The sequence below is a fragment of the Carettochelys insculpta genome, chromosome 1 (genome assembly GCF_033958435.1).
Source record: "Carettochelys insculpta isolate YL-2023 chromosome 1, ASM3395843v1, whole genome shotgun sequence".
Lineage (NCBI taxonomy): Eukaryota > Metazoa > Chordata > Testudines > Carettochelyidae > Carettochelys > Carettochelys insculpta.
The window spans coordinates 56,702,393-56,774,481 of NC_134137.1; the positions used below are offsets into that span (position 1 = coordinate 56,702,393).

The window sequence follows — 72,089 nt, forward strand, 5'->3', positions numbered from 1 at the left end:
GGAGGGCTGGAGAGACACGCCCCGCCCCGCCTCGCCTCGCCTGTGCGAAGCCACGGCCAGTCAGGCGGCTGGAGGCTGGTGGCGGGCGCAGCCCTCCTTGCGCTGATTGGCTGCGGGTGGCCCCGCCCCTCCCCAACCCTCCCGGGCGGGTCGCGCTGTCAGGGCGGGCGCGGGGCTCTGTGGCGCGCGGCGGTCGGGGGCAGCGCTGGGCTCCGAGCCGAGCCGCTTCCCAGAGCAGGTCAGTGTTCTGTCCCCGCCCCCCGGCCGGGCTGCGTCCCGCATGTTGCCCGGGGAGAAGAGGGGCTCCGGGGCGCGACCTGAGCTGGGCGCTCTCGGGCGGCTCCCGCCTCACTGCACGCCGGCCCGGGGCGAGCGCGGCTGGAGGCGCAGCTCGTGTCCCGGCAGCCTCCCGCCCGGGGAAGGAGTTTGCCCGGCTCCGTGTCAGCGCGGCGCCCTCCCCGTCCCACTTCGCATCCCGCTGTTGCAGACTGTGCCAGCCGCTCGCTGCCGCCTGGCTCGGGGCTGGGGCCCTTGTCCTCCCCCCGGGCGGGACCCGCCAGCCGCTTAGGCTGCTCCAGGGCTGATCAAGGGGCAGGAGAGACTCCGCTCTGGGCCATTGCTCGGTTCCTTTCTCCTTTCCTAGAGAGACACCTGCGTCCGAGGATCCGTCCGTGGCAGAAGAGGACAGATACCGGAGGGTCCGATGTTTACCGCGCCGGGCGTGGGGGCGCCGCTATGTTGACGGATCGGCGAGAAGGGCAGGGCAGTCTGTCCCTTTCGAGGTGGGATTTCTTTGCTGCTCAACTTTCTCCGCACTTCCTGAAAAATCAGCTGCGTAAATATTGCTGTTTAGTCAGGTGCATGGTAGGACGTTTTTGTAATGTAGCTAACTCCTGGTAAGTGTGCATGGAGCTTACTGGTGCAGAGTGGTGTGTAAGGGACAGAGAAGTACAAAGAACTGAAAGGATCCCTTTTTAAAAACCTAATGGCTGTGGCATTATTCACAGCTCTTCTCTGGTGAGGAGAGTAAGATGTAAAAACAGGTAGTGCACATCGGTCTAATGACAATGCCATATAAAAATTCTGACTTTACTGATTTATGCATCATTAGTTTCCTCACAGTGCCCTACTGCAAACTGATAGTTGTATGTGTTGGTGGTTGGGTGGGTGGGGAATTAACATACTTTTTGCTCTTTCAGATTTTAGTTTTCTTCTGTACATATTCCCTACTTGCACTTTTAATGCAATGTGATACTCACATCATTGTATAAAAGTCACTAAATAAAAATGATTCATGCTTTTTAAGCACAAGAAGGAAATGGTTGTTGAGCTTGAATCTGCTTCTCCTGAAGTAAAGGGGAACTTTGCCTTTAAGTCCCATGAGATCAGGATCTGGTCCTTAGTTCAGAAACAAAAACATCTTAGCACTTGACTAGAGCTGTAGCTTGCTGCACAGGAGTTTTCTGCACCTTTCTGAGCCAATGTGATGCCCTTTCTTCATGATCTGTGTGCTCTGATTTCAGTGTTCTCTGTAGTTTGTGTTCAGCATATCACTCTTGGTCAACTGTGTCTATACAGATAGATTTTGAGGGGGCTTATGCACATATCTACCCATTTATCTTGCACCGCCGATCGCTACACATTGCACCTGATATTATGAGTGCCCAGCGGTGACAGGTGAGATCTATGTTGAACAACGTTACTAATGTTAACAGAGCTTTCAAAGCAGTATTTGAAAGCCTAACTTAATGATAGGACCCCCCCCCCCACTGCACCAGGATGAATTACTTAGCACTACTGTCAATAGAAACAGAATCCTGGATATTTTGTCTTTTCATGTGTGGTAAAAGAAAATGAAGTAATCAGTGGCATCTAATTTGTGCATTGTTTGGGCTATTTTCTTTCTTGGCTTTATTGTTTTCTAACAGATGTGGTTGAGTATGGTACTGTTTTTGTCATTAGCTTTCTCTTGATTCATTCAAGTACTGAAATAATTTTTTTTCATTGCAGAAAAATTGTGTTTTTTTTCCAGGTATTGGGGTGGACTCTTTCAGTGGCCCAAGGTCATGGGCTGTGTCCATGAATTGGCTGTTCTCAGAAAGCAAAGGGTACAGAGTCAAAATAGGCATGCCGTGGTTTCTGTTCTTTAACTATCCTGCCAAATGAATGTTCCATAGTGTAGAGCTTGATTTACCATTGTACTGCATATTCTGGAGCAATGGACAGAGTTAAGATTGCCAGTGGCATTACATCCCACATTGTGTTTGTGTGAATGGAACAGGAGTTGTTTCCATTGAAAATATGTGGGAAAATTCCCATTCAGTGTAGCAGGATCAAGCTTAAGTATAGAATATAGAAAAAATGTAATTTAATGCATCTGCACTCTTACAAATCACTCTACTTCCCAAGCAGAAGTCAGGAGGTATTACAGAATCTTAGATATAGCATGTTTAATGTCAGGTGATGAAGCCTTGGACAGAAGCAGGGAAAGACAACTGCCACTACCTCTGCGTGTGTGGGGTGGGGGTTAAAAAGCTAAACATTTGCCAGATAAATTAAGCTATAAAAGCAAAATATGATGTATATGTTTCAGATTAAACATAATTCAGATAAAATTATAGTGGCATGGTAAAATGTACTAATAGTAGAGCCACATTTTGAATGCTGCAGAGTTATGGCATATTGTATGTACTACTGGCCATTTCATTGTGAAGAGGGATATGACTGAAATATAAGGATGTATGGGGCTAATCTCCCCAGTTCATAGACTGAAGAACCAAAGATCATGGAGTCATGGATTGCTGCAGGGCTGCAGCTGTTCCACACCAATCTCTTATGACTTTTTAAATTCAAATTGGCTATAGTCTTAGTCCTCAAGGCTAGAATGGACGAAAATGAATCATGACTTGGAACCGCCCATACTTCCGTCTTGATATTTTTACTTGAAGGGCTTTTTTCACATTAGTGACTTTTGCACTGATGTCACTGCCTGTTGCCTGCCTTGCTTCCCACACCTTCTGCTGTGCAGGGTCATATCATGTGATCTGAAAGGTCAAGAGACAAGCATATCCCTCAGTCCCCTTACAGTCTTGGAGATGGTATTCAAAGATATCATTAGAGCTGTTAATAACTGTCTTCTTTGGAGAGAGGAGAGGAAGTTAATTGAGATGGGCTAGAACAGCTGTTGTTGATGAAATCAGTTCCCATTTCCTAGAAGATAAAACAAGACCCCCCCACACACAGACGAGAGAACAGCACAGATGGAAACTGCAGCTTGTGTTTCTGGTGTGAACTCTCACTTAAAACCCCACTGCTGGAAGAAAACTGGCACTGCACAGAATCTCATCAGCCTCTCTGTGACCTAGCAAATTTGTACCAGAATCAGGATGTTTAGACTATTTCATTGACAGCCATTCTGGTCAGCGGCTTACTGGAGGGCTGCAAAATAAGCAGTCTTGGCTGGTAAAGCTAGACTCTTTTTACACACAGGAAAAAAGCACAGAGGAGTAATAAAAATAAATCAGGCAGCACAAGAAAAGGACACACGATGGCAGGAGGACAGGAAAGAGACAAAGTCTCACATGCCAGGTGCTATGTGGGATTCACCTGGAGACAGTGGCAGTGATGTTATCTGAGTCCCTCCCTCAGTACTGCTCTGATCAGGATGTCTCTCGGTATTAGGGCAAGGGAAGTCAAAGATACTGGGTGGCAGCCATGATGCTAAAATTCATCCCTATTTTGTTTCAGGAAGAAGGGCTCTTTTGAAGATGGGGTTTATTTTCCAAAGAGCCCCATCTACGCTGTTTTTTTTTTCTTTTGAAAAAAATCTCTTCTGAAAAGAGGTTATGCAAATGAAGCATGAGATGTAAATAAGTGCCTCATTTGCATTTATGATTTCCCTCATTTGCATTCCCCTTTTGAAAGAGGCATGCAAGTGTAGACACAATCATGAAGTGATATACAGGCCCAACCCTGAATTCTTTGGAAACCAATATAGTGGGGTTCAGTGTTGAATTTTCTGACTGATGTTATTGGGAATGGTAGCAAACTGTAGGGTCTGAATCCTGCAAACTCTTACTCTCATGAGTGAATGTGTTAATAGAGTGCTTTGGTTGTGTGATGTAAATAAGGGGCACTAATACGAACAACATACAGAGGGTCAGTTGGGTCTTTTGATGTAGTGGAGCTGCACTGCCCTTAGAAATGCCAGGAAGCAGTTCTGTCTCAGGAACACCCAATGCTTGCCAGAGCTCCTAGCAGGGCAGCCACTGTGTGCCTACTTCCACACCCCTTGAGGAGATGGAGCATGGCACGGTGCATTCCTGGGGGATTAGGCATGGAGTAGTCCCCTTTGCTTCCTGAAATGCAGGCATGGGAAGGAGCTCTGATCTGTACATGGACCACACACTCACCACTCCTCTACTGCTTTCCTGCCTAAAGGCCAGGAAGAACTTGCTCCAAAGAGAGCTCCTCACACTCTGGAAGACACTTTGATGGGAACAGAAGGGTACGTGACTCCCTGAGAAGATAACAAGGATCAATGCATGCTAACCACCAATCACACAGACACAGAATTCTGGTGTCACTTGTGTTGAAAGTGTAGATTTTTACTCACAGCGATGAGTATCTTAGACCACACACCCTGCTGATTTCCATTGGACTTTTTACAGCCTGAGGGTGAGAGTGGCAGAAGCTAACCCAGGCAAAGGGAGGCCACCAGGTAGAGTTAGTTGAAATTTTGTCAACAACTTATTTTCATTCAAACTTAATTGAGAATGAAGTCTTTCATGAAAAAAGTGGGGTTTCAATTAAATCTTGCAGGTTTTCATTGAAAAACACAGTCCTCCCCCTCCAATTTGCAGTTTTAACAGAATACTTGTCGGCTTGGGTTGCCAAAAAACAAAAATCAGGTTTTTGAGGGTTTGGGGGGATTATGATTGATTGGCAGGGGTATTGGGAGAGGGGGCAGAGAGTTCATCAATAACAAAAGCAAACTATACCTGAATACCTAACAATCAGAAACAATGAAAAAAACCATTGACATTCTTTGCAGGAGATTAAAAATCCCCTTCTCCAGCAGATCTATTAGAAGACCCCTTCCTTTGGGGAGTCAGGGTGAAGGAGGTAATGTATTTTTGCCAGACCCCAAAATACGTTGGTGAGAGAGACAAGATTTTGAGCCTGCAGAGCTCTTCTTCAGATCTAGGAAAGATCTCTGTAAGCTCAAAAGCTTGTGTCTTATACCAGCAGAAGTTGGTTCAATAGAAGATTATATCCTGGGACTAATACAGCTTCAGCAACACTGCATACAATTCCTCTGAATTTGTTTCATCCTCCTCCTTATGTGGAAATGCACTGAACTTTCCCTCCTTGTGTGGTCAGGTTCAGTTGCAGTCCTTGCTGAGGAGTGCAAGGATTGTTCCCCATTTACTTCCCCAGTGGTACATGAAGATGGCAGGATCATGCTTGCATCCTCCTCCCCCAACCTAATTGGCCCGTAGAGCAAGTGTGTATATGCTCTTCAAGGTGGAATTCCTCTCTGAGTTATAGCAGGGGCAGTACCAAGATGCACCCGCCCTTAATGGTGGCACTGCATAAATGGCACAGCTGAGCCTTTGAGAATAGCTTGTAAAGACATTAAACAAATATTAGAAGGAAATAAGAAGGTGTGATACAAGCACTTATCCTAAGGACCTATTGTAGATGAGCTTCCTGGTCCTCTGGACTATGTAGTCCTTCTCATATAATTCACAGTTCAGCCCTATCCGTCTCAATGAGTGCATCTGCCATTTGAATATGAATGAACACGTCCAATAGACAAAGATGAATTAGTTTTTGCATTGCAGCTCTAGCATGTATAATCATTTTCAGTTTGTACAAGCACTGTTTTCTTTGCTGTGTCTGGGAAACACTGCGCTGTATGCAACAGTGGAATAAATCAGTGAGTGGTAATCATTGTGTAAGGAATTTGTTCCTGAAAGTCCTCTATAGACAAAAGAGACATGGTACGCAAGCTCAGTCTTTTGTGTTTGTCTTGTTTGCAGACAATACGTGTTTTGAAGCGACTCATGCTTCTTCCCTCCAGAGAATCTTTCTGAAAGAAAGGAGGTGTAGGAATAAAGATTCTATCTTGGAGGTGCTGGGATTTGAGGATGATCTGGACTTTTCAGGGTTTATCTTTTTGAGCTACTCCTTAGAAGGGTTATTGTGTGATGATTATTACTGGGGACATCAATACATATGCTATGTCTAGACTAAAAACAATGAGAAGTCCTGTGACAGCTTTATAGACTAACGGATTTATCAGAGCATAAGTGTTCATTGGCAAAGACCCACTTCATCAGATGCATCTAAGTGGGTCTTAGCCACCAAAAGCTTATGCTCTGGTAAATCTGTTAGTCTATAAGATGCCTCAGGACTTACCATTGTTTTTGCAGATACAGACTAACACAGCTACACATCTGATACTATGTTTACACTGGCAGTTGAACAACAAAACTTCCATCTTTCAAAGGTATTAAAAAAAAACACACCCACAAGACAAAAGTTTTGCTGGAACAAATGCCGGTATGAACAGCATGTTGTCAGCAGGAGCAATGTCTTGCCAACAAAGCTAACACCACTCATTGAAGGTGGAAGTATTTTGTCTTGAAAAGAGCAGACAAACAGCAACTATACTGCCTGACTTTTAATGACATGGTTGTAGTGACAAAGCCCTGTTGCTAAAAGCTGCATAGTATGGACAGAGCCTTAGTTTCAGAATGGGAAGAGGTTTCCGGGACAGTCTTTTGGTGCTTTTGGGTGAAAAAGTGCAATAAATGTAATCAGAATGTTTGGATTTCAACAGTTCACTTAGCAGTCAGTAGATAATTTTCTTCAATGAATTTGGACAGGTTTAAGTTGCAAGTAATACAGAAACAGAAAGCATAATAGCAACATACCAATGCATTAGTATTTATCCTTAGGAAACTATTTCTGTAGAGTAATTCACACCAAATGTGCTGAAAGGGTAGAGATTGGCAATCTACAGTGATTATGTGGGTCTATTGTTCCTTTTCAGAGAGGATCTTTTTAAAAGTGGCACTATTTGTTTTAATCTGTGTGGTCTGGGACTGTTTCCTTATGTACAGTCAATTAAGTCTGCATTGCTGATGACAGCACATGGGCCAGATGCTAATCTTATATGTGTGATATGCAGTGCTACACAAAATCTGCTATTGCTCTTGTGCAGACCTTGTATTTACCGATAGGGCTTTCAAGGCAAGAAAAACAGACATTAAGATCTTTGGAACAGAGTTTGTCTTTTTTGCTGTGTGTTTGTGCAGTGCCTACTGTAGCAGAGGGGCCTCTAGGTATTTATATTGTGGTAGTGCCCATGAGTTATTCGTAGTAGTATTTATTTTAGTAATATCTGAGCCAATAATGCAAGCACACGAGTTTAGAATCTGGCTGCACGATTCCAGAGCAGAAAGCAGTGCTACCAGAAAGCAAACTGTCGGTGCTCCTCGTTCCCTCCCTTGGGAGGGAATAGGAGATGAATTATATGATGACATGGTTGTAAAACACAAACCAAAAATCACTTTTATAACACTGTCAATTAATTGCAGTTAATGTAAGTGATTAATACAAAGCACATTAATTCTGTTTTAATCAAACTTTTGAATGTTTTTGTACGTTTTCAAGTATATTGATTTCAGTTTACAACACAGAATAGAAAGTGTACACTGCTCACTTTATTATTTTATTACCAGTATTTGCACTGTAAAATAATAAATGAAATAGTATTTTGCAGTTCACCTCCTACACATACTGTAGTGCAATCTCTTTATCATGAAAGCATAATTTACAAATACTGAATTATTATTAGGCATGACAATTAATCAGAATTAATGTATGTGATTAACTCAGAACAGATTCACACTTTTTTAAAATGAGCATTGATCGCACGCCTCTGGAGACGGACTTGGAGGAAGGCACCAGCTGTGGCAGCAAGCAAAAAGGGTTGGGGACCAGCAACTCCATAATACCGAAAACAGATGCAGTGATTACTGAAATGCCCGATGCCCCACTGCCTGCTAACATCTATTACACTATTTTACATGAGGGGAGAGATGGGGGAGAGCTTCAGTGGCCATGAGGATGCAAATCAGGAACAGGACATTTCAAAGCTGCAACTGCAGGACCCCACCACTGGGTGACTCCAGCTTTCTCTCCCATGCACCCTGCTGCACGAATCACGACCCTGTCCTGTGGTCTATAGACAGAGCACTTTGTAGCCTCCAGTTAAACACCTTTTTAGGGGAATGAGAAGCCTGGCTCTCCATGCCCTGTAGCAGCCCTTCCATGCTGGACTGGACTGGCTTTAAGGGTGGGTGAGGGGTGACCCGGCTAACACCCAGGCTGCTGTGCTTAGGAGGGTGCACTGCATGCCTCAGGACAGGAGTGCCCCTCCTTCTACTACCACTGCTGCTTCTGTCTCCTCCCTCCAACTCAGTGAAGTTGCCCATGGCTAAGTTGCTCCAGATCAGGAGCCTATCTCCTATCTGCTGTGCAGAATGGTGGCAGAGGGGCTGATGTCAGGGTGTTCCCTCCTCTGCTCCTGTGCCAGTCAGTGCTGAGCTGGGGTCAGGGAACAGGGAGAGCCTGGCTGCTGCTAGTGGCTCACTAGCGAGTGCTGCTGACAGCAGCAGCTACTCACTGGAAAAGCACTTAGGCTCCCTGAGTGCTCTGCTTAAAAGAGACAGCTCTTCCCCAGTTCATGTGCATGTATTTACCTGCCAACACACACACACTAAACCACACTCTAAAACGGCACCCCTGCTGAGCCAGGAGTGGATGGAGGTTTGCAGGAGGCCATTGGCTCCAGCAAGGTACACCCCTTCCCGCCCCTCCATACAACAGCATGAGCAGAGCAGAAGTAATGTTGGAAGTAGTAGGACTGAGTGGACTTGTAGATTCTAAAGTTTGATATTGTTTTAGTTTTGAGTGCAGGTGTATAAAAAATTCTACATTTGTGAATTGTGCTTTCACAATAAAGTGATTGCTGTGCAGCGCTTGTATGAGGTGAACTGAAAAATACTATTTCTTGTGTTTCTCTTTCCTACTATGCAAATATTTGTAATCAAATGTAACGCCAAATGAGCACTGTGAACTTTGTATTTTGTATTGTAACTGAAATCAATGTATGTTGAAAATGTAGAAAATATATCTAATTTATTGAAATAAAGGGTGTTCTGTTATCCCTAACAGCGTGATTAAAACAGCCATTAATTGTGACTATTTTTAATCACACAATTAATTGCAATCAATTTTAATTGCGTGATAGCCCTAATTTTTTACTGTGTAAGCATATGTTAGCTAAACTATAGCAGGACCTAATTATCAGAGATACAAAACATACCAGTCTCCCACTCAATTTGTCTTCCATGCAAATGGTTGACCTTTAGAAATTCAGCCCTTCCCCCCCATAATACTTTCACTCTAATCATCTGATGATTGCTAAATTTTTAAATTTGGAGTTTACCTTTTTATAGGAGCTTTTCTGAGCATGCCCTCCTCCTGGTAGTTGTCCCTTTAAATCTGGCTGAGACAACCAGCTAGTAGTAGGCATCCTTCAGTCTGCATAGACTATGGATCGCGCCCTTTAAAGTTTCAATTGAGGACTTCATTTACAGCGTCTGTTGTGACTATAAAGTCCCACACAAGAGTGACAGTCCTTGCTGCATCTCTTGCAGATGTAGTGGGTGTCTGGCAAGTCCTTATTGTGCTTTCTGTGCGCTCGCTTCTCCTCTGCTAGCTGTCTGATCCTCATCTCGCCCTTCTGAAGGCCCTTGTGTAACCCCTGCCTCCATCTGCTGCGGTCGTCTGCTAGATCTTCCCAGCTGTAGTTGTGATTTAAATGGCTGTTTGGCACCTGGCTTCTAGAGTTTGCACCTTTCTGCTAGTGAGTATTTTGTTCCTTCTCTTTATTTTCTCGTTCTCACCCTCTTAAGAGAGTAGCTAAATGTTATAAACATGGGGCCTGATCCACAAGTTGCTCCACACCTTGTGTAGCCATTGTGCAATGTGCATATAAAACAGTGTGTTTCTAATGTGGCCACCAGGGGCTTTTTTGTGGACACAGCATCCTGGGTGGTAACTGGACAGAGCAAAATAGTGGCTCTTGTCCCAAGGGCCCCAGCGAGGGTAGGTCCATGCCCCATGTGGAGACTCAGATGCTGGAAGAACAGGTGGTACATGAGTATCCTACCTTCCTGGGGCAGTGGGGTTCGACTTCAGTCTTGGGCTGGCAGGCAGCAGGCTCCAACTGGGGGCTTCTGGCTCCAGCCCCTGGGTTCATCACCTCTCTCCATAATTGCTCCAGCCTTCCAGTGCCTCCCTACTCACCTCTCCATCCAGGGCTTAATTTGTCTTTGGCTGAGGCTGAGTAAATCTTCTATGAAAAGTGATGTTCATGTAGGTTAATATCAGTTTTTGTAGCAGACTTAGTAGCTAGCTTGGTGGCAGTAAAAAGTGATATTAACATACAAATTGTAGCAGCACACTTAAACTAGCAAGTCAAAATAAAAAGGTGATCGAAGAGCAGAAAACAAAAAAAGGCATTTGCAGGGCAACTTATTTGTGTTTCTATTCTGTTTAGATGTGGTAAGGAGTAGAGACAGCTGTACCTTATTTTGATTACTGAGTCTGTTTAAAAAAATCCTATGTAAATATATTACAATGACTTGGATATGTTTGTGCCTTTTTGTTTTTCCTAAAGTTAAATTTTAGGAAAAAAATTGTCAGAGCAGCCACCAGCAAGAGCTTATTTCACTCTCTGAAACCATCACAAAATCACACTCTGAGATCACCACAAAAGTTGTTATGTAAACCCCAGTAGAATTCAATTAAGTCAGAATGGCAACAATTTACACACACTCTTCATTAATGTAATTGATTATACCACATGCAGAACAATGGAGATCTGATTCATTATATGTATTACAGAGGGTGAAAACATAGCCCCCACATGTCAGCCTGTTCACTCAAGGATAGGGTAAGTATCCTTAAGACTTTGAGGCAGATTAAGTGTTCTTTTTTTGAAGGCAATGACGAAAAAATAAACACATTCTCTTGCACAAATACCATCTGAATTAACCAGTAGCCAAACCATCTGGGATTCCTATCTTGTTAGTTCATAAGTTAAAAAGTGCTAGGACCAGTTAGGACTTTAATGGGAAACTGCTGTGGAAATAACTAGTTGGGCCAGGCATTAGTTTTGGTGATTCATTGTGTCATTCTTCCAACAGAGACAATATTTAATTGATTCCAGAATCCAGCATAGTCTTATGGAGCTCTGTGATGTTAGAGGGTCTATCTTTCAGTTAGAGCTACCTCTCGGATATAAGGTGCCACAGGACTTCTTGTTGTTTTTGAAGCTACAGACTAACACACCTACCTCTTCTAATGTAAAAACAACCTCTTTGGTCTTTTAATTGTTGATGGCAATAGTTACAGAACTCGTTGTCATCAATAACCATGGGCTCAGCGCCTGTTGTTGTCTGATGCCTCTCTCACTATTCCTTTCCATCTTTCCTGTCCAGTGTGGAGTGGCTTAGTTTCTGTAGACTAGCTCCACGCCAATCTACTATATCATCTACCCTTCTCTGTGGTGTCTGCCTCTCCTATTCAAACCGTCCATTATGCTGAATGCCAGGGTCTTGAGTTTTCATTTGTTGTTCATTCTGCAAATATGCCCTAATAGTTGTAGCTTCCGTTTTATACCCTTCTGCAACAGGTTCTCTTTCAGCTGTATCTTTCTATATAATTCCTCATGGTGACCTTCTGCATCCATCCCATTCTCAGAATCTTTCTATAACAACTCCTGTTGAACCCCGATATTCCTCTTTTCGAATCTCTGGTTATCACCCATCTGTGCAACGTACTGCTGAATACACATGTTTTCAAGACGCTCAGCTTTGTTCCTAAGCTAATCACTTTGCTTTTCCAGATCTTATCTGTCACCTTCAAACTTGCTCTTGCTTTCGCTATTCTAGTCACTAGTTCTTTCTTAGTCTAGATCATATGTTATGTTGCTCCCCAAATGTGCAAACTTCTCTACATTTTCTAGTTCAATACCATCTGCTTTGATCTTCCTTCCCATTTCCTTATCTCCAAATACTATTGTTTTTTGTTTTCAGTGTTCATTATGAGTCCGTACCACTTCCCTTCTTCATTTAGCACTTGCACTGTTTTCGCTAGCTTCTCCTCATCTTCCTCAATTATAACTATATCATCCGCAAACCTCAAATTGTTAATTCTTTTTCCCGTGCACAGATATCCCTTCAACCTCTTCCTTGATCTTATTCATTGCTCTCTCCAGATGCGTGATGAAGATACTTAGCAATACTGGATCTCCTTGTTTTGTGCCTCTACTTGTTTTAAACCAGCTTCCCAACTCCCAGCATGTTCTCACCGTTGCCTCTGCATTGTCATTGATATCCTTCAACAACTGTATCAATCTGCTATCCACTCTGTACAACTCCAACGCCGCCCAAGTCACTTTCTGATCTATACTGTCAAATGCCTTTTGAAAATTGACAAAGCAAGTATATATGTTCTTGTTCTTTCATCGAGCTCTCGCCGCTATCAGTCTTGGTGCCAATATCTGCTGTATGGTACTTCTGTCTTTTCCGAACGTTGCTTGCTCGTCTGCTGTATGTTCTTCTATCTGCAGTCTTAGTCTCTCCATCAGTATCATCATCAGTACCTTGCCTATATGACTCGTTAGAGCAATCGTTCTGTAGTTCTTGCAGTCCAATGTACTTCCTTTCTTGTGTATTGTCACTAGCATTGATCTTGTCCATTTGTTAGGTGCCTTCCTTTCTTTCCATGCTATATTACATAGTCGGTGTATTTCCTGAATCATGCTTTGTCCGCCGTACTTGATCATCTCTCCTGTGATCTTATCATTTCCCAGGCTCTTGTTGTTCTTTAGTCATTTCATTGCTTTTTCTGCTTCCTCCTTCAAAATACTGGTCTTGCTTTTGATGCTCAGTGGAGATCTCTCTTTCAGGTCTTCAGTCAGTCTCTCTGAGACACTTGGGTCTAACTGTGCTTTGTATAGATCACTACAATATCTCGTCCATCACTGCACAATCTTCTTCCTGTTCATGAGCACTTCCTCATTCTTATCTTTGATTGCCATCTGCTTCGGTTGCCGTTTCATATTAATATTCCTGATCATCTTATACACCTTCATGGTCTTATGTTCTCTGTAATACCTCTGTATATCTTCACATTGCTCCTCTAAACATTTCTCCTTATCCTTTCTGACTGCTTTCCTTACCTCATTGCATTTCACCATGCATTGCTGTTCCGCCATCTCGGAAACATCTCTTCTGATCTTCAATGCTCTCTTCTCTTGAACCAACTTCAATGTCTCCTGAATAATCAACTTCTTATTGATCTTCTGTTCTTCTGGAACAGTCTGCTCAATTGCCTCTTCTATCGCCATGGCTGTCCCTGCGACTCTCTAATCCAGGGAGTGCTAACTGTGAAATTCTGGCCAAATTGTAACTTGTGAATTATAGTCTGTCCTCCTCCTTATCCCCTCCTTCCCCCTCTCTGAGCAACTAATTAACCTACGACTTCTGTGATGTTGCATCTCTCTCTTGAGCTACCATATAGTTTGATAATGTGCTTCTTAAGGAAGTGAGGCAGGAATGGCTCAGTGGTTTGAGCATTGGCCTTGTAAACCCAGAGTTGTGAGCTCAGTCCTTGAGGGAGCCATTTAGGGGCCTAGGTCAATGAAAAAAAAATCTGTCAGGGATGGTGGTATAGGTCTTGCTGTGAGAGTACAGGGCAGTGGACTCCTTGATCTCTCAAGGTCTCTTCCAGCTCTATGAGCTAAGTGTATCTCCCTAAGTAAGTATCCTTTTATCCCAACATTAGTTGCACTGAAGTGTCAAAGGGATCCCCACACGTCTAGTTTGTTGAGTGCTTTTTAGGTGCAAGGAGTCATATGTTCATAAACCTCTATGCAAAAAGGAAAACAAATGTAGGAAAACAATACATGGAGGGCAAGGTTCTAGAATGAGAGAAATCCACTGACAGATGGGAAGCTCGGTGCTCTCTGCGTAAGTACAGAATTAGCAGTGATCATAGAAAAGCTTTTCTGAAAACAAATGTTTTAGTAAAATCTTGCTAGCAGGTTTTACCAGCAACCAAGCTGCTAATAGTGCCAGTGAGTACCCTGGTCCTCTATGACAGAATGGTTTCATACTGAAACTGCATCTCAGCTCTTCCATACATCTGGATACCTTCCTCATGCTCTTTCATTTGGTTGCTGAACAAAGCAATAATATTCTTCAGGTTAAAAGTTTTGGCAACTTTTTCATATGCTCATTTGTAGCTCTGCCTTTCCAGGATGGTAAGAGAGATAAGAGACTACCCAAGACTGCTAATAATAGTAGAGGAGTATCAACATCCTCTTTAACAAGGGGACTCTGCCTCCCACCTAAAACATGCAATTTCCTGACCAGAGTTAAAGAAGCTGTTATTCCCTGCCACAGATCTCGTAACTGTGATCACCTAATAGTTAATCTCCCTTTCCTAGCAAACCAGTACTTGATATGCTGTTCCACAAATGAGGGAAATCCATCCACACACATCCCGTTGGATCCCTTTGTGGTATTTGATACTGTGGTCACCAGTGCTGTTGTTTAGTTTTATATGGCTATAGAATGGAAATGCCCCCAGAATATGTCAGGTTCTTCCTCTCAAACCAAACACCAATGGTCATCATGGGCAACCGTTCCTCAGTATCCAAAGCCCTCAGCTGTGGGGGCCCACAGAGTTCAATCCTTTCTCGTGTCTTATTTGGCAGTTGTGTGAAGCTAGACATCAGGCATTGGTCTCTGTTGGCAGACAGGACACTGGGCTAGATGGACCGTTTGGTCTGACCGAGTAAGGCCATTTATAGTAGGAGAGGTGGCAAGGCAACATGGTGAGCCTGACATACACAGAGCTGATCACTATTAGCACTATCTTTCAGGTGAGAGACTGAAATTGAATAGATTCTGAACTACCTTCCAGAACAGAGCTCAGGTTTATTATTATAGTCTGTGAGTGTGAAGGATCGCTGTCCTGGATGGGTTGCAGATCACTGATGATGTGTTGGAGAGGCCTTAGGTGGGGGCTCTGTGTGATGGCCAGTGGTGTTCTCTTGTTTTCCTTGTGAGGCCTATCTTGTAGCAGGTGGCTCCTGGTACCCGTCTGTCTCTGTCAATCTGTTTCCTCACTTCCTTAGGTGGGTATTGTAGTTTGAGGAAAGCTTGGCAAAGGTCTTATAGATGTTTGTCTCTGTCTGATGCATAAGAGCAAATACGGTCCATCCTGTACAATGTTCTTTTCACTCTCAGAGGCCTTGGGAGGCAGGCCTGTCCTTGCCTAGAGACAGCCTGCCAACTTTAAACAAATTCTCACCAGCAACTATAGATCACAACACAGTAACTCTAAACCTGGAACCAATCCCTGCAACAGACCTCGCTGCCAACTCTCCTCACATTATCTACACCAGTGATATCACAGGACCTAACATCAGGCATACCATCGGGGCTCCTTTGCCTGCACATCTGCTAATATAACGTATGCCGTCATATGCCAGTAATGCTCCATTGCAATTTACATTGGCCGAACTGGACAGTCTCTACATACAAGATGCAAATCAGACAATAGGAATGGTAACATTCAAAAACCTGTAGGAGAGCACTTCAATCTCCCTGGCCCCTCAGTAACAAATTTAAAAGTAGCAGTCCTAAAACAAAGAAATTTCAAAAATCAAACGGGGAGAGAGAAATCTCTGAGCTGCAATTTAATCCTTGGTTGATGGAGTCAAATTTGCAAATAAACAGAGACTGGGAATGGCTGGCCCCTTACAAGAGCAGCTTCTCTGCCCTGGGTGTTAACATCTCTACATTAGACTCTGACAATGGTCTACATCCCCCACTGTCTGATCTGACTTGTTTTTTCCTCTTTTGATACATACGACTGATAATGGGCCATTTCTACCTTGACTGAATAGACCTTGTCAGGTCTGGCACCCCACTCTTTAAATAACCCTCTGAAACCCCCTCCATGCATCTAATGAAGTGGGTCTGTGCCCATGAAAGCTTATGTTCCAAAATATCTGTTAGTTTATAAGGTGCCACAGGACTACTTGTTATTCTGGTAGCTAAAATGTGTCTCAACTCAGTCAGAAAGAAACAAGAAATCGAGGTGCCTTGAAAACACTTGTAAGGCCTATGGCAGATACACTCAGAAGAAAATGAACATCCCAGGCTTATCTTGGTTGCCCAATCCTGAGTTGTCTCAACTTTTTGTCGAGCCCCGGCAACTGTGAAGAAGATCCACTTAGATTGCACTTTTGCTGAGACCAGGGAATGAAAGAAAGTGGTTGAATGAAGATATGGAGAGAGATGTAACTGCATTGTAAAAGACTTATGACGTTGTGTAACCAAGGTTATCTGAAAAACTTCCCGGTTTACTCTTGTCTTGTTGAGATTGAAGTCATCATTTGTAACCCCCTTTAGACTGCAGATGGAGACCACTACTGACTCTCATACTGCTCAACATTTAATGAAAACATTGAACGTATTTTGGTGTCAGGTAATTGTGTTAACTGATGTTGTGTGCGCTGTTGAAAACTGCTCATTGCAATTTTCTCCAGAAATAGCTTTTTCAGAGGGGTGCCATTCAGGGAAAGATACAAAGATGCAATACATTAGAATACCATTAGTCATTTTAGTCTGTGAAGACTTACACTTAGAGAGGAATGGAAGAATAATAGCTGACAGGAAGGTAATCTTTGAAAAGTGACCATATAAGAATGGCAGAATCCCATTCAACAGCCCTTTTCTTGGTATAGTAACTGGTGACTTAAGTGACAATAAGAGTTTTGCTTTTTCTGCCTGTTAGGACTGGAGAACGAAAGCAAGGAGTGGAACTAGATTCTTTCACTTCTTGTATCACCAACAGGTTTGCTTGTAGTAGGCATCCTTCGATCCCAACGGATCATGGGTTTGCGCCCCAGCTGGAGTTATTCGAGCAGTGTCTTCTGTAGCTGTGCAATCCAATCCGGGAGTGGCAGTCCTTTCTGCACGGTGAGCAGCAGTAGGCAGATGACGGTCTGGTATCATGAGTACAGATCTTCCTGAGGGCTCTTCTGTCTTCTGCTTCCTTCACCAACGTAATTTCATACATAGCAAGAGTTTCCTTCACTCCCTGTTTCCAGGCATGCCTGTCTGAGGCGAGCAAATGCCAGGTGTTCACACTGATAAAGAGAGCGCCGAGGTCACACTTGCATGTGTCCTTGTAGTGCAATTTAGGTCGCCCTTTTGGCCTCTTTCCAGATGCCAGTTCCCCGAAGAGGAGGTCCTTCGGTATTCGGCCATCCGTCATGCGTGAGACATGGCCCAGCCAGCGCATACGCCTCTGTTTGAGAAGGGTGAACATGGAGGTGATGACTGCACTATTGGGGACATTGTCCTGCCATGAGAAACCAAGTATGCGCCTAAGGCAGTGCATGTGGAATGTGTTGAGCCGCTGCTCTTGTTTTGAGCGCAAAGTCCATGTTTCACTGGCGTACAGCAGTGTGCTCAATACACAGGCTGTGTAGATCTGCACCTTGGTGTGTACAGTGAGCTTATTGTTAGCCCATACTCTCTTCAACAGCCTGGAGAACGTTGTGGTGGCTTTTCCAATGCGCTTGTTGATCTCGCTATCAAGTGACAAGTTGTCCGAGATCGTCGAGCCTAGGTACACGAACTCATGGACGACTTCCAGTTCGTAGTGTAGCACGCTGATAGATGGCTCGTAACCCACGTTTCGGCCCATCACCTGGGTCTTCTTTAAACTGATTGTGAGGCCAAATACCATGCATGCATCCGCAAAGCGAGTTATGAGTGACTGCAGTTCCTGCTGAGTGTGAGCAGCAATAGCTGCATCATCAGCAAAAAGGAACTCCCTTAGATGCTTCGTAAGCAGCCTGGTCTTTGCTCTAAGCCTCGACAGTTTGAAGAGGTTGCGTCCATTCTCATGCGGAGAGGGATGCCCTCTGTAGCAGTTCTGAAGGCATATTTGAGCAAAACTGCAAAGAAGATGCCGAACAGTGTTGGAGCCAGCGCACACCCCTGCTTCACTCCGCTGAGAATCTCAAAGGGTTCGGATGTGGATCTGTCATATACAACGGTCCCCTTCATGCCTTCATGGAAGGCCCTAATAATGCTGAGCAGAGTTGCGGGACAGCCGATCTTAGCCAGAATCACCAACAGGTTTGCTTACTAAGCTCATATCAGTTCAAGCTAAGCAAATGTATTGAAAAGTCATGGGATTTCACAGAGAAGCCTAATCTGAAGGCAGGAATGTTATACAAATGTAAATAAAGCTCAATTTGGCTTGCAGATTCTTTACTTTTGTGACTGGTGTGGGATGGAGTTATGCAGAAATAAACTATTCAGGAATAACTCTATGTGGGAACACTCTTAATTTGGAATAAGAGTCTACCCATTTTAAATTTTTCTATTCTAGCTGCTGAACTTTGAAGTCACCTGTATCTTACCATAAAACAAGTTTATTGTTTCAATGTTTACCAAAAAAGTTTGCAGTGATTGGCCAACTAACATACTAACCAGCAGTGTAAAAAGGGTAGGATATGAGGCTAAAGTAGGAAAAGAACAAATAAGGAATTACCTGGACGTATTAGATGTCTTCAAGTCAGCAGAGCCTGATAAAACATATCCTAAAATTCTTAAAACTGTCTGTAAAGATCTCTGAGCTATGAGCCATTTTACTTTTGAGAGCTCATGGAGGGTGGGAGGCCAGAGGACTGGAGATGGAAAATATAATACCTATCTATAAAAAGGAGAATAAAGACCACTCGAGGAATTAGAGACAAGTCAAATTAACTTCAGTACTAAGATAATGAAGCAAATAATCACTAGAAGTACGCAAAAGAAAATAAGGTGAATAAGTAACAGTCAATGTGGATTTATCAAGAACAAATTATGTCAAACTAATTAATGTACTTTGACAGCGTAACAAGCCTTGTGGTAGGAGGCATGCAGTAGATGACATATATTGACTTTAGTAAGGCTTTTGATCCTGTGCCAAAAGATCTTCTCATTAACAAATCAGAGAAATATGGCCTAGACAAACCTAGTATAAGGTAGGTGCCTAACTATATGGAAAACCATACTCAGAAGTTGTCACTGATTCAAAATCAGTCTGGAAGGACATGCCAAGGGAAGTCCCACAGGGATCTATCCTGGGTTTAATTCTATTTGATATCTTCATAAACAATTTGGATGATGGCATAGGGGACACATGTATAAAGTTTGCAGATGATACCAAGCTAGGATGGATTGCAAGTGCTTTGGAATACAAGCTTAGAATTCAAAATAAGATCTATAAACTGGAGAAATGTTTTGAATTAAATGTGATGAATTTCAATAAGGACAAATGCAAAGTACTACCATTAGAGAAGGAAAAATCAATCGCACAGTTACAAAATGGAAGATGACTACCCAGGAGAAATAATATGAAAAATTATCTGGGAGTTGTAGTGGGTCATAAAAATAAATAAATAAATAAAATTCAGGTTAGACTTCTAGTCTGGCACTCTTGGGACCAGACTGGTGCTGAACCATGAGAGGTCAATATTGTCTAGCAGCTATATCAATACTTCCATTGTCTGAGAAGACACTTAGGGATAAATTAGAGCTAAATAACAGCATGGAAAACTGAGAGCCAGGACTGGTGGCTATAAACAAATTGTATGGGGCTGTGGGAAATTTAGCCACCCCATGATTAATGGATATCTGACTAACCAAAATCATGCCAGACCAAACATATTGCCAGACGAGGGAGTGAGGGACTAGAGAAGTTCAGCCACTGTTACAAAAAAAAAAATTGCAAATATTATTCTGGGATGTACTAGAAAGAGTGTTGAAAGACATGAGAAGAAATTCTGCTTTACTCAGCACAGATAAGGCCTCAGCTGGAACACTATATCCAGTCCTTGGTGCCACGTGTCAGGGAAGATGTGGACAAATTGGAGAATGGCCAGAGCAGAGGAAAAAAATATTAAAGCTAGAAAATGTAACGTATGAGGGAAGATTTTTAAAAAAAAAGGGGTTGGAGAAAAAAAGTTGGAGAAAAGAAGAGTGGGGACGTGAAAACAGTCTTCAAGAACTTGAAAGATTGTTGTAAAGGGAAGAATGATAAATTGTTCTTCTTAACCACCGGAGGAGAAAATTGCAGCAAAAAAAATTTAGGTTGAACGTTAGGAAAAACTTTCTGACAGGGTGGTTAAGCACAAGGGAGAAATTGCATGCAGAGTAGGGCTTTTTTCTGCCAGAACACCACAGAACGGCATTCGGGCACCTTTTTTCCCTGGTGGGGAGGGGCGCTGTGCTGTGAGCTGCTTTGGGTGGCTAGAGCATGGCCAGGCTGTGGTTTGAGGCTGAGGAGTCAGGTTAAGCCTGGGGGCAGGAAGGTAGGGTGGTTTGGGGCTGCGAGGGGTTAAACTGCCGTGGGGTGGGGTGGGAGGAGCAGCTGAGTTTTGGCACCTTTTTTGCTAGAAGACAACATAAAGGCAGAGACTGTGAAATCTCCATTACAGGATGTTTTTAAGAACAGGTGAGACAAACACCTGTCGGGGTGGTCTAGATAGTACTGAGTCCCACCTCCGTGCAGGGGACTGGAACAGATGACCTGTCAAGTTCCCTGCCAGTACTACATGTCTGTGATTTCCAGGATTCCAGGAAGGAATTTGGCCTAGTGAGTTTAGGCAAGATTTTTTTTTCCCCTCTAGGTGGCATTTGCACATTTGTACTAAAAAGAGCAAAGCCTCAGTCATATGCCGTGCTAATTGTTTGCTGGGCCTGGCAGGACTGTTTGCGACTCCCTGAGCTTGAGGCTGGGTGGAGAGCCGGTTTCACCAAGCAGAGTTTAAAGCAGTTCAGGATCCTTTAGAGACACCCCTTCATCCAGGCACATCTCAGTCATGGCCTGAGATAGGGCCACTCACCTCATGTGAAGTGCACTGACTGGCTGGGTTTGTCTGCACCAGCACTCCCTCCACTTTGCTCTGCTTATGATGGCTCGTGTGAACATCTTAAGAGTCTTCTGTTCCCTCCCCTCAGCTCTTGGCGTAGTTAAGGTCCTTTCTCTGTGCTTTGGCTACTCTACCTGTGGGGGAATGGACCCAGGCATGCCTGCTACTCCCAGGTCCCAACCAGCAGGGACCCTAAAAATAGCAGCCACCAGCCAATAGCTCAGGCCCAGTACTTTCAGCTAGACTGATTTGCAGCTCCCTGCAGCCTCTCTCTGGTTGGCTGCTTCCCCTCAGCCTTTCTGTGCAACTTGGAGGAGCCATCTCTACTGCTGTTTCCTTGGATGAGGTGTGGTAGGACCATGAGGCCTCCAGCTAGGGGCCTCAGGTGGCTTGACAGATCTCATCTCTCGGCCCTTACACCATGTCTGCTAGCAGGGGGATCCCTCTTGGGGGAAATCTGGCTGCTTTGCAGCTTTTTCGTGATACAGAAGTAGCTCGAGGGAATGTAGCTGGCTCAGGATAGTGCCTGACTGTCTATTTCATCACGTTTTCTTGTAACTGATTCTCTATCTTCCTCTGAATAACATCAGAACTTCAGGGTCAGTCCTGTTCCCATTGAAGTCAATAGGACTTTGCCCTTAATTTCAATGGCGTGATGATTTAAAAAAAGGTAAAAAAACACCTGACATAAATTTGGCTCTAACATTTCTATGTGACATTCCTTCCTCTTAAATATGTATTTAAGAGAACACCTTTTTGTCTGTGTTGCCCCAAAATGTTTCCACAGAATCTCTCTCATCTTGTGGTAGGCATATTTATATCACTTGCTTATACTGCACCAAGTGCTCAACATGCAAAATGAAAATGGAGTATGGCCCATTGTAATCTAAGACTTTACACCATGATATTGGTAATTTTTCAATTTTTAAAAAAAACACTCTAATTGATATTGTATTGATGTACAGTCAGGATAAAGGCCTCCAATATAAAGAAGTCCTATGTATATGCACGCTTAACTTTAAGTCTATGATTAGTTCCTTAAAGTAACTGAAACAACTTGTGTGCTTAATGCTAAGCAAGATACTTTGTTGAGCTGGTACATATAATTCTTAACTGCAAAAGTAAGACATGCCAGATTTAAGAGTTTTATAAAGAATGTTGAATCAATCTCCAAAATTAAAACACCTGAGTTAATTTTGGAGATTACAGAGAAATGCAATTAACAACTGATCTGCTGTTCACTGTGATGATAAATCCAAGATAAAATCTTGTGTACCACAGCTTATCTTTTTAAACATAATCTGGCCATAAGACATTTTAAGTAATTGCAGACTAAGAAATCATTGTATTTTATTGCATTACTTCACTTTGTTCCACTAAAGTAAAGGAGACTCTCTTTGTTGAGTCTAATATAATTGATTTCATAGCGCTCAGTAAATATTATACATAGGGGTCAAATTATACTGGAGTTAAAGCAATTGTTTCAACATATTTTATGAATCACAGTGCAAAGGTGAATACGAAAAAGGTCGGATTTTCAAAACCCAGCCTTCTTTTTTGTGTTTGAAATTTGCAGATTTGATTTTTGTGCCTCTGATTATTTTGTGGACACAATTTAGGCCATCTGAAGACCTAATTAAAAGTGGCAAAAGTGTTTGCAATAAAACAAGGGCAGATTTCATATCACAGTGTAATTATTTATTTGTTCATGACACTTAAAATGCACCCACACAATGAAGTCTAGATATGGAAAACAAACTAAGGTTTGCAAAACCAGAATTGCATTATTAAAAGGCTATCTGCTGCTTAATTTAGTCATTATTACTTGGATATGTAGGGCTATGTATGGCATATAGCACTGTCTCCTAAATTTAATTTATAGTGCAAACTATAATGGGTAACTTTATTATAGAGACTGCAAGTCAGGGTTCTTAGTCCTCTCTGTGGCTTTTATTAGTCTGCCAGAGAAGAAACAGCATCAGCAGAAATTTATCTCATCTTTCTTGAGGATCATTAGTACAGTGTCTTGCTTTTCTCATGAGCAGTAAAGTGTCAGACTCCTGAAGAAATAGATACTAATTAAGTTTGGTGAATTGACAAGAAATACACATTTTAAAGGTAAAATTATAAGGTAGAGCTTTGTGGGCAAGAGTGTCAGAACGTTCTCATGGAAACATAGCAAGATACTTTAGCGTTAGTGTGACATCCAAAAAAACCCCTCACAAAGTGATAACATTATTATTTTAAGGACCTAATTCTGCTGCTGCTTTTTACACTGAATAGGACCTACACTTCAGAAAGCTTCAGTGAAGTCACAGGGAATTATCTATACAGTAAGGTGCTACTCAGTTTGAGTGAAAATAGCTGACTTGGGCCTTAATAAAGATATCAATGTTTTGCTGAAACTGATTGCATTTGAAAATGTGTTGCCTCTCAACAATGGCTATTATAGTCTGTAATAAAAGCTACTTATAACAGATAATTCAGTTTATTTAAGAGGAATAAGAATACCTGTTTTGTTTTATTTATACTTTGTTTTGCATTGCTATTGGGTAATCTCTGTGTCCTTTAAGATGATGTCATATTAAGGCTAAAGAGTTCCTTGCATCAAACCTTCCTGTTTCACTCATGACTGATTCTGAAGTGGGCATGTGCAAAGAGGCTTAAGGTTGGATATGGTAAAGTTAGAATCATAGATCAACAGAGGATCTCTGAACAATTGGTCTCTGGTGCATCAACTAGACTGTAAGCATAGGCAAGCCCTGATACTTCACAGCTCTTTCCATCCCTGAGCACACAGACTAGTTTTGCGTGCTCTGTCTCAGAGTTGCTCTTTCTTTTTTCTTATGCCTCTGTGTGGCATTGGATCCATCAGAGCCTCAAGGCACCTGCAAAATCAATTGTGTTTACTCTTCTAAGTGAGAATTTTAAAATCTCCAACCATGTGGTAGAAGAATGCAGATATAAACCTAATAAATGTAGAGTTAAAAGGAAAATCTTGCAAGGGAAAATTCTTCTCTTCTCTACCAGCCACTGAAAAGAGTAGATAAAAATGTGTTCCTCAAAGCTTGGGAATGAAGGTTAAAAATACTTAAGCTGAACTGAAACTAAAGTTTAGGGTCCAAAACAAGTTCAACATAGTTGAGACCCTGGTCTTCCATCAGCTTCATGACTGGGACTTGTGCTCTGTGCAGATGTTCTCTTCTTGTAGGGGAAGAAAAGGTCACTATCTTTCCCCCACAGTATAAGACAATTCAGCTGGTGCATTCAACAGACGATATGCATGTAGATAGATAGGTAATTGGTTGTGTAGCTAATGACATCAGTACAGAGTTAAGAAACAGTTGCATACAGCTATCAAACCAGAATATTAGCATTTTCTACCCATTTTACACTCACTGGCTGTATCTACACTATAGCGATCCTTCAGAAGAAGTTTTCCGGAAGATCTCTTCAGAAAAAACTTCGTCCAGAAGAGTGCGTCCACACACAGAAGAATAGATTGAAAAAAATCGATCTACTCTTTCAGTAAAGAGCATCCACATAGGCCCCACTCTTTTGACAGAACGGGCCAGAGATCGAAAAATCAGGTGCCATGAGGGCTGCCCTTTTGAGAAAAGAGTCCCCAGGATGTCTACACACTTTTTTTTTTCTTTTTGGTCTTCAAAAAAATCTTACAGAAAAAGGTGCTCTTCCTTATCTGGGGGAGGAAGAGAACACTGGGAAAAAGTGCTGTGTTCTTCCAATTTAATATGAAAAGAATGCATTTTGCACGTAGGTGCTCCAAGCTTTTTCGAAAGAGCCCTAGCTTTTTTGGAAAAATTCACCAGGGTAGATGTAGCCACTAAGCCCCTTCTGATTCTGATGCAACACATCTATAGTTGCGTTAGCCATGCAGTGCAAAAGCCACTGCTGTGGATCTCCTCTTGCCTCAGTTTTACCGGGAGAGTTTGGATCATCTGAGGCACCTGAGCCTCCAGATTTAAACATGAGGGATCTGGAAGCAAAGTATTTTCAGTTGAAGCTCCTCAGCTATGGAATTCACTCTTGTAGGGGTGGTCTGTAGACACATTCAGTTCATGGTAGGCTGGGGTATAAATCTGCACTGCAGTAGCCAGCCAGATATAAAGTGTCCATGAGGATCCTTCCACCAATTTGCCACCTAATGAAAATTTTGTGGTGTGCTTTGATTGACCTCACTTTGACATAGGAGTAAGTTAGAGCACAGTAGGGAACTTGTGGTGTGTGTAGTGCTGGATCCACACAGCACCTCGCTGAATGGCATGTTACTGCAAGGTAGATTTGCACCCCAGCGTGCAGTGAATTAAGTGTTGGTCTAGGGGAGCCATGAGCCAGAGGCCAAGTTTGCTGAACTGTGGCTATGGGCAAGAAAAGGTGCCATTTTTGGCAGAATCATAGAATCATAGAATGCTGGGACTGGAAGGGACCTTGAAACGTCATCATGTCCAGCTCACTGCCCTCATGGCAAGACCAAGTACTGTCTAGACCTTCCCTGATAGACATGTATAAGTACTGTGGATTAACCGACTGAGTTAATAGGGTGTTTTAGAGAAGGGTATTTTATTGAGGCCACCTTATCGATAGCATGTAATGACTTGAATCTTGCATTTTAACTATTGTATCTGCACTTTGTGAAATTAGATCAGCACATTTTATAAATAAGCCAGGGCAAATTCCCTGGTTCTGGTCACTTCAGACATCAAAAACACACAGGTTTAATAGTGCTGGTGGATCTACCATCTGTCACCTTGCTTAAAAACCTGACTCTACGATTAACCTTACCAGGAGTGTTTAAATGTCTTGCTTAAATTTTGCCCCCAAGGCACAGTCCCTCTAAGTCCATTTTTAGGCTATGTTGGTTGATTTGTTTTTCAAATGTAGAAACAGAGTTCACAGACAGTTCCTGAAATCCTGCATTTTGTAAAGATTCCCTGACAGTAAAGAGACTAATTCATACTGTAGCACAAACCTTCACCATAGATTATGAAACAGCATTTACTTGTTCAGTGCCATCCTCTGAGAGGGTTTGAGATCTCACCAGTTTAGCTCATGTTGAGGGATTACATGGCACATGAACTGGCAAACTTGACTACAGATGGGCTGTTTAGGGAGGTGGTGGAATCTCTGTCCCTAGAGGTATATAATTCGGTGCTTGGCAAAGCCCTTTTGGGATGATTTTAGATGGGATTGCTACTGCTTGTAGCAGGGGTTTGGACTTGATGATCTCCTGAAGTCTCTTCCTGCCCAATGATTCTATGATGTCAGTAAAGATGACCTGAAGCATTAAATTCAGATCTAGGTCTTCATTATGAAACCCCTCCTTCCCCTGCAAAATCTGAGGGTGCTTGGATTCTGTAGTTCATCTGGCTCCATGTGGATAATAGTCACCAGGGAAATTTAGATCTGGATCTGTTTTGCAGTCCTTCCTACCACATCAGGGTCAGAGATGTTTGGCCCAAGAATTTTGGAGCAGGCTAATTTTTAGTAAAAATGGGGAAACTAATGTGCAGAATTTTCCTTCTGTCCCTGCTTTGGGGAGGAAATCAAGCCATAAAGCGAAATGCACTGCTTTATTTTTTTCAAGTCCTCGAGGTCAACTTTATGGGAAAATAATGCACTGTTTTTCAAAGTACATTGCCTCAGATGAGCAATTTGAACTCTGTGGTCTAATAGCAAATTAATTCTGTTTTTCTTTTTTTTTCAGGGCTGAAGGATACAGCACCTTATATTACCTGTGGGTTTGACAAACAAAGAATTTATTCTGATCACAGGGTGATTCATTATGCCTATGTTGTGATGGAAAAATGAAAGTATCTAGAATACAGCATTTTTATACTTCTAAACCTGCCTTTGACTACAAGATCTAGTCCTTTAAAACTACACACAAAATGTCAGAACTTGACCCGTCCTCTGGATTAGTAGGAAATATGGAAAATGGGACTTTTCTGGAGCTATATCCCACCTCCCTGTCAACTTCAGTGGATTCCTCAACAGGCCGCTTATCAAATGTCTATGTCTATGTTTCTATATTTCTCAGTCTGTTAGCATTTCTTCTTTTGCTGTTAATCATTGCACTTCAGAGGCTGAAAAACATCATCTCTTCCAGTGCCTCCTACCCAGAATATGCGAGTGATGCTGGAAGTTCTTTCACTAATTTAGAAGTTTGTAGTATTTCTTCTCAGCGATCTGCCTTCTCAAACCTTTCTTCCTGAAAAGAAGTGAAGAAAATACATTGGGAATGAAACATCTTTCTTTAGCTTTTGAGGGAAATAGTGCATGCAACATTTTCCATTGAAGACTATTAACCATGAAAGAGGGGACTTTTGAAGTTCTTGGATTTTTCTTCACATTTTAGTTTCCATTTCCCCTTTTGTTAATGATGCTTTTCATCTTGGAGCATGGAAAATGGCATCTTGTCATAGCTTCATGTGTGCAATTGTAATGCTGTCTTTCATGTAAATAGATAGATACGGATCCATTCATAAGACAGTCTTCCTGCCAAATATGAATGTGGTTCTTGGTGGGTGTTATAGTTCTTCTCTGCAGTTGTATCCTTCTGATCTGGTTTTCCCTTTGTTAGTGTGTCATTGGCTTTTTACTGGCTAGCACCTTCTGGACAAGATCACATTCACAAAAATGCCACCACACTCATTTAAGAGACAAATAGGCTTCTTGGCCAATTTTAAAGTTGTTGGGTGGGGGGGTGTTTGTTTTTAATTGTGATATTTCAGTTATTAAATTATTAAAATAATTCTTATGTTAAAAAACATTTTGTCTGTATACACCAGCCACTTGAACCTTCCTGTGTAAATCCTATACAAGTTATCTTTCCCATATACTTTGACATATTTGCTTAATTTTATTTAGCAAAAGCAACTAGAATAAATATGCACAGTTGTGAACTCAAACTGTACTGTATGTTCTGAAAATATTTTTAGAACCTAACCTGCATGCAATTTCCAGCACTACCTGTTTCTCCAGGGATGGTTTCAGCTTCTGAACTGCAAGTACAGCACAACTCCTTTCCATTCTTCATTGCTAATCTAGTTTATTGTTAATTGTGCTGAAAACAATCTGAGCAGCTTTTTCTGTCCTGGAGAGAGACGTAGCTTCCACTGCTGCTGCTTGGAGCTGATTGCCTGTATTAACCACACTTATGCAGAAGTGGGGAACCCCCAACCTGCTGTCTGGGTCTGGATCTGGACCCTAAGACTCAGGGTCCTCTCCATGGCATCCAGCCACAGTGAGGTGGAGGGTGCAGAGCCTGAGCTTCATGGGCCAGATCAAGCAAGCTGCAGTCCGGATCCAGACTGTGGGCTCTGTTGGGGGCAGGAAGCAGCTCTAGGTAATGCTGCTATTTGCTGCTGTTCCCCCAGCCAGAAGAAGGGAAGGGGAACAGCAGTGATCTGGGCAGCATGCGTGGAGGCTTCCTCCCACTGTTAGGATTGGCTGGAAGCTCAACCAATTAGAGCAGCGGAGGGCAGTGCCTGGAAGCAAGGGGAAGAGGGCACAGAGCCATGTGCAGCCAGAAGTGCTGCAAAGGTAAGTGCACCCCAGTCACCCAGACCCTACACCCCTAGACCTCTGTGCTCCCCCATCCAGGCCCCAGCTCCTACCCCTTCCTGCACCTCCAAGCCAGACCCAATAGCCCTGGCTCCCAAACAGCTGGGGACCACATCAGTGCTCACTGATTTGTCTGTGGGTCAGTGGACCCCCGTCCCCAAACCCCAAAGGTTCCCCACTCTGTCTTATAGGCATGAGGAGTTCTTACCTCAGTGGAGCTACTTATGTTGGTAAGACCTATCCTTACATGGATGCACAGCGGGGCAGAAGAGTAAGGTGACTCCTGCTTGACAGTAGCCTATGTAAGGTCCGGTCAGTGTCACAGTCTGTTTTCTGAAGGAATCACAGTGCCTGCTCTATTCCTACTCCACCAGGTGTGCCCAGTGCCCCACTGAGGATAGGAAGAGCTGCGAGAAGGTGAGACTGCTCTGGAAGAGGCTCAGAATGCAAGGCAGGAGAATAAGCTGCACCCCATTAAGAAATGTGGCAGGGGGCATTCCCTCCGCCAGCTGTAGGGAGTTCAGGGTCACATGTGGAGCATTAGGAGGCATCCAGCCTCAACATGCCCCTATAGTTTGGGCTGTGCTGAAATGGCATAATTAGTTCAAGAGGAATAAGGGTTTGCAGAGCTGATCCCTGCAGAGATAATAGACCCATACACCCATAATTGGTATGATGCACTCAGTAACTGTCTGTTACGTCCAAATTGAATACAGTAGCTCCCCTGATTAAAACAGAGACCTATATGCAGATGGTGTCATAAAGCAGTTGTTATTGTACAGCAGAATTCTGGGAGGTCCCCAGCATACCCAACATTGGGTAAGACCCATTAAATGCGCAGTGATGCCATAGGGAATGCGAAGATCAGTGTGTTATGACTGCAACCTCCAAGTTGTTCCAAGTATTGCTTTTTTGCATCATTACAGAATGTGCTGTTAAGGGCAGTAGTTGTAAGTGGGGCCCAATCCTGCTCCACCTAAAATTGTTGGGAGCTTTGCCCTTGAGCAAGCCCTGCCTCACTTAAAGGCTCCTGAGAAGAACACCAAAGTGTCATCACAATTTTTAATTAGCAGGGCTGCACATGTAGCTCTAACTGATGGTGGGGGGAGGTCACAGCATGATATTACTATTATAGTTCCCCTTACAAATGGCACGCCTGAATCCTGCAGAGGTCTGAATGTCTCCCGCAAAGTATCAATACCCTTCAAATCTGTCACCTAGCATATCTCAATAGGTAATTGGCTTTTCGGTTGATCGAGTCATGTATCAAGGCCAGCATGTCTTTAAAGTTAAGGAGCTGTTATGTTACAGCCTATGGTGATGCAGCTGCATATGGAACACTTCATAACTTCTAAAGTATTTTCTTCCTCCAAGTTATCAGTTTGCTACAGGCAGGATGCAGATCCCAATATCCAACATAATTGTACTGTCTATGAAAATACAGGGTTTTTTACACTTTAATGTAGCTGTTGTAATTATCAATTTCACTCTTCAGTGTCAAACAAAACCAGATTAAATTGGAGTTGGTGTTTTCAACTCTTAAAAATTAATGTATTGATACAATAACTTGTGGTGAATTTTGGTGTTAATTAGATTCTTATAAAAGCCAAAGGATTTTGTTGCAAAATACTAAACTTAAGCTCCAGAGATTGCTTTTATAAAAGGTATTTCGTTTTTTCAACCTCTGTTTATCCCAACAGTTTCCCTGCAACAGCTTTAGACAGTTTTCACTAGTAACAGGTGAAAAGACTTGGGGAATTTCTAGGTTATTTATTTAAAATTGAACAAAGTTAATTTCCTTTATTAAAGACTCTAAAATCTGTAACCAAATGTGTTTGTGTGTAGGCTTATAAATACAAATAAATTAACTTAAAACAAGATAGTTGAAAAACAGTTCCCTCTTCATTAGCCTGCCCAGGTCTGAACTCAGGCTTTTGTGTCTTCTTTGCAGTGCGTGAGGTTAATACTCATTTCAGAAATGGAGGTAGGAACTCCAGCATGAAAATGGGTAACATAATCTAACTAATAGCCACTTAACTAAGCTCAGATATCATCAGGCCAACTATCCTGGCTGTTGGTTCTACCAAACTTTGCCCCTCCTCGTACCAGGTGACATGTCATCAAATTGGAGAAGGTCTGTAAGGTGAAAGATAGGCCATAGCTAACCATCTGATGAAGTGAGTCTATGCTCACGAAAGCTCATGCTCAAAACTTATCTGTTAGTCTATAAGGTGCCACAGGACCCTTCGTTGCTATTACAGATCCAGACTAACATGGCTACCCCTCCGATACCTTTTGAAAGATGTACACTTTACCCAGTCATTGCCTGAGCTCAAGGCACCTCTCTCTGGTCATTTCCCCTATGGACTTTGGTATCACCTCCAGGTGTCATGCTAGATGGCAAGACAAATTTTGGGACAGAGATAATGCTTATCCTGAGACAGCTCCAACAGTCCAGCTCTGTGGTTTTGACAATCTTTGGGTACAGCTCAGTTGTTTCACAAGTGAAGTGGTCAGATTGAGTGCAGCCTCATGACTCCTGCCCTTTGCTGTGGTGACCCATTAGAAGACATAGGGCACATACTTGCAGGCTGCACCCATCAGCAAGGGTTGCTTGGCTCCCTTAGGGACTTGAACAATGCTCTTCCCTCAGTTATTGGCTGGGCAGGCCACTTAGACTAACATGATTGACTTGCCCACATAGGTTTTGTGTGTGTGTGTGTGTGTGAAATCTAAAATAGTGGCATTATGCAATGTTCACCATTACTCTCAGGATCTGACAAGTGCTGCACCAGATAATTAGCCTGACTACGGGAGGCCAACTCTTCCCCTGCATAATGGGCTCTTAGAAGACACTTAGCGGTTAAGTTACAGCTAAATAACAGACCACTGAGAGACAGTGGTGACTGTAAACAAACTTTATGGGACCACGGGAAACTTTGCCACACGCATAAGTGGACATCAGGCTTACTAAAATCATGCTGGACCACAGATGTTAACGGACCAGAGAATGCCAGGCTACAAAAGTTCAACTTACATTATCATGCCATTAAAGATCTTCAGTTGTCTATAAAAGCTATAGCAAACTGACTTTACCAGAAATATGTAATAGTTTTTACAAAGCCGTTGTTACTTCCACACTACACTGATAACGGCTGTATTCAGCCAGCGGGATTGTAGTGTTGTACCTCTTTTTTCTAAGATGGTATCTAACTTATATCAAGTAAATTCCAACAGACTATCTGCAGCAGTAATGACAAGCTAGGAGCTACTCACCATCAAGTTTTATGAGATTACTGAGTACTAGTTCTTTTGTTGAAAACTAGTATATCAGCTAGAATATCAGGACATTATTTCAGAGGACAAATTTTGAAAAATATTGAAATGTTTGCTTTTTGTTTTGTTTTCAATTTTGAAAAAAAATATTTTTTTGCTGAGAAAGTTTGGAGGAAAACTTTATCAGCTCTGTTAGTAACACAATTGCTTGCTACAGAATGTGAATATAATTATTTTTATTCCACATTATATCAAATTCCTCAAGAACACACAATCTACAAAAATCTCTTTTCTAACACAGGTACAGACTAATCATATATAAAGTTTCAGTGGTTATAACATGGTACAGAAATAGAAAGGAGCCACGTTAGTCTGTATTCCAACAAAACAGTAGAAGTGTAGCACTTTAAAGACTAACAAAATGATGTATTCAGTGGGACACAAAAACTCATCACCATTTTGTTAGTCTTTAAAATGGTACAGAAGTGTAAGTGATGGAGGAAGTCAGAACAGCATCTGGTTTTGCATGTGCGCAGCATATCCTAGAGTGGTGTGCTTTCTAAAGCTCTCTGTGAAGGAAGTCCAGGGGACTCATCAGACACTTGGAAAAACAGTAAAACCCCTGAGGTACACTGATATTAAAAAACAGTTCCCAGTACCCCCAACGGCATACCAAACATTCTTGAGAAACAGAAACGAAGGGTCCTGTGGCACCTTATAGACTAACAGAAAAGGTTGAGCATGAGCTTTCGTGAGCACAGACTCACTTCATCAGATGCTGGTCATTGAAATCTGCAGGGCCAGGTATAAATAAGCCAGAGCAAGGCTGGGGGTGACAAGGTTAGCTCAGTCAGGAAGGATGAGGCTGAGCTAACCTTGTTATCCCCAGCCTTGCTCTGGCTTATTTATACCTGGCCCTGCAGATTTCCATGACCAGCATCTGATGAAGTGAGTCTTTGCTCACGAAAGCGCATGCTCAAAACTTTTCTGTTAGTCTATAAGATGCCACAGGACCCCAGACTAACACGGCTACCCCTCTGATACTTGAGAAACAGAGGATGCTATTTGCTAAGTTCAAGACAGAAATAATTTTTGGTTATTGTTAATAGTTCAAGATGATTGTACTTGAGCAAAACTCTGATTGGCCTGAGGTCTTCAGCAGTTGACCTATTTATCATTCATTAGGTATATGGTACACTAGATAATCCCGCCGAGTTTACAACCTAGTAGCCAGATCCTTAAGTGAATAGGTGACTTTGGACCCCTGCACTCTTTTAGTGACTTAAAAGTGACTCTGTGAGGACTCAGGGATCCATGTGTGTGGGTCTGTGATGGGATTACTTTTCTCTTTAAGAGCGAGAGATATGGAGCTACCCAGCCTCTGGCCAATCAGCCTGTTCTACAGCTGTGATGTAGCCTATGGTTCTGATGAAGCACACAAAAATGGCCATACTGGGTCAGACCAGAGGTCCATCTAGCCCAGTATCCTGTCTATTGACAGTGGCCCATGCCATGTACCCCAGCGGGAATAAACAGAACAGGCCATCAACAAATGACCCATCTCGTGACATTCTTTCATTAGGGCAAAGAGTTTAGGGATGCCTTTTCCTGCCCACGCTCACTGTACATATATACATTGTCATTGACGGGCCTCTTCTCCATGAACTTATCTAGTTATTTTTGAACCCTCTTATACTCTTGGCCTTCACAACACCCTCTGGCAAAGAGTTCCACAAGTTGCCTGTGGGTTGTATGAAAAATATTTCTTTTTTGTTTGTTTTAAACCTGCAAACCATTAATTTCATTTGGTGACTCCTTGTTCTTGTTTTATGAGGAGTAAATAACACTGACTTACTTATTTTCTCCACACCAGTCATGATTTATAGCCCTCTGTAATATGCTGTGATGGATGGGAGAGCTGCTACCCCTTTTCTAGACATCCTAGTGGTCAGTAAACTAAATGGCCTGTAAAGGGTTAAACCCAGGGAGAGTGGGTCCTGTATTGGCAAGAAGCCGGGTGAGCTAATGGGAAGAAAGAGTGGGATTTTTTTACTTGAAGCATTTATCTGGTAGGTGAGGCCTTTGTGTGGCCAGAGCAGAGAGACAGAGCTGGACTGAGTCTGGAACCAGGCTTAGAAGTTTTCAGTAACACCATGCCTCAAAATCAATCCTGGAATAACAGATATGTCAGTAGAAAATAAACGTTCAGTCAGACATAATCAGGGCATTTTTTGTATCACCCCAGGTGCCCCTTGTACACTGAGGCGATGTCTACACTAGCCCCAAATTTCGAAGTTTACTAATGAAGTGCTGAAATACATATTTAGCGCCTCATTAGCATGCGGGCAGCCGCGGCACTTCGAAATTGATGCGGCTCACTGCCGTGCGGCTCGTCCCAACGAGGCTCCTTTTCGAAAGGACCCCACCTACTTCGAAGTCCCCTTATTCCTATGAGCAGATGGGAATAAGGGGACTTCAAAGTAGGCAGGGTCTTTTCAAAAAGGAGCCCCATTGGGATGAGCCACGCGGCGGCGAGCCACATCAATTTCTAAGTGCCACGGCCGCCCGCATGCTAATGAAGTGCTGAATATGTATTTCAGCGCTTCATTAGTAAACTTCGAAATGGCCATTTGCATGGCCATTTTGAAGTTTGGGGCTAGTGTAGACATGGCCTATAAGTTTTAAACTAAATCCTAGGGAAGTAGTTCTCTGTGTTTTAACCCCTTTGTTTTTAGTTGCTGTATAACACCTAGCAACCAAGCATACTTAACAAGTATGTCTCTTCATCCCATTAATAACACCACCTTTTTAAGGCGATGATTTGATTTTTATGTCCTAGAAGAGGTTGTGTGTGTATGCATGCCTAAGATTGAGGGGTCAGTTATCAGAGATTGCAATTTGTTTTCTCTTTGTTTTTAAGCTCTCTCCATCAGTAAAAGTCACATGAACAGCATTTGCTAGGCTCAGGGTTGAGCCTAGCCTCAACAACTGCTGAGCAGTGAGGAATAAGTGCCTATGAGCACTGCCTTAGCCGTCTTCAGGGCTGCAACTTTATGTTCAGAAATGTTCTATTTTGTGGCAAGTGTAGGTTGAAGTGGATTAAATCTTTACTTGGGCCTCACAAGGTGGAATGAACAATTATGATGAACTAAAGGAATAAGTACATGTATCATCCTTGGCAACTTGCATGTAGTTAATAGCTTTAGAGTGAATGAACATTTGTCATGCTAGAGGACACTGTCGGAGAAACATATTTACTCTTTATATGCCAGTGCCCCCTGGAACTTAACTGCTTAGTGATGAATTTTGCCCTTAGATTTACAACATGTTCTTCTGAAGTTTGGAAGAGTGTACCGGGCAACTGTCCAGGGAGATATTGCAGGGATCAGCCCAGTCTTCTATAACATCTTGATTATACTGTTCCTGCAAGTGGAAGTACATAGCGTGTTAATGAAACTCACAGGTGTTGTTATAATGGGACAAGTAGCAAATACCTGTCATGGCAAAAGGATAATACAGAGGGGCCTGGTGGGAACAGAAACAAGGGAATGACATTTAGATTTAGCCTGGAAAAACTCAAGTTAATATATCTGAGGGGGAAATAATGTATAAAAGAGAAACTCAATGGGACAGAGGAAACTGGAAAACTGTAATATTAAGAGGGAATAGTGGTGAGTGTGGGCAGCAAATCTGACGTGAGAGTGCAATGCTGCAGCACAGAGGACAGGCTGTTGTGGGCCACAGCCATTGGAAACTTTTAGCAAAAGGCATGGCGGGTTCTCCATCATTAACACATTTCTCAGTCAAAATTGAATGTTTATCGAAAAGATATGTACTAAGAATTATATTGGTGAGGTTCCACAGCCTGTGTTCTAGACTTAATCATAGTCCTCCCTTTTGGCCTTGGGATCGATAAATCTATGAAAAGTCCTGGATCTGAGAGATAAGGTTCCTCCTCCTAGTGACCTGATACAACACACCTTTATTAGTGCATTCAGTTTGAGGCAACATGTTCCCAGAAATATATAGATCATGTGGAGGGACTCAGAGAAAAATATGAAAATACAGAAAGCTTGAGGTTTTGACATAAGTAAACTCCAGCAGCAAACCTCCAAAAAGGGAAAGTTTGACTAAACTTGGGAGAATTAACCAAAATGTATAACTCTGTATATTGCCATTTGGATACAAACAAGTACAGAGGCACTAAAACTGAATGTGCATTACAGCCACACGCACACACCTCTTGCACCCTGTACAACATGTGTGTGAGCCTCTGTAAATGTGTAACCAAAATGGAGGCTGTCTGACTACAATATTTGGAAAGTGTTGCACTTGTCCAAAAAGGACTTTGTATGAGAAAGCGTGATCTTCGATATCACACACAATTTTTTGTATCACATTGCTGGAAACCCATAGGATTGTGGCTAATTTCTTTGATAATTTCTATGGAAGGTTAGGTGTCAAAAACTCATTTTGTCCTCAATTTTTTGTACGTGTTCAGCTTTTATGAACTGCAGGATGTCTCATGTCAGAATATCAAACAAGACAAACGTGACCCTCCCTACATCTCACGCAAATCTCTGTAGAGGTTGTCCTCCCCTGTTAGCAAGTCTCAGAACAGACACTGGGTGAATTTCTGAGTTCACCATTCCCCATGATGCCTAGTTAATATACAGTAAATGCTTTATTATCCAGCATCCCCAGGGAAGCCGGGATGCTCGATAATAAAATGTGCCAATTGGTAGAGTTGGGGCCAGCAGCAGGCTTCGCTCTACCCGCCCACCGCTGGCTGGACACTGGGCAACTGGCACCATGGCATCTGGCCCTGGCTGGGACACTGGCTCCACAGCAGCTGGGCATTGCAGTTAATTAAATGTGCCAGTTATCCAAATGCCAGATAACCAGGCTTTTACTGAATTGTTGAAAAAATAACGAGCAATACAATGAACTGCCTGGGCACCAAAACAAAGATCAGCTTACATGGGCCTATATATGGGTCAAACATTGAATATGTGTGAGAGCTTTGTGATGCTGATGGATAGACACAAATTATCCCCTACAGGTCCTATATCTACACTGAAGCGATCTGTCGACAGACGTTTCTGTCGGAAGCTATCTTCCAGCAAAACGTCTGTTGACAGATCGTGTCCCCACACAGAAGCAGATGGCTCTGTCAATCCAGTCTGTCAACAAAGAGCGGTCAGACTGCCCCAGCTGCTCTCAACAGAATGGGCCCCAGAAGCCCACAGATGGAGTCATGTGGCCAGCAAGCCCTTCCTGGGCTCCCAGCCAGGTTCGATCATAAAGCGCCCCCTCCCCCGCCAACACCCGGTCCCTGCAAACTAGAGGCTTTGCAGCCCCCATGTGGGACAGCACACTGCATACGGAGATCACACACAGCCCGAGGGAGACCCTGGGCCATGCACCCAGCCACGGAGCCAAACCAGCCCCTGGTTATGCCTTGGACCCAGGCAGAGTTGCAGCACTTGCTTCTCCTCACTCCTCCGGATCATCTGATGGGTGTGGCAGTACAGCACCAGCACTGACTGGTGGGACCACCTCATCATGGGTGAGTGGGATGACCAGCACTGTATCCGGAGCTTCCAAATGCAGAAAGCAACGTTTCTGGAGCTGTGCACCTGGCTCACCCCTGCCCTCCGCAGGGAGAACACCTGCATACAACCCACCATCCCTGGGGAGAAAAGGGTGGCTGTTGCCCTATGGAAGCTCATCACCCTGGACAGCTACTGCTCCACTGGGAACAAATTTGGGGTGGGGAGGTCTACCACCTGTGCATCCTTACGTAAGTAAGGCACTCTTGGTCCACAGTCCTCACATGGAGGGAATGGGGAAGGTGCCACCAGGGGGGTACCCTTGGGGCATGTGGTGGGGGATGGGTGTTGTCAGATGTGGGGGAGCCCTGTCCCGGGGAGCATCCTGTTCAACCCTCGCGCAGACCCGATGCCAGGGGGTGACTGTTGTGAGGGCCTAGAGGGTGCTGGGGTCTGGGAGGGAGCCAGGGATCCACCCTAGACCCAGTGCCTACCTCCCTCAGTCCCCCACGTGTGTTTGGTCTCCTTCCCTTGCAGGTCATGACATCCATCAATGACACCCTGCTCCAGAGGGTCATCTGCCTTGGGGATGTGGATGCAGCCATGGCCAGCTTCACCACCCTGGGCTTCCTCAACTGCTTTGGGGCCATTGACAGCACATACATCCCCATCTGGGCCCCAGACCACAGTGTGGTCCATTACATTAACTTGAAAGGATATCACTCTATTGTGATTCAGGCCCTATCAGCCACTGGAGATGGTTTATGGAAGTGTATGTTGGGGCGGTCAGGCTGGACCCATGACACACAGGTATTCCACAACTCCGCCCTCTGCCAGAGGATGGAGGTGGGGACTTGCGTCCTCCACCAGGAGCTTGCAGTCGGGCATGTCACCATGCCATTGTGCATTGTGGGGGATGCAGCCTACCCCCTCCTTCCCTGGCTCATGAGACCGTACACCAGCCACCTGGGCCCCATTCAGGACTTTTTTTACAGCTGCCTCAACTGGGCATGCAATCCAATACAGTGTGTCTTTGGATGGCTGAAGGCATGTTTCGATTGGCTGATGGTCCACCTAAACATGGGGAAACGGTATGTCCTTCAAGTTGTGGGGGCATGTTGTGCTCTTGACAATATTGTGGAGAACAAGGAGGAGGCCTTTCTGCAGGGATGGATAGCCGAGGCTGGGCTCAGGTTTTGAGGGTGGGATGCAGATCTGAGAGGCCCTATGGGAGACCTTCGCCTGCAGCCCACAGTAACCCTCCCCAGGGCACCTTGTACAGGGTTCTGAGGCCCACAGCCCTAACCCATCCCCCAGAGCTCATCCACCACTGCCTGCCCCACCCCTGCCCCCAGTAATGAGGGATATGGGGGTTTTAAACCAATACCTTTTTTTTAACTTTCACATAGGAAAATATGGTGTTCAAAATAAATGTAGGTGTAGAAAACTATTTACATTGTGCATGAACTGGTAACTATATACAAGGCATGGTGCGGGCAGCGGGGAATGACCACAGCCATGATCCACCCCACCAGGTGGAGCACTGCCTGGCGAAGTAAGTGTGGGAGAAGTTGGGGGGGGGGAGCGGAAGTGGCAGCCCTGAGTCAACTGGGCCCACCTAGTGCTGGTGACAGTGGGTAGGTGGGCCATCAGTTTGGCCCAGGGCTGCATCTGCCACTCCCAAGCAAATGCTCACTGCACCTTCTCACCCTGCACCCGTCACTCCAGGAGTTCATTTTGACACAGCAGGGTAGCTGTTTATGCTTGCAAGTTGTCATTGTCTGCCCCGTGGCAGTCCCTGCAGATGAATGGCTGACCCCGTGCCTGTGTTGTCAGTGACCTCTTGGGCAGTGCTCTGGGGCTGTCCAGCACTGGTCCCACGATACAGCTGGCTGGGGGCTGGCCTGGCCTTCTGACAAGGCAGCTGTGAGGAGAAAGGGGAAAGTACTGAGTCCCTTCCACACCAAAACTCCCCAGCCCAAGACGTGGGATGGGACTAGCCTGGGAGCACAGACGTGTGCCACCCACAATGGGCCCTGCCACATGGGACTAGGCCAACTATTCCACCACCCCAGACTCCCCACCCAATGGTCTAGTGGCCCACAGATGTCTTGAGTGCTGAGGGGTCCCCTGCATGGGTGGTGAATGAGCTGGGTGAATATTGGCCCTGCCATACCCCACATACGTGTGGCCCCTAGCGCTGTCCACTGGTGAGGGTGCTGCCTGTTGCCCATGGGTGTGCCTGCGTGCCAGGGACACAGACCTTGGTGTGGTGTCCAGGCCTGGGCTATCACCTGTGTGGCTAGCTGTAGCCAGGCATGAACCCCCCCACTTGGCCTTTTCTTCCTCTCCCCCCCACTGGGAGAGAAAGAGAGAGAAATAAGCAGGGGAGACAGGTAGCCTTTGATGTCCTGGGAACGCAGGTGTGCTGTCTCGCCCAGCCTCTCTACTATACACAAAAACCAGACAGTGAATGGGCTAGCTAATGGCCGCCCTTCTGGCTGATCTCGGTGATTGAAACGCCTGATCACTTCCCCAGGAAGAACGGGGAAGCCCGCCCATCACCTCCAAAGGTGCCCAATTGTCCACAATTCACAGGTGCGAATTGAGCCTTGCACCTTCCCTTGGAAACCTGGAGTTCAAAACTTTCCTCCCAGTTGGCCACTTGAGACCAGGAAGACACGTACGTGACAAAAGGGGTATAAAGGGGCTTAGCAGACCACCACCCCTTTGAGTTTTCAATCACCTACACCTGCTGGTCAGGTCTGGAATTAACTCCCGAGACTGGGGACGACTGGTTCGTATCTACTTCTTCCCGAGGGATTGAGAGAAAGATTCTGGGTCACACTGGATCTAGGAGGCAGGGGTAAGAATTACACCTGTATTACACTTCTTTCCTATAGGAATTGAGGGAAAGACTCTGGTTTCACCAGGTATAAAAGGCAGGGGTGAAAATCACACCTGCAACTTGCCTTTCTTGTGTACGCATTAATTGTATTAGTTTAAGCTAGCTAGTTTGTCTAAAACTTTTCTTAAGTTAAATTGTGTTGTTTCCCCTTTAAAAACTGCGAGTACTAACTTGTACTTTAATTATTTGTCTTAGTTAAATTGTTTCTATCTTTGTATAAATAAAAGTAACTGTTAAAGCCTCTCTAAGTGTAATTTTCCTCTTGCTGCTGTACCCGAACTAAACACAAACCAAAGAACCCAGCCTGCCCTGGCTGCTTAGTGTAGTTGCTGGTGTGGCATCACCCCACTTTGCCCCACCAGACCTTTAGCTGGCACCTGGGCATCGGCTCACACTAGCTCCCCACCCAGCCATGGAAGGGGAGTTCTGTGGGGTTGGCATCAGGCCTGCACCTGTGCCCAGGGGCGGCTTGCCATCTCCAGGTGTGATGTGGTTGTGCTCATGGTTGTGTATTCTGGGCCTGCCGCATGTGGTGCTGCCTGAGCCAGCCTGGCAAGGCTCACAGCACGCCTCCCCCTCCCGCCCTTGGTTGTGTACCCATGGGGTACTGACTGGATGGGTCCCTAAACAGGTCTGGTGATGCCCTGGGCATTACCCTGCTCAAGGGGCCAGAATCCAGGGCCATAAACAGGTCCCCTGGATTGACTCCGGGTCCAACTCCAGCTTGTCATGGGTGTGGGGGAAGGGGCTCTGGGGTGGTTCCCACCTGTTCTGGCTCCTGCTCCCGCTGTGACGGGGGGATCCTCCTCCCTGGTGTTGAGGGCCACACTGCTGGGCACGCCATCTTTGACCCCCCCCAGGAGCCAGTGTAACTCCTCATCATGGGGCAGGTGGCCTTCCCTACCTCAACCTCTGCCAGGCATCCTGGGCCTACACATAGCCCTGGTGGCACTCCTTTACCTGAGCCAGCACGCGCTCGAGGGTGCGGGTGGAGTGGCCATGGTCCACCGGGCATACCTTGGCGCATTGCAGTGCTTCGCTGTGGGGTCCAACAGCACCGCCTCACCTGCCTATAGGGTTGGCAGGTCCTTATTTTGATCCCAGACCAGGAGGACATCCACTTTTTCCATCCCTTGGGCAGGTCCTGCAGCCCTCTGGAGGGTCCTCTGGGGATCCAGTGGGGTCTGTGCCCACCTGCGCAATGCCCCCACGTGTGGTGTGGGCTGGCGAGGCATCCCCACTGACAGCAGGTGGCCTGTGGTACCCACACACTGCTGTCTGCTATAGGGCTCCCTGTGCCTTTAAGCATGGCCGGTGGCACAAGTCATAGAGCCCTGCATGCAGTAGAGGGCTCCCGCTGGCGGGTGCCCTGGAGGACCTTGCTGTCGACAAAAGTCCCCCTGGAGCATCTACACTATTGTTTTGTCAGTTGTAAGCTTCTGAGAGAGGTCTTATTCCTCAACACAAAGAGGCGTAATGCTGTTGGGGAAAGTGCTAAGTTTTGTTGACAGACAGTCAACAAAACACATTTTGTGTGTAGACACGCTGCACATTTTGTTGACAAAACCCTCTAATGTAGATGTGGGCCAGATGTTTTTCCACCCCGAGTGTCTACAGATAGCTGCAGGGCTGAGGTACTTTAAAAGGGCACAACTGAGGCTATAAAATTGACTTTTTGTAAGAATTTTTAACAGCCGTCCTCAGCCACGCTGGCTTGGGGCTGGAGGGGTATTTTGAATTTACATCACTGGAAATGATAGCAAACTATAATCCTGTTTTTAATAAACTGCATAAACAGTATCGTTTTTCTAAAATTAATTGTGTTTAAACCTTTAAACCGCTACTAGGGAAAGCTGAAATGCAATACAACAGGCTACTTGGAAAAGAAAACTGTTATTTGTATATGAGCATCTGATTTTTTTCATCTGAGAGGGAGAGTTTTAGTCTGCAATAAAAATGAAGCAGGAAAATTCCAGATATATAAAGCCATTGTTAATTAGATCTACTGTTCCCATCATGTGGGCCTGGATATTTTGATCTCAGTAACAGAAGTTATACCTAAGTACTGAGAAGAAACTAGACACCTCTGCATAATAATATTCCCCCTCCCCACGCACCCAGCAGACCAAAGTCAATGTTATATTAGAGCATGCTGTCTTCCATCTTCAAGCTAAAACCTGTCAGATGCATTACTGTCTAGACCTACTGTGGATTCAGATTACTGCAAGCTTTTTGACCAAAGGTTCTTTCCAGAGTCTAACTCATCAGTATTCATTAAGTAGAGATGTAGGTGGCTGTGACAACAAAGAAAATCAGGCACAGTGGCTTGAACTGTGACATCATCAAAAGCCATTAACTCCAAATGAGAGTGACATTGCTTTGTTTGGTGTGGAATGGAAAATTGTCACTAGCAGCCCTGCGCAGTAGATTCTGAGTATTACATAGGCCACTGTGTTATTTTGTAATACCAAAGGTGTTTACAGAGAAAAAGAAGAGTGAATAAAAATAGCAAGTAGGACAGTAAGAAAGATTCTAAGTATGAATTGATAAATGGCTTTGCTCACCCTAGGTCCCTCCAGCCTCTGTGTTGTCCACAACTACCCTAAGTAACTGTGCACAAGGAGAGAATTTGCTTGCTTTAATCTAGTCTCTCTAGCCAGCTATCAGTCTATAGCCTTCTCCCTAATTAACATAAGCCTTGCTAAGGGAGGAGCTCTTCTATAAATGGATTTTGGATTATTTTCCTAACCCAAACACAGCTCCTAGTTCAGGGCAGCTGTAAAGTAGACATAAGCCAAAAGAGAAAGTGACCATGGAATAAGAGACAAGCAGTCCTGTAGCACCTTAAAGACTAATAATTTTATTTGCTTTCATGTGTAACACCCACTTCGTCAGATATGGAGCAGAAATGAGAATTCAGGGTTTCTGTAGTGGGGGGAAGGGAGGAGGAGAATCAAAAAAGGAGGAGTCACCTGTTATTAATAGGACCTGTGAAAGAAGTGAGCTAAGTGGGCTATGTGCCATTCCTGCAAATACCAAATGTGGGGAAACTGCCCTTGTAATGTATAAGATAATTGAGATCTCTGTTAAGGCCCAGGTTAAATGTGTCGAAATTTCAAATGAATTCCAATTCAGATGTCTCCTTTTGTAATCTTGTGGTAAAGTCCTTTTGTAAGACAATGATGAATTCAAGATCCATCACTGAGTGCCCAGAGGGGTTAAAGTGTTCCCCTAAAGGTTTATGTATTTTCCACTTCCTGATGTGTGATTATGGCCATTCATACTTTGGCGCAGAGGCTGTCCAGTTTGTCCAATGTACATGGCAGAGGGGCATTGCTGGCACACACACATAAATGGATGTTATGCATTACAACTCCCAAAAAAAGAAAATTAAACATATACCAAGAAATAACTAACCTTATGGGAGTAAAAAGAATGCAGGCAAATGCCCAGCAGCAGATGGGGGTATCCAATTTATTGCACAAAGGCTGTGGCCACCCTACCCCTCCCTTTCGGAAGGTGCATGTTAATGCGGAATTTGGGAAGATGCTAATGAGGTGCTGACATGAATATGCAGTGCCTCATTAGCATAATGGCAATCACAAGCCATTTGAAAGTGTTGCTTTCGAAATGCATGCCTCCTGTGTAAAGCTGGGGGTCTTTCGAAAGGACCCCCTGATTTCAAAAGCCCCTTTTTTATATTTGGCTTTAGGAGAAAGGGGCTTTTGAAAGGACCCCCCGGCTACACAGGTGGTGCGAGTTCCGAAAACTGCACTTTCGAATCACATGCGGCTGCCATTATGCTAGTGAGGTGCTGCATATTCTTATCAACACCTCATTAGCATCTTGCGAAATCCCTCATTAACATGCCCCTTCTGAAAGGGAGGGGTCATGCGGTCACAGCCTAAATGCAGTATGTATGATTACCTGCAGGTGCCGTACTGTGCTTTTGTTGCAAAGAGCTCATGGCCCTCAGAGATCATGTATGAGCTTTGAAGACCAGAGTCACTGAACTTCAAGAACTAAGGGAGACAGAGCAGTACACTGATAAAAATTTCCAGGACACAGTTGACCAGTCCCACTCCCAGTTTGACAGCCTCTGTGCAGCTGGCGAACATCAGATTGGAGAGGAAGGAAATAATCCCATCACTGGAACCGTCCTTCTAGATGATGTGATGGTATCCTCCTGCACTGAGGATACTTCTCTGGGGAAGTAATAATAATTGGTGGATTTGATCATTAGAAATACCGATGGTTGCGTTTGTAATGACTGGGAGACCCACAGAGTGAACTGCCTGCCAGGGCAAAGGTTGTGGATCTCCTGAGGCATCTGGGAGGCTGAAGTGCAGTGCTGAGGAGGAGCCAGTGCTCATGGTAAACGTAGATATTAGTGACATATGGGCTGTGTCTACACGTGCCCCAAACTTCGAAATGGCCATGCAAATGGCCATTTCGAAGTTTACTAATGAAGCGCTGAAATGCATATTCAGCGCTTCATTAGCATGCGGGCGGCAGCCGCGCTTCGAAATTGACGCTCCTTGCCGCCGCGCGGCGCGTCCAGACGGGACTTCTTTTCGAAAGGACGCCGCCTACTTCGAAGTCCCCTTATTCCCATGAGCTCATGGGACTTCGAAGTAGGTGGCGTCCTTTCGAAAAGGAGTCCCGTCTGGACGCGCCGCGCGGCGGCAAGGAGCGTCAATTTCGAAGCGCGGCTGCCGCCCGCATGCTAATGAAGCGCTGAATATGCATTTCAGCGCTTCATTAGTAAACTTCGAAATGGCCATTTGCATGGCCATTTCGAAGTTTGGGGCACGTGTAGACACAGCCATGGAAAGCTTGTAGAAATGTCCTGGAAGTCAAATTTAGGCTGCTAGACAAGAGCTTGAAGTCTAGGCTTTTCATGATAACATTCTGATGTGCTTCCAGTTACATGTCCAGGGCCACTTAGGCAGAACTGCAGACTCTCAGTGCTGGTGTAGATGGACCATTTGTCTGACCTAGGATGGCCGTGGTTTGTTCTTTTATGTTAGCATGAAGGGCCACTGGCCCTAAATGACAAATTGTGCTAAACATAATTTGCCTACACAATTTAAAGTATCGCCAATTTACAACAGCTTCTGTCATATACTGAAGACTAATTAACTACTAATTAAGTACCGGCCGCTGATAGGAATAAGGGGACTTTGACATTTGTGGGGTCCTTTCAAAAAGAACCCGTGTAGCCGAGCTATGTGCAATTGAAAGCGGCACTTTCGAAGTGCCGTGACTGGCAGCATGCTAATGAGGTGCTGAATATTCATTTCAGCACCTGATTAGTATTCTCCGATTTTGGCCTAATGTAGACACAGCCAAAATTACCCACATTTCTCAATTTCAATAACCCCAAATATACACAAATGAACCAGGCTTATTTACAATATTATAGGAATCAAATCATATGACACAAAATGCACTTTGATATATCACAGAAGCCAGCAACCCCCGGTACAGGTGCCAGGAGTGGCACGCGAGCCGACATTCATCAGCGCATGAGGCAGGAGCTCAGCCCTGCCCCTCCTCTCCCAGGCAGCCAGGAGCTCGCTCAATGCCATGCCACCTCTGGATTAACAAAAGACCAGCTAATCCTGCCAGCCATCACCTAAAGAGTAAAGCTCTGCTTCTCCATTTATTTATTAATCAAGCTGTTGTAAGCAGGACTATTACTGACCTTAACAAGTATCACTGGCACTCAACCCATACATAGAAGTCAAATGTTGGCACTTTGCCTCAGAAAGGTTCCTCACCCCTCGTATAGCACATGACAAAAGCATGACCTGGATTTCTGCTCTTTAATTCTTTTTCTTTTTTTTTTTCTGTTAAAATATATTTTTGCATCTTGTCCTGATTTTCCCAACTCTTTAGCCACTCAGAAAGGACCAGTTCAAAATGATTTTTCAATGTTTTGTATAAAAACATCCATTTTTACTTCCTTAATATGTGCATTACTAGTTTTCCATAAAAATGGAGTGCTTGAAGGCTGACACAGGTCCTCCTTTAACTTTTTTGTTGTATCTTTCTTCGTTTATTTTTAATTTTCTTTCTTTGGGGAGGGAGGCAGGAGAGGGAGGGTTTATTGTCCAAGTTTTCAGAATGTTGATTTGCAATCTCAGCTTTCTTGCAAACAGGTGCTTACACGCTTCTGGAAGATTTATTGCTTCCCACCACCAACAGCACTCCGTTTTAGCAAGAGTCAGACACAGAATTTTTACGCAGGCTTTTTAGAGTGAATTTGTTCTAGCAATTAAACTTTTGTTGTTTAGTGTCAAGCACAAACCTGAAAAACTAATACTGTGCAGGTTTTAACATAGCACAAAAGAAAATAGTAAAAACTTAAAGCAAAATGAAGCTTAAATGCCAGTTTATTTAAACAATTTCAGGGTAATGAACTCTCCCAGCATTTGATTTGCTCATGCTTGAAATACGCAAGAGGAAACCTGTTCTTTTAATTCAGCTTTCTTCTTTCTGTGCAGCAAGAGAACCTCACCATTTCTGTTACTAAGAAGCAAAGCTGGCAAGGATCCGAGACTGGGGATCGTGAGATGGAGGTTGTAATGTCTTACTGTGGACAAGTCTCCACTGCTGTATTCCCTCCTGGCATTTGTCTGTTTTGTCTGCTTAGATTAACCCATGGTGCAGGGCTTGTGACTCTTTATGGCTGCGTCTACACGTGCACGCTACTTCGAAGTAGCGGCAGTAACTTCGAAATAGCGCCCATCACGTCTACACGTGTTGGGCGCTATTTCGAAGTTGAAATCGACGTTAGGCGGCGAGACGTCGAAGTCGCTAACCCCATGAGCGGATGGGAATAGCGCCCTACTTCGACGTTCAACATCGAAGTAGGGACGTGTAGACGATCCGCGTCCCGCAACATCGAAATAGCGGGGTCCTCCATGGCGGCCATCAGCTGGGGGGTTGAGAGATACTCTCTCTCCAACCCTTGCGGGGCTCTGTGGTCACCGTGGGCAGCAGCCCTTAGCCCAGGGCTTCTGGCTGCTGCTGCTGCAGCTGGGGGTCCGTGCTGCATATACAGGGTCTGCAACTAGTTGTTGGCTCTGTGTATCTTGCACTGTTTAATGAAAGTGTGTCTGGGAGGGGCCCTTTAAGGGAGCGGCTTGCTGTTGAGTCCGCCCCGTGACCCTGTCTGCAGCTGTGCCTGGCTCCCTTATTTCGATGTGTGCTACTTTGCCGTGTAGACGTTCCCTCGCTGTGCCTATTTCGATGTTGGGCTGAGCAACGTCGAAGTTGAACATCGACGTTGCCAGCCCTGGAGGACGTGTAGACGTTATTCATCGAAATAGCCTATTTCGATGTCGCAACATCGAAATAAGCTATTTCGAAGTTGGGTGCACGTGTAGACGTAGCCTATGTGTTTCTAGCCTTACTTGGGGCTTCTGGGTGCTACTGTAATCCAAAATAACTATGGTAAAGAATAAAACAGCAGAAATGTAGCACTTTGAAGACTAACTACATGAATTTATTCAGTGATGTGCTTTCATGGGACAGACCCACTTCTTCAGTCTGTTACACAAAAGCTCATCACCGAGTAAATCATTGTTAGTCTTTACAGTGCTAAATTTTTGCTGCTTTGTTTTGTTGGAGTGCAGACTAACCCAGCTACCTCTCTGTTACTATAGTAAAGAATGGTGAGGTTACAAACGGAAGCTCTCTAAAATTGAGAAATGCCCCTTTGGGCCTTTACATTGTGATGCTGTCTTTAAATACATCACCATGATTGTATATTATTTTTACCACAGGGCCCTAACAAATTTATTGCACAGGCAGATGATACTCACTGTGCAAGTACCTATTCAAGATTTCTTTTCTTCCTTGTCTTGTACTGTGTCACCCCAGACTTTATTTACTGCACATCATCCAAGCTCTGCACTGAATACAGGATTATTAATTTCTTCTAGGGGTTTTCTATAGTCCTTTCATCTTAATATTTTAAGGTTTTTCCAAAGATTAATGAATTTATCTACACAACACCCTTGTAAAGTGTGGTGATGGTAAATTCATTTTACACATGGTGAATTGGGGCCCAGAGATTGAAACCGAAATTGTTAAAAAAGCATCAGCTAACCTGGAGTGCTCAATTTGACATACCTAGAGCCTAACCCTTCCCCCTTCTGAGTGTTCATCATTTTATAGCACTCTGTATGTTCTCAATGACCTTACTTGCAGCGTTTCTACACATGAGAACCCAGATGTATCAAGTTGGGTACCCAGGAAACAAGGAACACGCATCTAAGAAAACTGTGATTTAAAATGATTTGCCCAGTCTCATAGAAGAATTCTGTGACAGAGACAGGGCTAGGATCTAATGCAACTGCTTTACGCATGCGACTATCCTTTCTCTTTCTGTGATACCCAGCTTCATTCACTACACACTCTGTGCATCAGATATGGCCAGGGCCCTACAGACAAGATTCTCTTTCATACACACCCCTGATTCGTTCACAAACTGAGGTTTGCCTGTATATCTATTTTTATTTTTGAGCTGGGGTGATCATATGTGCACACAGTATTCAAGATGTGGGCAAACCATGTATTTATACAGTGACATTATGATATTTTCTGCCTTGTTATCTATCCCTTTCCTAATGGTTCCTAACATTCTGATAATTTTCTTGACCACTGATGCACAACTGTGTGGATGGTTTCAGAGAACCATCCACGATTAGGTGTGTTGTGAACAAGACACAAGAATCGGAGGGGTAGCCGTGTTAGTCTGGATCTGTAACAGCAACGAAGGGTCCTGTGGCATCTTATAGACTAACAGAAAATTTTTGAGCATGAGCTTTCGTGAGCACAGACTCACTTCATCAGATGCTGGTCTTGGAAATCACAAGACACAATAAGTCATTCTTCCGCTCTATTCTGTGCTGGTTAGGCTTCAGCTGGAGTATTATGTCCAGTTCTGGGCACCTCAGTTCAAGAAAGATGTGGAGAAATTAGAAAGGGTCCAGAAAAGAGCAACAAGAATGATTAAAGGTCTAGAGAATGTGATCTATGAAGAAAGGCTGAAACAATTGGGCTTGTTTAGTTTGGAAAAGAGAAGATTGAGGGACGACATAATAGTGGTTTTCAGGTATCTAAAAGGGTGTCATAAGGAGAAGGGAGAAAACGTGTTCTTTTTGGCCTCTGAGGATAGAATAAGAGGCAATGGACTTAAACTGCAGCAAGGGAGGTTCAGGTTGGACATTAGGAAAAAGTTCCTAACTGTCAAGGTGGTCAAACAGTGGAATAAATTGCCAAGGGAGGTTGTGGAATCTCTGTCACTGGAGATATTTAAGAACAGGTTAGATAGATGTCTATCATGGATTCAGGGATGATTTAGACAGTACTTGGTCCTGCCATTAGGGCAGGGGGCTGGACTCAATGGCCTCTCGAGGTCCCTTCCAGTCCTAGTATTCTATGATTCTATGATTAGCCCAAGATCTATATTGAGTGGTAAGTGCCTCATCATCTTCTGTGTATAGTGGGCATTGTGTGCACTGCTTTGAATTTATCAACAATCAATTCTGTCTGCTATTTTGTTGCCCGTCATCCAGCTTTGTGAGATCTCTTTGTAACTCTCTGATGTCTGCTTTTGACATCAGCATTCTTAGCTTTCCTTTCTATAGTTTTAATTTAATTTCCTAAGCTTTTTTAAAGACATCAATTTAAAAATACCAAATTTCAAAATGTGGAATTGTGGTGACTTGTCCCCATGGCTCAGTGACAGGGCTGAGATATTCACATCCAGGTAACAGTCTTTTGCCACTTGAGCTAACAGGTTAACTGGTAGAATCTGCAGGCTATTATTTTCTGTATGGGCCTGCTACCAGGGGATTTCACAGCTATTTGCTTGACAGCAAAGGAACACTGGAACTTGTCAACAAAAGGGATAGATGGAAGAGCTATGCCTCGAATGATTACTGATTCCTTCCAGCCCTCAATAAAATTAGAAAAGCTGTTCACCTGTTTATCCCGAAAGAAGAGCCACCTAAGAAGTAAAGACAATAAGAAAATGATTCATGTCATGACACATTGGCTAACATCACATAGACCAACTACATTAGAGAATTCCTCACCTCAAGAAAGAAACAAAACTAGTTAAATGACAATACTGTTAGTTACTTTGGCAAGTAAGCCTCAGAAGTTGCATGGATATAAAACCTCTTTCTACCTTTGAAACTAGCTAAAAAGAATTCCCATGTTGCCAAGAATGAGTCACACCCTGCTTTCCTATGCAAACTGTTTTCTTCTCAAAGTATAAACTACTAGCAGATGTAACTGGCTTTGTTAGGTCCCTAACTAATGTTATTTTTAAAAACATAAAAGGAGACTGTACATGTGTATTTAAATAGTGGGCTCACACTTTTGTTCATTAGTGGGGCTCAGGGAAGGGAGTGGTGGGTGGAGAAGGCAGGGCAGTGGATGCGGGTGCTCAGGGGCCCTAGGGTTGTCAGGTGTCCAGTATTTGGGCTCCCTGTGTGGTTAAAAAAATCAATACTGGACATGTAAATGTCCAGTATTTCAATTTTACAGTAGTCCCTCGCTTTAACACGAGTTTCACACAATGTGAAGCTGCAGGGCTCTCAGCCTGCCTAGCTTCCCACAGCTGTGGGCAGCCAGGCGCGCTAAAACCCCCTTCCCCCTGCTTCCCAGAGCAGGGCGCCAGCTGCCAGCTGCTGCAGGTGTATGAGGTTCTACCCCCCAGCTAACCCCTCTGCCCTGGTTCACCCCGTTCACCCCCACAACCTCCCTGTGGCCCCAGCTCACCCCCCCCCCGGCACGCGGTGCTCTGGCTTCAACCTGCACCCAGGTTCCCAACCCCTGGTGTGTGCACATGTGGGGCTCCAGCTCCAACCTCCCCCCCCACTACCACCCCTGTGGCCCCAGCTCCAACCCCCTGGCTGGGCTCAACCCTCCCACAACCCTTTGCTGCCCAGGTCCAACCCCCCTGCACGTCCCAGCTCAACTCGGGCTAGGGCGCCGGCGGGAGCCGGAGGTTGGTTATAAGGGGGTTAGGTGTGGGGCTGTGGCCAGGGTGCACGGGTGAGGGCAGAGCTGGGAGACTTGTGGGGGCGGACGCTGGGGGTGGAGGGTGCAGGAGTGGGGCAGGCGGTAAGGGTGGCGGGGCAGGGGTGGGTATGCGACGGGGCATAGGGCAGGGGTGGGAGGCTGAGGGCTCAGGGCACAGGTCTGGGAAATATGGGGAGGGCTTATCAGGAACTCGCACAGTGGTCTCAGCAAGGGAGGGAAGGGCTGCAGCTCCTGCCCCCACCATGCCTGCCCTATGGGAGCTGGATTGGGCCCGTCTCCCGACCCCTCAGCTTGTCTGGTGGGGTGGAGGGACATCAAACCACAGCTCCTGGCCAGGCCCCAGCCCTGGGTGAGGGGATTCAGGGGGAGCCAGGAGGGAGCCACCCCAGCCCAAGGAAGGGGCAGGGGGCCAAGGGATCTGGGGCTGGGCTGCAGCACTGGGGGGCTGGCTCGGGGGCGAGCCTCCTTGGACGCAGCCCCAGCTCTGGGGGAGCCATGGGGACCAGGCTGCAGCACTGAGCCCAGTCACAGCCCTGGCCTGAACTCTGGGGGTGGGAGGGGAGGCCAGGGCTGTGGTTTGAAGATTGGCCTGCTAAATGCGGGGGTGTAAGCTCAGTTCTTGAGGGGGCCATTTGGGGATCAGGGGAAATAGGAGAAGATGGGGGGAACAAAGGGATGGTGCTTGGTCCAGCTAAGAGGGCAGGGGACTGGTCTCAATGACCTCCCAAAGTCCCTTCCAGTTCGAGGAGATGTGTGTGTATATCTCTTTCCCCCAGACCGGGCAGCCCTGTTGTGCCAGGCCTGGGACAGTAGCAGGGCTGCGTCTCGGCTGCTTACCCCAGCCCCAGCTTGAGCCTAATTGGAGGGCAGGATAGGGCAGGGCAGGATTTCCTGGCTCCAGCAACTAGGACTCCCCCTGTGCAGTGCTGGAGGTCACTTACCCAGCCAGAGGCAGGCAGGGCCAGGAGCTCCAGCTCCATGTGGCCACTGTTTTCTTGCTGCAGCTTTCCCCAGAGGTCACTCTGCAGAATGGCAGTTCCCTGCACTCGCTGCCCCTAGTGGTGAGTCTGAAGTTTGTAGTCGCTCCCGGCTGGGTGTCCCTTCCTTTCCGTGTTCTGGGAAATCCTGGGATTCAGGCATTTCCCACTGTCCAGGCACAATCGAACCCTGACTTTGGTTTAAGTTAGGGTGAGAGGAAGCTGCGTATCGAATTCCTTGGCCATAGCTTTGACGGTTTAAAAGGAGTTCTGGAACAAGCATAGCATTGAGAGGCAGGCAGACAGACGGACAGATGTACTCTAAAATATACGGTAGATACATTATTTTCCTTTTAAATTATATGTACTGAGAATAATCTTGCACCCCAAAGTAGACTGTGAATATTTGTTTGCCTTGTGAATCAGATCTACATCCTGCTTTATTGAAAAATGTCTCTTCTACTGTACATCCTAAATAAGGTGAAATGCTTATGTACAGGTTAGACCTCCCTGGTCCAGCATCCTCAGGACCTGACTGGTCCCAGAAAAGGGGAATTGTTGGACCAGGGGAGGTCCCCTGCCTCCAGCCCTCCTCCTCCTACTCCCACTGATGGCGCAGCTTCTTTCCCGGCTGCCCCCCTGCCCTGGTCCCAGCCCAGACCCCACTACTGCCAGCCCTTTTCCTGACTGGACTGCCTGATGCCAATGCCAGCTCCACCTTATGGGTGCCTGCTCTGGCTGGGGCTGCTGGATGCCAGCCCCACAGATGCAGGCGACAGCCCCAGCCTTGTCTAGGTTGTTGGCCCAACAAATTCTGGTTACGTGTCCAGCCCGGAAGCCTGATGCTGGCCCCACCAGGTTCTCAGCTTGGCAGGAGATGCAACCTGTACAACCAAGAAGCATGGTATGGATTATTTTGTCCTAAATTAGATGATTAGAAGGATTTGCTTGCATTTTTCTGGTAAATACTTGTTTCCCTCTAGAAGGATCAGGAATTGTCTGGCACAAGAAAGAAAAAACACTACAAGATCTAAACCAAGCCCTTTGGGACATTAAGAGAAATTGCTTAAGGGGGAATTGTGTTTGACAGCAGGGTGCAAATCATGCAATGTAACCCTTCTGCCGCAAGGAGCTGGCAGCAACCAGGTCTGGGTTCAACATCTAGGGGTTCCTTTTCATCCACCTTGCACAGAACTGGCTGAAGCCCCCACCCAGTAGCCTGGGAACATCACACACCCCTGGGCACCTCAGAGAGGCAATGCTTCCCCACTGGCAAGCACAGAGTCTGAGTGCAGAAAAGGACTTTTAATAAAAGAGGCAGAAAGGTCAATTAGCATAAGCTTGGGAAAATACCACACCCAGAGTTCATAACCAATCCTCAAGTAACTATCCCAGCTCAAATGCATTGAACGATGTCCTTGGCCTCTCAGGCTCACCAGGCCAATCCTGTAAACAGCCAATTCACACACCCAACTTTCTCTGCACCCCCAATTCAAATGCCCCACTTACAACTCGGTCCAGTCCATGCGGGCACTGACACCTCACACTGATGAATTCCCTCATGGAAACTGAGACAATACCACCTTTGCGCCGGTCTGGCATTCTGCTTGCTCCTACCAGCCACCCACCAGTCACACTGTCCATCCATCTGCTGCTCCTCCTACCAGCCACCTACCGGTCACACCATCCACTGCTCTTCCCACCAGCCACCCACACCATCTGTCCAGCACTGTGGGGCTGGCCTGAGGCAAAACCCTGTGATTTCAGCTCTTGGTGGCCTTAGCTGACACCTTGTGCTTTCAGGTCTTGGCATCTGTCAAAGTGGAGTCTCATAAAAACACTAGTATCCAGCTCTGTCTTTTAACAGGTGGGGAAGGCTAGTCAAACCAGGCTGATAGCTATATGGCCAAGGCATAGGCAGGACCAAGGAACTAAGCTAGATAACTCAACCCATATCCCTCCCTGCCTGCTTTATAATGCTTTAAACCAGGGAGCCCTATGTAATCCATGTCTTATGCAGTTATATTATATCGACTGCCCTGTCCCCCCCAATGACTTGGAGCATTGGTGAGATTTCACAATTCTTATGCTGACTGTTAGCATAAATTGTTATTTTACAACGTGTTTATGATAGACAAAATCTCATTGCTTCCTTGCTACCCATCAGTCTTTGTTTTCAATGTATCACATATGCACACCTCTGCATTCTTATGCAAATGATCTCTGGGAGACACATTCTTCCCAGCCTGCAGCAGCATTGAGTTCCTGCTGGCACATTCCTTACACAAGCCTCAAAATGAATCAAACTTGTAAAGAAAAGGATTGAAGATATTTATTGCACACCAACACCTTCTACTGGCTACCAATGGAAACAGCAAAGAAACTGAAAGAGCTAAAACCGAAGCACTAACTAGTTGGCTTGTGCCCCCATAGGAACAAGAGGGTGGCCCCTTCCTGCCAGCTCCATAACAAGGGTATTGAAACTGAAGTCACCTTGCTCTCAAGAAAGTTGACTGAACCCGACAAGAAGCAGAAGCCTAAGTGTGACTGATGTGCCTACCAGCTGTGTGGAAAAGGCTCCCCTGCCATGCCAGGTTAATAGGTAAGAAGTGGTGATCTTACATTCAAAGACTGTATTTCCTCTTGTATTCTTTAATACAAGTAACTGTAGGTTACTCTCTAGTTATATCTGAAAGGATCATGTTTTAGAGTTTAACTCCTGTGTAAGTCCAAGCAAATTGGCCTAAGAGAGATTTTAAGCAATTGCTCTTAATTCTCAAAATTGCTGATGGATGGAGGGAACCAATACGGACAAAAATATTAACCACTCTCGTAAATATATCTTAATGGCAAGTGCAACCTTGGAATTGAGAAATGATGAGCACAAGTACATATAATAATTCATCTGGGTTATGTGCTTTGTTCCTTGATGTAACCTCAGCTCTAGCCTGTAACAGCAGTTTGCAAGACTGTATTGGGCGTGTGCCTACAGGTGAATCGTGAACTGTTAATTGTATGTTAATGTGGGTGAACGCATGCATTTTTGATTGGTGAAGAACAAGCAAGTGTCCTGATTTGGAAAATGCTGTTCAAGTTAAAGCTGACCTGAAAAGACCCCAGCATTAAAATTACTAAGCAGACACTCCCCAGAGTTAATAAAAGGAGCTATCATGTTGAATTCTGTAACACCTTAAAGACTAACAATTTTATTTTTTAGGTAATGAGCTTTCATGGGTAAGATCCACTTCATCAGATTGACAGAAGTCACAGAATCTGATGAAGTGGTTCTTACCCATGAAAGTTCATTACCTAATAAATAAATTTGTTAGTCTTTAAGGTTCTATAGGACTGCGTGGGTTTTTTTTTTGTTTGCTTTGTGAAGCTACAAACTACTATGGCTGCCCCTCTGAGGATGCTGAATTCTGTCATACATTGACAAATCTAGTTTGTAAGATGTCAGCTTTTAAATCTAACCAGTACCCTGGCAAATTTACCTCTAGAGGGGGTTAAATTCCTTGTTCTGGATCAGAGTGTGCTGTAGTGGTTACAGACCTTTCTTCCCTGTTCCATCTTTCTTTCTGCTTTTATCCCTGTCTCCAACTCCCAGTGCCCTCCTGCTATCCTCCAGCTCCTGATCACTCTCCTGACACCTGACTCCCCTTGCTGTGTCCTCCAGGTTCCTAGCCTCACACCAGCTCCATACCAGTCCCTGTCTTCTTCCCCTGGCTCCTGCATTTATCTCTACCTTCTGCCTCTCTCACCCATCTCTTCCTACCTTCCCCTGCTTCCCCAGCTTCTGGTCGTAGCTAGAGCCTTGTGGGGATACACAATTTGTATCCACATCTGCATCCCTATCTACAAAAATTAGCCACAGACATCCACATCCATAGTTGTGAATGCAGGTGTCTGTGGATGTAAAGTAGATCATTTGCAGGGGTCTAGATGCACAATTTGTATCCACATCCATATCTGCGAAAATGAGCCTTGGATATCCTCATCCATCTCCGTGTATGTGGATATCTGCAGATATACAGCATATAGCTGTGAATTTGCAGGGCTTTATGCACAGCACTGATCCCCAAAAACCTGGACCCTCGGCCCATTCCTCACACTTCTGGATTCCAGTCAAGATGTTCCTTCTCTCCCACTTTGCCCGGGCACAAGGAGGGGTAATGTGAAGAGCATAGAACAGTCAGTCTTCTTGCTCTGAGTTCTAATCATCAGCACCGCAGTTGCTGGGACATGCTATTGTAGGGAAAATCCCAGTCAGATCTAGAGCACTCTCAAGTTGCTGTAGCGTGGTCCATATACAATCCTGTCAGCTCACAGGAGCTGTGAGGTAGAGGAGTGTGCTCAGGGCAGACAGAATTGTCAGAGAAGCTTCCTGCAATACTTCAAACAAGTCTTTGCTGAGCATATGGAAAAAGATTTTTTGAGGTTTGTAACTTGGCCAAATTTGGGAAGATTTTCATGAGGATGGCAAAAGGCGTATCCCAAATTCAAGTCCCTGCTCTGTAAGATGGAGGCATTAGAAGTTCACCATAAGCTGATTGCAAGAATTTTGGGGCATAGAAAATTTCAACCCAAAACACTTAAAGTCTGTCAAATTACAAGCACCTGAAAACAGGGTTGTATTATAGAAAGTGCTGTTACGTGCACTGCCTATAATAATAGAATGCTGTATAGGTTACTTTTTTGCTTTTCAGTCGTGTTCTTCCAATATGATCTCAATATAATATGATGGGGAAAATGTGCTAAAACAGCATATAGCTAAAATATTATAATACACACTACAATAAATTAATACTTGAGAAAGCAATCATTCCAGTGCTTTGCAGCTATGAGATTTTTCTATGCCCCCTTCTTTTTTTTTAATTGTCCAGAGGTATCATGGAAGCACGAAAGAAGTGTCAATGATTTCTACAAAACATCTGTACTCACTATCTGATTATGTGAAATTCTGCATAGTTTTTATCTCCAGAGTAAAATGGGTAAAACGATTGTTGAGCAATTTCCTTTAGTTCAGACTATTGTCCATGAATTTTAATAGACTATAAGTATATGGTAGGTCAGAGTTTGTTCCCCAGTGTGGTTTTCCTTTACTGAAATGAACTCATTTTTGTGTGTATAATTGCCAAATGCTTCTGAATAAGCATCAGATACTTTATGATTTGAATGAATTCCTAAAGGCCAGGCTTTATGTATGTAGATTATCTCAGAGATGATTGTTTCCCTCAGAACAATACCAATATTATACTAAGTATTTTGCTTTCAGAAAACATAGTTCTCTTTTTCTGAATATTTTTCATTTTCTTATTAAATCCATCTACATAGTTGCACCTCTAGTTCACTGTGCAGCAGGAGTTGTGTTAGATCTCAAATCACAAGTACCTACTGGAAATCATTCTTATGTTTGCACTAGCTGCCACAATAATTTAGGGGCCAGATCCTGCTACTGGATCTGTGCAGATGGCATCCTGAGCTTACTCTAATCCAGCAGCAGAACTTGGCAGATGCAAAGCTGCAGGAGACATTGAAGTATGCCAGCAATTTAGATTTGAACCCAAATATAGATTGTGTAAAACCAAAGTTCCCCCCCGCGACCTTAAACCCAGGCTTCTATGCTGGTTTTTGGAATGTCGTTGAAAAGTTGTTTTCCCCTGCCACTTTTGACATCTAACCATGGCTTGGACAATGTGCCAATGTATGGGATTAAGGGGAAATAAGAATCCATCAACAGTTATCACAATCAGTCAGTCAAACCATGGAACATCTAGTGTACCTCTGCCTTCTAAGTTCCTTTCTTGTAAGGACAGCTTTGATTCGTTCCATGTCACCAGAAGGCATACAGTGGACCACAGATGACTTTTTTTCAAGTCACCACAAAAAACCACAGTCAATACACACAAATGTGAAGGTTTAAAAACTGCTGAGAAAATATATAAGAGGTAAATTCAGTGCAGTAGATTGAGTACTGGTTCAGCATGCTCCGGATGGAGTATTCTGGTGTGTCAAAAATGATAACAAAGGGTCTGAAGTAGTAAAAATAAACCACAGACTAGTAATTTTGCTTCATTGAATTCAGTAGCAGAATTTCTAATACCTTCAGAGGATCAAGGTCTTCATTACAATAGCTCTCTCAATGCCAGTTCGCAAAGTTCAGAGTGACACTGGAAATCTTAAATCATGCGTCTTCCTCCTGGGTTTTTTATACTCTTTGGAGAGTCATAGCCATCACCAGCCAATCATCTGTAAATTACTGGTGAGTGTGTGTTGAAGGTCTCTCTCATGCCAGACCTTAGAAGATATGAGTTGTGACAGCCCCCAGCTGCAGAACCGTGGCTCTCTGGGGTTAAGTCATAGCCATCCATGCTTCTTTCATGAGCAAAGTGTGATGTTAAACACAGGTTCTGTAGAACAAGTGGAATTTTATTAAATTCTGTGGACTGCTCTAATGTCTTTCATAGCTGGATCCTCACAGAATTCCTTGACTGACCCTTGACTGAACTGCTGGAAACCTTCACTGATCTGTTGTGTGTTAGTGCCCGGTTCCTCTGATTTTTGGCCAGCTCATCTCATCAGTGTCCCCATTTCTCTGTCTGCAGCATGTCTCCCATTGCTGGTGGTCTGCCATCCCCTCAGTGCCTGAGTTGGACTGGTATCACAGAGGTAGCCGTGTTAGTCTGTATCTTCAAGAACAACAAGAAGTCCTGTGGTACCTTATAGACTAACAGATATTTTGGAGCATAAGCTTTCGTGGGCACAGACCGGCTCCATCAGATGCATGAGTGGGAGAGGGGGGTTTCAGAGGAGTATTTAAAGAGCGGGGTCCCAGTAGAAGGGAGGGCCAGAGCTGACAAGGTCTATTCAGTCAGGGTGGAAATGGCCCATTATCAGTAGTATGCATCAAGAGAGGAGAAAAGACAGGTCAGATCAGTCAGGAGGGATGTGGCCCATTGTCAGATTCTAATGTGGAGGTGTGAACTTCCAGCACAGAGAAACTGTTTTTGTTAAGGGGCCAGCCAGCCCAGTCTCTGAGCTGCGCTGCTTTGGCACCCAGAGGATGGGGTACTCTAGAATGCCAAAAATGATAAAGGGGGTGTGAATCAACAGAAGCACCTTGTGTATCAGTCTCATAGCTGTTTTCACAGCTGATTCAATCTTACCATTACTCTGCGTATGCTGGGATAGGAGTGTGGTGATCATATTCCCATTCACACAGTGGAGATGCATGGGGGTGCAGGAGAGCCCACTTGCATCCTGAGCACCCGTCTCCTCCCCAGCAGCCACCATCAGCATAGCGCCATTTTCAGTGAGTGCAGGGATGGTCCTGCCCCTTCCCTGGAGCAGTCTGACCCAAGAGCAGAGTGAGCTAAAGCAAGCAGCTTAAGGAGTGGGACCATCCCTGCACTCACCGGAAGCAGCATGGTGTTGCCAGAGGAAGAGGTAGGCAGGGCAGGGATGGGTGGGGCAGAGGTGAAGCAAAGGCGAGGGAGCAAAGCATCACACAGATATCAATACAAGAGGTTGCTTCAGTGCTACCAAAGCTGTTCATGGACTGAGAAACCATAGAATCAACCACTGAGATCAAAGGATGGTACCCAACTCTTGAAAGACAAGGAAGCCATTGCTTCTCACTGGAGGGAGCAATAAAATGAGCTCTTGAACCACTCTTCCACTGTGGTCCTAGAATCCCTTGGCTAAATACCTCAGCAACACCGAGGGACAATCTTGTAACACTTCTTACCCTGAATGAGGTCCAAGCTGCCATCAAAGCAATGAAGTGCAACAAGGCAACCGAACTAGATGGAATCCTCACCAAAGTCTTCAAAGAAGACAAGCCAGAGTTCCACAAACAGCTCCACCTCCTGATTCTCAGCCTACTGGAGCTGGAATGCAGTTTAAGTGCCACATGCTGGTTCCATCGGGCTGGTGGGGAGGGGAGCCTACTTTTAGCGGTTACTCGTTTACTCAACGTTGCTAACATAGCAATGAGCAGATTTTGAAAATGTGTCAGTGCTCGCTGTCAAAGACAGTGAATTCTGTGGTGGATTTGAAACATTAAAGCATTTGATCCTGATTTAGCTTGTTGTATGGATGAATATGTGGCAAATCTCCCTACTAAGAGTGTAACCATAGTAAATGTAAGTGAATGTGACATTTTTGAGCAATCAATTCAGTTGAAAAAAAGTGGGTGTAGCATGCAATTGTTTGTGTCATTGAAGTATGCTGTGTTACTGAAGAGGTTGGGAACCACAGGTCTGTAGAATGAATGGGAAGTTTTTCAATCTCAAGAGACTGAAGGCTAAAAGCAAGACCTTCACCACCTTGATCACAGAGCTCCAGTACATGGATGACAACATGGGTTGCTGCTCTTTCTCCCACAACACTTCAGACCATCTTATGTGCCTTTGCTGATGCATATGAGAATTTTGACTTCACACTGAACATCAAAAAGACAAAGGTGCTCCACCAACCCTCGCCAATGGGACAATCTCAGCTTCCTTCTATTGAAGTCAATGGAGAACTGGTAGAAAATGTACAGCATTTCCCATACCTTGGAAGTTATCTTTCCACTAAAGTCAACACTGAAGTGCAAATCCAGCATTGTCTGAGCCATGCAAGCTCTGCTTTCGCCTGCCTAAGACAAAGGGTCTTTGAGAACTGAGACATCTATCCCAAAGCTCCTTGTATATTGTGCAGTGGTTGTTCCAGTGCTACTATATGCATGTGAAACCTGGGCAACATATGAAGGCACTTAAACAATATCATCAAAGTTGCCTCAGGAGAGTCCTAAATATCTCATGGGAGGATAGGCACATGAACACTAGCCTCCTGGAAAAGTCGAACGTTACCAACACTGAAGCCATTATCATTCACCAACAATTTCATTGGACTGGTTACATTGTTTAGATGTCTGATCAGCCCCTCTCAAAACAGATTCTGTTTTCCAAGTTGGAGGAAGGACAGAGGAGCACTGGGGACCAGAGGAAGTGATATAAGGACATACTGAAGGCACGCAGCAAAAAGTACAGCATTGGTGTCAACATTGGTGAGAACCTTGCCCAGGACCACCCACAGTGGAGAGCAGTAATCTGTGTGAGGTCCTGCCACACTGCAGACAAGGATATGTGTAGAAGAAAAGAGCTTCAAAACCTGCCCTGCACCCTCCATCGGCTACCAACACCTACCCCTTCTGTGATGAGACTTGCAGCTGCAGAATCAGGCTGGTCGACTATCAACAGACTCACAAATAGGAGGATGTTGATGATGTCCTACTTGTTATTGAGTGACCACCAAGAAAAAGAAAGAAGATGATTGTGGAGTTTATATTAATGAACCCATAAGGTACAAAAAGGATCAAGGAGCTCATTTTTTCACTGAGATGGTTGCAAATGTAACTTGTCTCAAAGTCTCAATCAACCTTAGAATTACTTGCTAAGGTAAATTCCAGTGCTGGCTGAGTGGAAAGTAGAAGTTTGAATGGAGTATTTTTGTGAATGAAATGCTCTGCTCACCCACATTTCGTCATCTCAGAAGCTCTTTGCTGCTTGATGAGAGCACAAGATATCATCTTATGTGAAAGCGCTGAATGAAGCTTTTAATTTTCTATGGTCTTCCACAAGATTGCCACAGGTATCAGGCATTGAATCTGCATCTCCCAAAGGAAAAACTAACAGCATGTAATATGTCACACGTTAATACCAACTGCAATATTCAGAAAAAGCAGTTTGAGTAGTGTGACATACTGTGTCTTAGAATGGTATACTGTAACTCTCACATTAATCATTCGTATATGGAAGTGTCATTCCATACAAAGGTATCGTAGGAAAAGTCACAATCTGCTGAAACTTGTTGGCCTGCCCAAATACATTTATATCATTAGTAGGTATAAAGTTATGAGATTTTCTTGTACAATTGTTACTGAAATATGCTGTAAGTTTGGTAGGGACATACAAAGGACTCTTGCCCAGGAAGGTGCTCCATGATGACCATTACTCAGAGGAGGAGTTGCAATGAAGAGATTTGCAATTCAATGACAGTTTCCCAAGACCACACAATGGCCTTTTACTCCACCACTCTGACTCAGAAAGCTCATTGGGATATGTCTGGGCAAGTGTCTTCCAGGTATCTGGATATAAAATAAGGAACAGTTGGAAAATGTCTTGGAAACATTCCCACCCTATGCTGGAAACTACTGGAACACCAAGAAAATAAGTGTTGTCCAAGGAGACTAGTCCAGGCGTAAGGAGAAGCCTGTATATTAAGAACTGTAATATCGACTGGGATGAAAAAGTGCTAATCAAAGTAATACTGCCTAATGTAATAAGACTGAAGATTTAGATCACGTTTTTCTTTTACTTTCATTGGTAACTTTAGCTGATATTTTGTACTTATAATTGTTTAAAATTGATCTTTCTGTAGTTAATAAAGCAGTTGTATGCCTTACAGGATGACAGGTTTCAGCGGGTCGCTGTGTTAGTCTGCTTCAGCAAAAACAATGAGGAGTCTGGTGGCATCTTAAGACTAACTCATGTATTAGGGCGTAAGCTTTCATGACATACAACGCACCTCCTGAGACAGAAAGTGCTTGGTCCTGCCATGAGGGCAGGGGGCTGGACTCGATGGCCTCTCGAGGTCCCTTCCAGTCCTACACTTCTATGATTCTATGATTCTGTGGTTGAAGTGAAAGAAAGGCAGGGCTACAGCAATGAGCATGAAGCACCAGTGCTAATGAAATCAGAGTGGATGCGGCTCAGAGGTGCAGAGTCCAGGCTGCACTTACCTCCTCAAGCAGCAACATGTCCCCTTTCCAGCTGATTCTAGGCAAATGTGTAGCTAAATGGCCCTGTGTGCTGCCCCCTCCATCTGTAGCCACCGCCCCTGCCACTCCCATTGGTTGCAATTCCCAGCCAATGGGAGCTGTATGGTGGTGTTTGGTATGGGGGAAACACACAGAACCCTCTGGCTGCCTTATGTGTAGGAGCCAGTTAAGACATGCTACTGCTTCCAGCACTCATGCGGAGCCATGGCACACACAGAAAATGTCAAGCCTCAGACTCCGCTCCCCAGCAGGAATTTGAGGGCTGCATTAAAATGATTGGAGGGCTGGAGGCAGCCTGTGGGCCATAGTTTACTCACCTCTGGTCCAGATTTGCCTCATGGGCCGTGTCTACACTAGCCCCAAACTTCGAAATGGCCATGTAAATGGCCTTTTCGAAGTTTACTAATGAAGCACTGAAATACATATTCAGCGCCTCATTAGCACGCGGGCGGCTGTGGCACTTCGAAATTGACGCGGCTCATCCTGATGGCTCATCCTCAACCCTAACCACGAAATTGACGCGGCTCATCCTCAACCCTAACCCTAACCCATCTGCTCATAGGAATAAGGGGACTTCGAAATAGGCGGGGTCCTTTCGAAAAGGAGCCCTGTCTGGATGAGCCGCGCGGTGGCGAGCCGCGTCAATTTCGAAGTGCTGTGGCCGCCCGCATGCTAATGACGCACTGAATATGTATTTCAGCGCTTCATTAGTAAACTTCAAAATGGCCATTTACATGGCCATTTCAAAGTTTGGGGCTAGTGTAGACATAGCCATGGTGTGAGAGGAAGACCAGGTTAAAGCCAACAGTACCCTAGTTCCAGCTAGCACCTTGGAGATTCCATCACAATTAGCATCATTTCAGGGAAAGGCCTTTGAGTTAATATGTGAATGCTTATGCTGTAACCTCAGCAGCTCTGTGCAGTACTTTCTGAGCTGAGGATGAAGCTATTTTCCAAAACCCCAGAATATTCTTCTTAATTCAAATAAGCTTATGCAAAATAGTCATCAGGAGATGCTTTCCTGAAATGACTTTTGTTAGACTTCAGAAATGGGTTTAGACCTTTCTGCTGATCAGAGGCACATGTGTATTTACATAAATTGAGAAGACACATGGCAAGGTGCGCATGACCTAGAAGAGCACTGGAAATCATTTGTATATGACTAGTCCATTGTGGCTACATATTTAAATTGTCATCAGGTCAAAGACAGAGAGGGAGACAATGATAGAGACAGAGGTCAAATGAGCCTGCAGCCCACGGTTCACAGCACCTAGGTGGGAGACTACTAGGTCCAGTTGCCCTGCTCCAATCATTCATTGTTTATCTATACAGTAAACCCTCAATTTAGCAGACTTTGGAAACAACAGAGAACCCCGTTGTACCCAAAGTCCACTGGGGTCTGTAAAATCCTAATCACCCACAAAAACAGCCAGAGCCGCCTGGGGCTGGAGGCACCTCACTGCGCGTGGCTGAAGGGACCTTGCCTCGTGGAGGGAGGCACCCTGCTACACGCAGCCGGATGCACCTCACCGCACAGCTGGAGCTGCCTTGCTGCATGTGGCTAGAGGCATCCCACTGCATGGGGCTGGAGCCGCCTCACCACACACGGCAGGAGCTGCCTCATCACATGCGACTGGAGCTTCTCTCATTGCACATGGCTGGAGGTGCCCTGCCCTGCTGCAGGTGGCTGGAGGTGCTCCGCTGCACGTGGCTGAAAGGACCTCTCTGCGCACAGCTGGAGGAACTGCCTTTGATGCCAGAGCCTCCATGTGCGCCTCCCACGGGGGGTGGGGTGCGTACGTGAGTGCCGTCTGCCTGTGTACACGCTGTACCTTGAAGCCGCGGTCCAGCATCTCCAGCCACACAGTAGACTCTGACAGCTCTGGCTCCAGCAGCCACAGTCTGTTGAGTTCCTATTTTGGGGGAGGAGCTGTGGGAGCCTCATGGGGGTGGGTGGGTAGTAAACCCTCAGATTTAATGGACTTCCAGGATTAACGGATAGCCCTCCCCTGCATTAGTCCTTTAAATTGAAGGTTTACGGCAGTAGAAGAGCTTCAAGAAGAGACTGAGAGAGCCTCACATCAAAACACCCCCTTGCTCACCAGTTGGAGCACTTGCCTGACAGGGAAATTCCTCTTCAAATCATTTCTCTGCCTCTGGCCAAGAGAGGACTTGAACCTAGGTCTCCTGCATTCCAGAGTAGCACTCTCTAGAGACTTAAAAGGTGAGCAATAGCACCTTTGCTGGTCTGAGTTCTATGGGAACCCAATCTGGCAGGTAACCACTGAGCACACCTATCCACTCAGACTCACCTCATCACTTTCGCACTCCACTGCTTAACTTCCTGTGTATGAATTGCTCTAGGGCTTGGGTAGGAGATAGGTGTCCTTTTGCCTAAAAGGAGGCAGCACTCTCCATGCCCAGAGGCAGAAGTTTAGGTTCCAAGTGAAGGCTTCCCCTGAAATTGTAGGCGTCAACTGAGTTTAGACACCTGCAGGGTTCGGTGGAAGTTCTGAGGATTGCAGTAAAGCCAAAAATGGGACTTAAGCACCTGTGTCCATCATCTGAGGCAGTGGAACAACCAAATGGCTCTGACCCTGCTCTGGCCCATAAACCAGCTAGGCAGCTGCATGGCCCCACATCCTGGAGCAGGTGGGCAGCCCTGGCTCCATTCTGGTCCTTGGAGTAGCCAGGCAGCTGCACAGCTCTGGCCCTGAGAGCAGCTGGGAAGCCATGACACAGACCCACCTTTCCCAGCCAGTCAAGCATCCACATGGCCCCAGGTCTTTTGGGGAAGACAGTGCCTTTCCTTGCCTACACTACCCACCACCCACAGTCTGTGGAAAGCAGGCTGTCGCAGGCTGGCCTCCTATCTCTTCTGCCTGGACACTTGAATTCTCACCAAGTGTCGTACTGGGCCTCCCCCCACTGCAATGCTGAGCAGCATTACTGCAGAGTTCCCCATGCTCCTTCCCCCTCCATGTGAACTGAATGGAAAACATGCCATGTCATGGCAGACCTACAGAGCTAAATCTAGTTAGCTTAACAAACAGAAGGTTAAAGGGTGACTTCCCAGTCTGTAAGTAACAATAGCCATGTCTACACGTGCACGCTACTTCGAAGTAGCGGCGCCAACTTCGAAATAACGCCCGTCACGGCTACATGTGTTGGGCGCTATTTCGAAGTTAACTTCGATGTTAGGCGGCGAGACGTCGAAGTCGCTAACCCCATGAGGGGATGGGAATAGCGCCCTACTTCGACGTGCAACGTCGAAGTAGGGAACGTGTAGACAATCCGCGTCTCGCAACATCGAAATAGCGGGGTCCTCCATGGCGGCCATCAGCTGAGGGGTTGAGAGACGCTCTCTCTCCAGCCCCTGCGGGGCTCTATGGTCACCGTGTGCAGCAGCCCTTAGCCCAGGGCTTCTGGCTGCTGCTGCTGCAGCTGGGGATCCATGCTGCATGCACAGGCTCTGCAGCTAGTTGTCGGCTCTGTGGATCTTGTGCTGTTTAGTGCAAGTGTGTCTGGGAGGGGCCCTTTAAGGGAGCGGCTTGCTGTTGAGTCCGCCCTGTGACCCTGTCTGCAGCTGTTCCTGGCACCCTTATTTCGATGTGTGCTACTTTGGCGTGTAGACGTTCCCTCGCAGCGCCTATTTCGATGTGGTGCTGCCCAACGTCGACGTTGAATGTCGACGTTGCCAGCCCTGGAGGACGTGTAGACGCTATTCATTGAAATAGCTTATTTTGATGTCGCTACATCGAAATAAGCTATTTCGATGTAGCGTGCACGTGTAGACATAGCCAATATGTGAAACAGTGGCTCTTCAGCCTAGCAGACAACAGTATAACACAATCAAATGGCTGGAAGGTAGCCAAAGAATAGTGAATATAAGGTATAAATTTTCAGGCATGAAGGTAATTAATCTTTGATACAATTTACTCAAGTGTCAATTTTTAAATCAAAAGTGGATGCTTTTCTAAAGACTTGCTGGAGTGGAAACGGGGTTTTGGGGACATTCTATGGTCTCTGATCTACAGGTCAGACTAGATTGTTGCAACAGTCCTGTCTGGCCTGAACAGTCCCCTATGTGCCTCGACCCTGCTCTGTAATGACCATTGTGACCTGGCAGAAGGGAAGGCAGTAGCAATATCAATAGTTTTGTGAGCCTGAATGTGTTAATTTTATGTAATAGCCATCAGGTGGCACAATCTTTTCAGCACCATCTCACTGGGACAATTTCAAACCAGTGGCCTCAGACTGACAGGTTCCTATCCTAGTAGTGGCCAGATTCCAAATAACTGGAGTTTTAATGTACTGTGAAAGTTAATTTCTCCCCATGTTAGCTTTTATAATTTAATTTGGCTTGCAGTTAATTTGATTTCTCTGCGAGCGTTTGGAACGATGTATTCACCTGCACACTTATTATTCATTGATACACACTTGGCATTGCTGTCATAGAAGTAAAGGTCACATACTGTAGATTCTTCAGAGAGTAATTTTACAAATTATTAGCTGTAGGAGGAACAGTAGGCTAAATTATTCAAAACTCCACCCCGAAAATGAAGATATGATATCATCATTGGCCATTGCATGGTTTAATGGACTCAGAATCACAGAATTATAGGGCTGGAAGGGACTTCAGGAGGTTGTCCAGTCCAGCCCCCTGCTTCAAGCAGGATCAACCCCCACTAAGTCATCCCAGCCAGCACCTTGGCATACGGGACTTAAAAAACTTGAGGGATGGAGAATCCACCACCTCTCTAGACTCACCAGAGGACTGAGAGCTGAGATTTTCCTGCTTTCTAAACCTGGCTCACTGTCTGACCCTCACTAAGTAGCTTAGGATCTAGAGCAAGGGTGCACAAAGTGGAGGATGCATGCCCCCTTGGGAGGGCATGACATTTTGGAGGGGCGGGGGTGCAGCATGATTAGGCCTCCCCTGGAGCCTCCATTGCCTTCCCCATGGCCACTCTGCTCCTCTTATGTTGCAGAGAACTGTGGGGACATGTCTCCTGGCCTTTTCTTTTTTTTCCCTGCGCAGCAGCTTGCACCAGAGTCTCTCCTGGGAAATGGGTGTGGCCTTGCTGCAGGAGAACAGCTTGATTAATGACCCTTCTGCAGTGAAGTGAGCAGCAGCTGAGTGTTCAGGAGAACTTCGGCTGAGCTACCCACTGCATAAAGCCTGCCCCACGCCTTACAAAAGAGAGGAGGTGAGGGAGGCAGTGTGGGTAGAGAAGTGGGAAGACTTCACACTCTACGCAGACCTGCCTGAGGCTCACTCCCTGCTCCCACCAGGCAGGACCAGCAGGAAAAATAAGTCCCCCTTCAGCAACATCTGTGATGTCCCAAGCACTGGCTCTGGGCTCAATCTCCACCGCGGCCTTTGCTTTACAAATGCTAATTCTATTTTACAGTGGTGGAAAGTAACTAAGTAGAGATACTTAGTTACACTACTCAAGTACAATTTCCCAGTATTTGTACTTTACTCAAGTAATTTATTTGTGTGATACTTTGACTTTTACTCAACTTGTTTTTTAAGAAAATATTGTACTTTTTGCTCCACCACCAGTCTTAGTTACTCACGTTTTCATCACCCTACTGGCCCTTGCACAACCCAGCATTCTGACTGGCTAAAGCACAGCCACATGCATGAAATATTCAATTGTCAAAGCAGCCCCAGTCCCAGCACACCTCCCAGTAATTTGACTCCCATATTTAATTTGATCGCTCTTTAGCTTTATAAAGGAAGGCTGTGACTTTATTTAAATTTGACATTTGAAGTGTAAATGTATAGTATATGTATGAGTCTATAGTATATAACACACACACACTCACACACTTGTGGATGCATAACTGGTTGGATAACTGTTCACAGAGAGTATATGTATACACATGTGTGCACATTTTATATATGTGTATACATATGTATATATGCATGTGTGAAAAATAATGGCTCCCTATGATAACTTGGGCAGTTAACCATAATAAGGATGGCTACGTTTTACTTCTGGATACTTGAGTACAATTAAGACAGCATGCCTTTTTACTTCTACTCAAGTGGTCTTCGAGGATACTTTGACTTTTACTTAATTACATTTTATTCAAGTAACTTTTGGGAGTGCTTTTTCCACCACTGCTATTTTATAAGTTGTGTTCAGACGTAACTCTTTGAGGCACCCTGGCCTGGGCTTGCCTTGGAGCTGCTGGGAGTTTGATATAAAGAGAGAAGAACATATTTCATTTAAAGTTTCATTGCTGCTGAGAGTCCCTTACAGTAAGGAGCAGTGCAAGTTACAAAACCAGCACAATTACTATCAACCTCTTTCTGTTTAGTGCCAAGGTCAGAGCAATGAGCCTGTGGGTCCAATCAATGAAAAAGGAGATTTATAAAATTATTTGCTAGTCTCTTTTCCTTGGCTGAACTAAAAGTAAAAGCCAAACTTTTCAAAAGGAAATGTGGCATTCAGAAAGCTGATTTACCTGCTGCCTCCCCTGCCCCTCAACTCCACAAACTTCACCACCCCCATTGCTGAGGAAGCGCAGCCCACCACTTCCAGGATACCACTCCATCAGGAAGGAAGGGGGGTGGAATGGAGAGAAGTGCTAATTGCAGAGACAAAAAGTGGGGTCCGACGTAAAAAGTTTGCTCACCTCTGATCTAGAGAGAGATCCTTTGCTGAGAGAAGTTATCCTAGTTTCACTGAAAATAGAGCAATGCTCCACCAAAGAAGCTCTCTCAACCCTGTTCCAGGGGTTCTGAGCACCCACAACTTCATCTGAAATCAGTGGCGTCTACAGGTGCTCAGCCCCTCTGAAAACTAGCCTGTGAATCTCAGCATATCTCGTTTCCCTGAGTTGCTTTTAAATGGCAAGATCTATAAATCCCTATGTCACAGGAGTCAGGCTAGACTGAATCAGACAACATTTGAAAAGCACTCTGAAGATGTAAAGAATTTTCAAAAACTGAACTCAGAGCAGCCGTGGAGAGATCAGGAGCAAAGGCGCTATTAGATTATCTGCCCTCTCCAATCTTGGGGCTGGCCAAAACCTAGCTGCTCCCACTACTTAAACAGAATAGTCAGAGGGGTGCTCTAACTCAGGGGTGTGCAAAGCAGAGAGATAAGCCCCCTCGGGGGGGGTGTGAAATTTCATAATGGGGGTGCATGCGATCGGCTGCTGGGTCTCAGGCTCATGCATCTCACTAAAAATGTTGAAAGATGTTACTGTTTTTATGTGTGTGTGTGTGTTCATGTTTATGCACCAATTGATAAAGTTTTTACCTTCTGCAGACTTATTTTCTTACATGTGCCAAAACCGTTTTTTTTTTTTTTTTAATATGAACATAACTGAAATTTACGTGGATTTGGATGACATTAGACAGGTTGTGGGGAGCCTGATAATTAGAGGGATGAAAAGTGGGGCCTGACGTAAAAATTTGCTCACCCCTATTCTAACGTACATTGGTTAGGTCCTGATGAGGACTTCTGCCAGCAGCAGATCAGGTGGAATGCTGCAGCCTGTTCTCTCTACATCTGGAACTCTCTCTCCCTGCCCTTTATGTTGGGAAGCATCTCTTTAAGGTAGTTTTAAATCCATTTTGCATAACTGAACCTCAGAACAGGATTAAGCCTGTGGCAAGCCTGGACCAGAGCTGTCATAATTTATGACTGTACGACTGAGCTGTTGAGATCACCAAGGTACAATTGTATTCGGTTATTGGAATGTGTGAAAGGTTGGGCTCAGTTTAATACTGAGCTGTTGGGAAACCAGCAGGAGGACAATGCAGTAGCTTAGATAAGCGACAGCCCAATAAACACTTAAAAGGCAATAGCCAAGTTATTAACTAGAGAGAGGCAACTTCCAGGCTCCAGTCCATGTGACACAGCCCTTTCACCAAGGCTGAACACCCACGGATTGAAAAGGCACTAAGCTGTTAATATGGAAAGACCCTGGAGAAAGGGAGGGGCTGAGCTCTCAGCAACTATGCGCAAGTCGACTATCCGAGATACTGAGAGAAACAGAGGTTGCAGCTGCAGGTAAACCTTCAGCCATGCCTTGTCCTGGGCTCGGAGACAGGGGGCACATGGGCTAAGGGGGCAAGGAAAGGCGATATTTAGGTCAGCCATATGCACACTGAGCTTTTGCTGTTATGCGTTTTCTCTGCTTGCTAAGTTGCTATGGACAAATAAATCAGACTTGGTTTTGAAGGCACTGTCCTGAGTCACTGGATTTCACACTGCTCACGAGCTCTCAGAGACATGGGCAGGGAGTTATATAGGCTTGTAGTGTTAGGGTACCAGGAACATTCCTGGCTGGAGGCTTCACTCCAGCAAAGCTCAGGGCCAGTCTCTCTCCCTGCCCCAACTGCCACCCCCGTGCGCCTCCCCGGTGCAGTGCCCAATCCTGTCTGCTGCCCTGAGGATCCCACTGCCACCACCAGCAGTGTAGCAGGGCTAGAGCAGCTTCAGGATGCTCACTCCATGCAACTGCCAACATCTGCCTGTGGCACCGGGGGCGGGAGGCATCTCTGCTTGCTGCCCTCACCCCAAATGGCCCTGTGCCAGTTGGAAGCTGTAGGGGTGGTGCCCACAGGCAGTAGCATGTGGAGGTCCCCACCCCCACCTAGGAATCACTGCCAAAGGGGGTGCTGCACCCCCCTTCCTCTCACACTCCCTCCCAACCCCAAACTCCCTCCCGCAATCTACTCCATCTGCATCCCTTCCAGACTCCAAACTCCCTCCTGGAGCCTGCATCCCTCACCCCCTCCTGATCTGCCACCCCTGACCCAAGCCCAGAGCCTGAACCC

General features: G+C 45.0%; 1 protein-coding gene across 1 annotated transcript; it reads left to right on the plus strand.

The window, feature by feature from the left end:
- The first annotated feature begins 512 nt into the window (after nucleotides 1-512).
- On the plus strand, nucleotides 513-27,976 carry SERTM1 (serine rich and transmembrane domain containing 1). The gene is made up of 2 exons (XM_074982464.1): nucleotides 513-782; nucleotides 26,820-27,976. The coding sequence occupies exon 2, from the start codon at nucleotides 27,004-27,006 to the stop codon at nucleotides 27,325-27,327; it is 324 nt and encodes a 107-aa protein (XP_074838565.1). The 5' UTR covers nucleotides 513-782; nucleotides 26,820-27,003; the 3' UTR covers nucleotides 27,328-27,976.
- The last annotated feature ends 44,113 nt before the right edge of the window (nucleotides 27,977-72,089 follow it).

Excerpts from the sequence above, each read along its gene's own strand:
- SERTM1 (XM_074982464.1), top strand. The coding sequence starts at position 27,004 with ATGTCAGAACTTGACCCGTCCTCTGGATTAGTAGGAAATATGGAAAAT.